At 38.6% G+C, this 70,448-nt stretch overlaps 4 protein-coding genes and 1 non-coding gene across 11 annotated transcripts in view; 2 read left to right on the top strand and 3 right to left on the bottom strand.

The window, feature by feature from the left end:
* Positions 1 to 1,968: 1,968 nt before the first annotated feature.
* On the bottom strand, positions 1,969 to 35,536 carry LOC129358995 (eukaryotic translation initiation factor 4 gamma 1-like). Of its 7 annotated transcripts, none has more exons than XM_055028307.1 (33): positions 35,493 to 35,536; positions 30,098 to 30,154; positions 29,891 to 30,012; positions 29,088 to 29,174; positions 28,391 to 28,423; positions 26,072 to 26,092; positions 25,436 to 25,627; positions 25,247 to 25,340; positions 20,302 to 20,438; positions 16,556 to 16,648; positions 14,783 to 14,873; positions 13,652 to 14,647; positions 13,474 to 13,562; positions 12,496 to 12,679; positions 12,274 to 12,407; positions 12,008 to 12,133; positions 11,497 to 11,907; positions 10,615 to 10,761; positions 10,179 to 10,415; positions 9,984 to 10,088; positions 7,472 to 7,765; positions 7,289 to 7,400; positions 7,089 to 7,194; positions 6,737 to 6,981; positions 6,506 to 6,633; positions 6,197 to 6,369; positions 5,632 to 5,757; positions 5,459 to 5,540; positions 5,182 to 5,280; positions 4,616 to 4,747; positions 4,275 to 4,356; positions 4,055 to 4,195; positions 1,969 to 3,409 (listed from the first exon to the last, which is right to left on the bottom strand). In XM_055028307.1, exons 3-33 carry the CDS (start codon positions 29,963 to 29,965, stop codon positions 3,228 to 3,230), a joined length of 5,154 nt encoding a protein of 1,717 aa, XP_054884282.1. In that variant the 5' UTR covers positions 29,966 to 30,012; positions 30,098 to 30,154; positions 35,493 to 35,536; the 3' UTR covers positions 1,969 to 3,227. The 7 variants fall into 7 exon arrangements, with proteins under 7 accessions (XP_054884282.1, XP_054884281.1, XP_054884283.1 ...); XM_055028306.1 differs by having other exon boundaries at positions 25,238 to 25,340; XM_055028308.1 differs by lacking the exons at positions 26,072 to 26,092; positions 28,391 to 28,423 and having other exon boundaries at positions 25,238 to 25,340.
* LOC129359480 (small nucleolar RNA SNORD66) lies at positions 10,836 to 10,910 on the bottom strand. Its single transcript, XR_008605915.1, has one exon. It is a non-coding gene; the product is annotated as a small nucleolar RNA SNORD66 (small nucleolar RNA).
* A 1,828-nt stretch (positions 35,537 to 37,364) lies between the features above and the next one.
* psmd2 (proteasome 26S subunit ubiquitin receptor, non-ATPase 2) lies at positions 37,365 to 49,450 on the bottom strand. Its single transcript, XM_055027761.1, has 21 exons — positions 49,254 to 49,450; positions 48,263 to 48,319; positions 48,008 to 48,172; positions 47,372 to 47,493; positions 46,668 to 46,892; positions 46,406 to 46,564; positions 46,100 to 46,244; positions 45,855 to 45,915; positions 44,962 to 45,108; positions 44,736 to 44,842; positions 44,323 to 44,450; positions 43,488 to 43,575; positions 43,240 to 43,402; positions 43,020 to 43,121; positions 42,750 to 42,901; positions 41,033 to 41,116; positions 40,627 to 40,795; positions 40,318 to 40,412; positions 40,086 to 40,212; positions 39,843 to 39,961; positions 37,365 to 38,072 (listed from the first exon to the last, which is right to left on the bottom strand). Exons 1-21 carry the CDS (start codon positions 49,368 to 49,370, stop codon positions 37,890 to 37,892), a joined length of 2,715 nt encoding a protein of 904 aa, XP_054883736.1. The 5' UTR covers positions 49,371 to 49,450; the 3' UTR covers positions 37,365 to 37,889.
* A 414-nt stretch (positions 49,451 to 49,864) lies between these two features.
* prss16 (serine protease 16) lies at positions 49,865 to 63,330 on the top strand. Its single transcript, XM_055027763.1, has 9 exons — positions 49,865 to 50,128; positions 50,914 to 51,095; positions 52,206 to 52,438; positions 53,926 to 54,061; positions 56,225 to 56,339; positions 59,709 to 59,910; positions 61,032 to 61,122; positions 61,921 to 62,123; positions 63,004 to 63,330. Exons 1-9 carry the CDS (start codon positions 49,916 to 49,918, stop codon positions 63,108 to 63,110), a joined length of 1,482 nt encoding a protein of 493 aa, XP_054883738.1. The 5' UTR covers positions 49,865 to 49,915; the 3' UTR covers positions 63,111 to 63,330.
* A 2,061-nt stretch (positions 63,331 to 65,391) lies between these two features.
* Positions 65,392 to 70,448, top strand: part of serpine2 (serpin peptidase inhibitor, clade E (nexin, plasminogen activator inhibitor type 1), member 2) — an 8,932-nt gene continuing 3,875 nt past the window's right edge. The window contains exons 1-4 of the mRNA XM_055027765.1: positions 65,392 to 65,565; positions 67,741 to 68,019; positions 68,125 to 68,352; positions 69,822 to 70,019. Coding sequence (XP_054883740.1) covers positions 67,758 to 68,019; positions 68,125 to 68,352; positions 69,822 to 70,019 — 688 coding nt within the window. The 5' untranslated portion in view covers positions 65,392 to 65,565; positions 67,741 to 67,757. The remainder of the gene's footprint in view (positions 65,566 to 67,740; positions 68,020 to 68,124; positions 68,353 to 69,821; positions 70,020 to 70,448) is intronic.

A 70,448-nucleotide genomic window follows, 5' to 3' on the forward strand; every position in this document is an offset into this window, starting at 1 on the left:
TGTTTTATGGAAAAACTGCAACTAAAAAGCAGTTTTGCTTATGCACGTCATGGGTTGTTTTTAGTCAATGGATTATGGAGCCCAATGAACCATGGGCTCCATAATTTTGACCACACTGACCAAACAGAAACATGTGTGTTTAAACAAAATGTTTAAACACTTATTAGGCTCACACTGTACCTTCAGGAGTTATGGACGCACAGCAAACAAGGATTACAGCTCACCGTGCTGAAGAAATGACGTTTGTTTAGTAGCAATTGTCTGACTGGTCTCTGCTCTAGTCCACACTGTGCTGTTGCATCCAGTCAGTTCTGTAACAGCAAACATGCAAACCAAATAAAACTGCAGATTTAGATAAAAACAAGGAAGAAAAAGTTCTCCAATTAAGGGAATGCAAATTGAGGATTGTATGCAAAGAATGGGAACTGAAAACTCACCATTTATTTTAAGAATCAGAGTGTGAGCACAGAAGCTTAAAATGAGTGGTCCAATAAGTGATCAAGTGCTACAAGTTTGGAATAAATGCTTCATAGTGGTGATGTAATTTGGAAAAACTATTTAATGTCTTTTCCTGCCACAAACCAGCATGATTCAGATCCTGTATCTGAATGACTAAACCACATACAGCTCAGCAAGACTGGTAGAGTGGTCAGTCTTTCCTCTGCCTAAATCCTCCAGAATTCTGTGTGGTTCTGGATAGTAGTTCAGTGAATATTCATTTTCTTTAACCCAAAGCTTATATTTTAGGCCTTAGGAGTTTGGGGTATGTTGAAGTTTTTTTTGTTTTTGTTTTATTATTCTATAACTAAATGGGATTTTCCCAATGAATAGAGAGAAACATCACAAATGTGAAAAATCCACCACTGCAGAAGTGGAAAGCATTTTTACAAATTATACTTACATTAACACTATAAAAACACCAACAGTTTCCAATGTTTAAGATTAATAACACAGGGTCATGCAGCAATTTATACATATAAAAAACAGAGCTAGTCTAAACTTGTTTGCTGTTGTTGGTTAACAACTTCTGTTGTGATGGTAATTTTGGCTTCACATCTTCAGAAAATCTAATTAAAATCTGTTAAACTGAAAACTACTGAAGCCAAATGATTGAAACAAAGTAGGGTTTGATTTCCACAAAATGTCCCTCCTATAAATTGCTTATTTCAATTAATAAGAAATTGCTTATTTCTTTTAGAAATAAGAAATTTGCAGGAGGGACATGTTACAATAAAACTAGAATTTACTGTGCCTAAAAGAATTTCACTAAAAGTGAAATTCCCTCACCAGAATGATGTTAGGCCAGGGTTGACATGGGTGTAAAATAGGTTTAAGACGGAAAGAAATGGCTGCATTTAGGAAGGAAATGGTGGAACATTTGATTAATCCATTTGAAATAAAATACACAATATGCCTAATTGTATATTGAACAAACCTAGGTTTTACATTTATGAGTTGACATTTTGTTATAAAGAACAGTGGCACATAATTGTGTGTGCAGCCTACTTTCATTTTAGACTGATGAATGGAAAACTGCACAGCTGGAAGCCCAAAAAGTGAAACTCTAGAAATAAACTTTCTTTGACAGACTTCCCCTTTAACAATCTTTTCCTCAGCCAATTTATAAATCCAAATGCTAAAGGAATTTTTTTTGGAGTGCCTCAGGAGTTCCAGCAACAATTGGCTTAATGGGGACCCAGTCAGCAAACAGACGCTTTGGCCATGTTTTTTCAGACTGGGGGTCCAAGTTAGCAGTTATACAAGCTCTCCCACTGATGGCAACTGAGTAGCAAGAACAAATCCAGCATCTTCTTTGCAATCCAGCAATAATTAAGACACTTTTTGGTTTTAGACCCAATGTGGTACTCAAACGCAAACCTCATGTTTCTGTGCAAGAAGATCGAAGGACGTAAGCTTCAAGGTTTGAGCAGCAAAAGGAAGAATCATCAGCTTTCAACTGCAACAAGATCCATTTTCATTTTTCTTTAATTAAATATCCTTTTAATAAAGTAAAGCAAAAAAGTATTTACACATTTTCAATTAAACTGTAATCAATGGGTTGGATAATTACAAGCACCTTCTGCCGGCTGAGGAGAGAAAAATATAAATACATGGAAAAACTGAAGCTTCATTTCAGAGGAGAGGGGTTACATTAGCATCTTTTCTTTGAAAAAACAGGAAAAACTAGCCATCTTGTATTTACAGAGCTCTTCTGAAATTCCATTCATGGAAGCAACAAAAGGCCTTAGAATTTGCAGGTAAACTTTTTTTTTTCTTAAAAGTCCTATCTCAAAGTGATTTTGTGTTCTCTGTAAGCTTTATTCAAGTTTTATCTGATATTTCTCTTTTTAAAATCCGATGACAAGCTCTGGAGGGGATTGCAGCTGCAAACCAGCTCTTTCTCAGTCCATAGTTTTGTTTCTGAAGCGAAGGAAAGGAGCCAGGCGGCTGCATCAGCAGGTTGGGATGCAGGTTCAGCGGGTTGTTGCAAGAAGCATTGTCATCCTCCCGCCACCAGAGGCGCAATAGAGTCCATCAAATCTTTCCTCAATGATACTGTCCCGTGAAAAGCCTAATGTTCAGAACCGTCGCTTGTGTCTGAAATGTGCCAGACGTTCCTCGCCGCTTCTCTTTGTAGTTTTGTTATTTTATTATAAAAAAAAAGAAACACTCGATTCACTCAGCCAACACTGGAAATAACAAAAAGCTACTCAACTACGTAAGCCCACCATGCAGATCGGACGCACTCAGTGGCTGCGGCCGGCCTACATGATAAAAGATGAATTCATCAAAAATATAAATGGGATCAACATTTTGCTTTTCTCTTTAAACGCTTATTAGGCAAATACGATTTGAATAGTGTTGCTGTGTTGAGGAAAAAGCCATTCGCAAACAAGCTCAAACATCACTGCAGCATCTTCAACAGCTTGTAACAAGCATCTCTTATATATCCTCTCTATTTAATCCTGTAGTTTTCTTATCAGAAAAAAAGACATTCTGTGGCTGGGGTAATTACAAGAAACCCCAAAAAGAAAAAAGAAAAAAGAAAAAAAAGAAGAAAATAAAATGACCGAATGTTCGATCCATAATACAATCTCTCCCATTTGAAGAATTTTTTTCTCTTTTTTTCAGTTTATGCAGAAGGTTTTGCCCCATCAGGCGCTTCTGAATCGTCCACGAAACATTCCCCACCCTTCCAAGGAGCCTTCAGGTTCCCTGGAGCATTCTTAGCTGTTATCGGATTCGTCCTCCGCTTCCCGGAGCCACGTGAAGAAGGCAGTGACGGACTTGAGGGCCACTCCCTTGCCCTGCTGCTCAGCGGTGTCTTTGCTCGACTCCCACTTGTAGAAGGCTTCTTCTTTGATCACGTCCTCGTCGTAAAGGGTGTCGAAGAACATCCGAAGCAAATCTGATGGGAGGGTAGACATAAGAAGTGGTCAGAAGCAAAAGTGTTGGAAATTTAACTTTACATTTAGAACTGGGAACAAATTTTGGATGCAAAAACATTCAAGGTCTTGAACTTTTTAGTATTTAGTCAGAGGACAACCACAAATTTTATGTGAAGTCAAGTCATATATTAATGACGTAGAAGTAAAGAAATATAAATCAAGAATCACAAAACTGGTTAATTCTTGATAAGTTGCAGAAATTCGCAGCTCAGCTGACAAGGAAGATTAGGCATTTACTCCACAAATCTGGTAAAAAGGAAAATGCTTATCCTGACTGAAAGGTGGTGTTAGTGTCATGCCTCGAAGGCAGAGTTGACGCGAAAACCTGAAACCACTGAAGAATCTATGACACTTGACCTGTTTTGCAAATGATAGGCATCCAAGTTTTGACTCAGGGTGATACAAAATACAAAGTTTCGTCACCCATTTTAGATTTTTATTTGTGAAAAAAATAAGGATATTTTCCATTCCACTCTACAATTTTGCACAATTTTATAAATCTACTGAGATTTGTGGCTGTAATGAGACGCAATGTTGAAAAATTAAAGGCGTGGGAATACTTTTGTAAGAAGAAGCGGCAATGCAAGATAATTTGATAAGCTTACTGGCAGGCTGCTCCATCTGCACCATCAGAGCCTGCAGGCCGTAGAGAGCCTGCAGCTCCCTCTGCTCGTCCTTCAGGTACCTCTGCAGCAGCTTGGCCCTCTGCTTGATGACTTCACCGTCCACTTTGTATGGGTTCTCACCTGAAGGGGAAACAAGCTCAAGGGTTGGCTTTGTGGAAATTTAAACTCATTGGCTTGTTTAGAATAGGTCGATACTCACAGATAATGGCTGACTGACAGACGCATGTCATCAGTGTCCGGACAAACATGCTAGACGACATTTGTTGCTCATCTAGATTGACCTAAAATGAGAAATAAATATTCATCCACAGATGAACCAAAGTGGTATAAATGTCTGCATATTTTGATAAAATAACTGCTGACTTAAAATAAAGAAACATGTTCAAAAAACTAAAGTGGAAAATGAATATTTTGGTGGCCCTTCAGGATCAGGGCTCTTTTCTCTACAGCATATTAAAACATAGCAGCATTTACACAAATATCTTCAAAAACAAGCCAGAGAAGACTAGAACTGAAATCAAGATGATGCTGGACACAAACCTCAATCCAGTCAAAGATCCTCTCATTGTCCGCCTTGTCGTGAAGCAGTCTGTCCAGCTGCTTGGTCAGCTCTGCTGAGCTCATCTCCTTCCTGCTCTTCTCTGATTCTTCGCCCAGAGTGAACTCAACGTTCTGCAGAAAAAGGAACGTTATGGTCAGCATGTCAGGGTTACAGAGGAGTTCGCTTCACGACTCCAGTAGATCGCAGTGGAAACGCTGCGAGCTGAAATCACAAACAGTCACATAAAATGGTGGAGTTTATTAATCAATGTTTACTATGATTAATTATAGTAAAGGAGCATGAAGTTAAGAGCAAAGACATACACAGATGTAACCAATTATCTATTTATATAACCTGATAAGCTCCTCAGATCTACATTATTCAGTAACTTTATTATTGAAACAGTGAACAACAAAGCTGTTCCAGCAGGGGGGGAAAAAAATTTAAAATCACAAAAGACCAAACAGTTTGTGGCAACATGCGAACAAGGTGCAGCCATTTAGGTTTTTATCAGCTGATACCAATTTTGTCTGAAGTCTGATGATGATGCACTGATCAGACTAACCTTCTCTGTCACAAACTTGTTGACGTCCACATCTTCAGGCAGGAAGTCTGTCCACCGTAGGCCAGCTTCTCTCCACATGGTGCCTGCCTTTTTATGGCTCTGGTGAAATCAAGATGCACGTTTTTTTGAAGTGTAATTAAAAATGTTACCAACACTATTGTTCATAGATATCACATTGACACCAGTTTACGGTGCTCAATCACCCATTTTAGTTTACTTTGACCAGTGTGTGTTTTTAAAGCTCGTACTTCAGAAGGCGTGTATATATAGCTCTTACCATTTCTTTGCAAAGTAAAGTGAGGATGTAGACCAGCAGGACTCCAGCTTTGGCCATTGGGATCAAAGGCTTAGAGATCTCCCTGCAGAGGTCAGAGAACATTAAAAACTTTGTAAAATACAACAAAAAAGTCCCAATAGTTATACAAATAAATAAATAAGAGCGGTTCTTACCTGAACAGTTCGCCCATGGGAATGCCTCCCTCATGCAGCATGGGAGTGATCAGTTCTGCCAGGTAGAGAAAGATGTGGGGGATGTCTATTGCCATGTCTTCAGCAACCTCCAGAATCTCCTGAAACCTGGAGGCATAAAACACATCACATTGAAATATGAGTTTATTTGAGAGGAAAAGGATAAAGCTAAACATTGTAGAACAAGAACGAACTAAGTAAAAGCAAATTTTAACAATCCTGCGTAAATAACTTTAGATTCTGAGAAAATAGTCCAGCTAATGATTTAGTCTGATTACTTGCAGGAACCAGCCTGTGGAAGACCGAAGACAATCCAGTCTTGGGTCTTTCAGTTTTGTGAACATCTGTTTTTCAACTTTTTGAAGCATTCAGCATGACTTGCTGTCATGTTGGGAATTACTGTAATAGTTCAAATGTCAGTGCATCTCTAATCAACAGAGTAAAGCACCATGTTGTGGATGTGAGGTGATCCTTTACATCTGTTTTGACTGCAAATTTTAAAAATCAACCTGCAATAACTTTTACTGGTGAGCTTCTTCATACGGACCCTTTATAGTACTGTTGTGTTGGGAGGATGCCGGTCTTAATTAGCTGGTGCAGCAGCTGGCCCATGTGCTCCCTGGCGATGGTGCTGCGCTCCAGGGTGGACTCCAGTCCGTGCCGTACGAACACAAACAGCAGCTCAGCGCTGTTCATCTCCCGCACACACTGCAGGGCTTCCTGTTGGGACACCCATGCAAAGAGCTGATAAGGACATTTATTTCTCTTTCAGCATTTCTAAAATTTGACAGAAGTATGAATAGATAAAAATGAAGGAATTCAGTTCATAAAACAAAGGTGTGCTGTGTTGAAGTACCTTCATGTCGTTGATGTGGAGGTACTCCTCTATGATGGCTGCTGACTTCTTTTCTATCTCGGCCTCGGTCAGAGCGGGCTTAGCAGGGGTCTGCTGAGGTGGCGGAGTGGCAGCTGCCTGCCGCTTCACTGTTTATGCATAGAACAGATACATAAATAACCAAAATACTGAATATCAACTTCACTGACAGAATATCACAGCTTTGTCTCTCATTCTCCACCACATTGTCACCTTGCTCTTTGCTCCTGGCTCTCTCGCTACTGCTTTGGTCTCGCTCTTCGGTCACGCTCGCCACTCGGCGGACCGGATCAGTTGAGCTGCGTTGCTCTCTATCCCGGCTTCGTTCCTCTTTTTCCCGGCTGAAGCTCCGTTTGGTGACCTGTATGCGGTTTCTATCATCTCTTCGCTCATCCCTTCTGTCGAAGCGATCACCACCTCTATCAGAGCGGTCGCTGCGCTCTCGACTCGAGCTGTTCCTGTCCAGATTACGGTTAGCAAAAAATTTTACAAACCACTCAGTCCTACACAGCCCTTGTTATTGAAGTTTGAACTAAAAACTTGGGTAGCAGAAACTGTTGCTCACCTCTGAGGAACTCTTCTGTCCAACTCTTGTGATGCGGATGAAGGCTGCTGCAATGCAGAAAACCTATTCAGAGTGCTGGTGGCTGGACGGTTTCCAGACTCTGAACCTGGAGATAAAGTGAACATGAGACAAGAATTCACTTTAAACTTGAACATACCTCGGATTATTAGATGCAGATGTCCCCTTTATGATAAACATACCAGAATCTGAAGGTTTGGCACTGGTGCCACCACTGCTGCCCTTCCCCCAGCTGCCCCAGGTGCCCTTACCACCAGGGGCCAGTAGCTGATTGTTGAAGTCAAGAACAGGAGTCTGAAAATAATGGAGCTGATTGTTAAACTATAGTTGTGGAGCGGAATAAACTTTACAGAGCTTAGACTTACCTTAGTGATTTTACTAAGGCGAGAGGTGTCGATCGGTCGGTTCTTTGAGATGGGGACTGTGTTCCAGCCCTCATCCTGAGGCGGAGCTCCCCGGCCTGCGGTGTGAGGACCACCTCGGCCTCCGGAACCTCTTTCTCCCATTCTGCCTCCTGGGCCTCCTCCACCAGACTCCTTCTTGGAGATGAGAGCCTGCTGCACCTTCATGTGCTCCCGGTGTTCCTCCATCTCAGCGTCTTTGTGGATCTCGTCGATGGTCTTAGGGCCTTGGTCTCCTCTCCGGGGTATCCATTTGTTCTAAAAGTACAATACAAAGCATTCATAACTTTAGGACCAAGTTTAAACAACAGAAAAGAAGGCTTTGATGCACCCAAATCAGCTTCTATTTAATTGATTAAATTTGACTAAAGAAATATAGTGAGTGTTTTTAGAGAAAGTGACCCAAATCTTGTTCTTATAAAAAAATTGTTCAATCAAGCCCAAAAGTATTTCAAATTAAATGCCCTTTATTTAATCCAGACATTCTGTCCACAATGAACAACACCCCTCTTCAACAAAAGTCAAAAAAATGTGACTACTTTACTTGTTTAATTTTTATTTGGTCAAGGAGAACTTTTGATTTGTCGATTTTGACCAATGTGACAAAGTTTGGACACTCCTACTATGGAGGTTTTTTATGCTTAAATTACTAAGTTTTCTATTGCTCTTTACTAAAAAAACAACCCATATTACATCTTAACAAGACGGTTTAAATCTTTTTCAGTTTTTATTAGCCCTTCCTATTGCATCCAAAGACTCGATCATTACGATAACTGTTGACCCCACATGCCAGACAATTTCAAACAAACAATGTGACCTCTGTCATATTCAAACCACTGATAATAGTGTCTAATGAGTCTACAGGCATTCCATGTCTGGTACACTTTATTCATTGTTTTGACTGCCAATCAGGTGGTCAGAAGACAATGCTTCACTCATGGTGAAGCACTAAAGCCCTCTGGCGAACTAAATCACATATGCACTGAACTTCTTTTATTTTTTTTTGTCAGTGAGTGTATTTCCGAATGACTGAATAATAACTTACAGGAAACAAAAGCTCATCCACCTAACCCACCAAGGAGATGAAAAATCCAGATTTGAACAACAATTATGGTGAGTCCATATAGATGTGTCAATATAGATTAATCCCATATGAAATTAATCAAAAATGCAAACAGAAAAGATCAGTCTGTTGTCTCAGCCTATGGCACAGAGTAGCTCTGTGTTCGGGAGCTGAGAAAAATATGTCTCTCTCATATGAGACTTGCACAGATCAAGGCTACAAGACCAGTGCATATGTCTGCAGGGCTACATTTAACAACACACACAACACCAAACAATAATTGCATGTTTGACTCGCATGCAATATTTCCTTTCAGAGATGCCCTGCTTTTTATTAATCTAACATCAACCTTCCTGTTTAAACAGAGACAACTTCAGTATGCTCCACAGCAAATGGTCCATCTGGTTGCAGATTGGATGAACGATCACATTCAGGATGCACTGATGGTTTTCTGGCCAATCACTGAAAAGCCTGACTTTCCCATTACAGTTCTGGCCGATACTGATGTTTTTGTCTGAAAAGTAGCTCAATATAGCGACAAAGTCGCTCAGCTGGCAACATTGGGTTGAGCAAAAGGGGACAGTGGTGTATTGTCAGACCTTTGCAGTGATTAAGACCGGTTTCACGGCTTACTGCCCAAAATGAAGGAAATGGGGTCTGATTTATCATCCCTCTTCAACAAAAGTGCACCCCTAATCACAATCCATCATGTTCTGAATCCAGCAGAGTGATTGTGTTATGATTTCCAAAACTGAACCAGAATAATAAGTTTAACCAAATGAGCCTATTAGGAATGACCAATACATCGGCACTAACATCGTTATACGTTGACCGGAACAAGAGCGTTTACAATCTCACTTAAAAAAAACAACTCATCCAGAGATGAGCACATCACAAAATGATTAAACATGCAGACAAAAAAATTCAATGAAGAAAATAAGATCATCCATGATATGTTCACATTACATTTTGAAGTGAACCAACAACAAATAATAACACCCCCAAAAACTTGAACATTTTTAGCTACAAATACAAGTCAAGCTCCCATAAATTAGAGGAATCAAATATCAGGCTATTAATCTCTTCATTGAAGGTCGAAAGTGGCCCTAAAGCCCTGAGATTAATTTTGCAGGGATGTATTTCTTCTGAAAACATCAAACTGTTGAAAGATTTGCTTATCTATACCCTAATAGAAATGACTGGAGCTTGTCACAATGTATTTTGCTAAAGCTCTGTATTTCTAAGTAGTTTCACCTTTAAAAATAATTATTGATGTGGTCTTTAGTCAGAATTTTATTTACTGTAGGTGCCCTGTCTCTTTGTAAAAATACAACTTTTAAATTGCATGAGGCCTAACTGTGATATTCATGCTTCTGCATCGATATTCAGAACGACGTCTGTGTGATGATTTACCCGTCGGAGGTCCAGCACATCTTGTAACATGAAGCGGATCCTAGAGGTGGTCTTCCTCTCCTTTATTATTTTCTCCATCTGATTGAAGTACTGGTCCATCCGAGGCTGAAGAGAGACAGAGAGGTTTAGTTTTCCCCATCAGTATGTATGCTGTGTGAGGAGGTTTGTCAATGTACTTTGTGTGTTTCCTGTTACCTTGGCTTTCTCAAAGTCCAGATCCTTGCCAATGGTGGACAACAGTCTGCACAGGCACTCCAGTGACTCCTCATCGTGGTTTTTGAGTAGCTTTACAATGCAGTCGTGCATGATTACCTCTGTGAGCATTTTGAGCTTGAAAAGTTCACCGATGAACTTTATGTTCCCAAGCGAGCGCCGCCTGGCCTTGTCTTTAGCCTCTTCCAGCTCCTCGATTAGCCGCTGCTTCACCTCGTCCTGTTGGAAAAACATCAACAGGAATAAGAGACAGAATAAGACAAGAAAGGCTAGCTGCAACTATCTGAACCTCTAAAATGTTATTTAGAAACATCATAGCATGCATAAGAACAAATAAAATTCTTCATAATAAAACTCTGACGTCTATTTGTATCCCTTTAAGTACCTAACCCTTTAAACCATGATCTAGTAACTTTACCCCTGAGGCAGCTTCCAGCTCCTTTTGCTTCTTCTCAAAGATCTCATCATCATCTTTGTCCTTCTCAAACTCCTTCTGGCACCGGTTTAGCAGCAGCTTGCGGAAATTCACAGTGGCACCAGGCTTATCTGGGGTTATGACTTTCAGCTGAAAAGAGCAGCAACGATAAAGGTTAGAAAAGCAAGAAAAACCAAACTCTAGTTCTGGGACTGCCATAGAAGCTCCTCAGTTCCTCAATGCCATCACTTGGATCAGTGGCCCAGACACGTGGCACAAAACAGAGGTCATCATTGGAGCCAAAAAATAATGATGTATGTAGGGCTGCAACTAACAAGTGTTTAGGAATTTGAATGTTGAGATAATCAATAAACTGGATAAAATGTTGGCACATTCTGCAGATTTTCCATTAAACCATTAAAAACTTTTTACACAATATTAAAAGTACATTTAGAGATTCAAACTAACAAATAATTCAATTGATCTATTGATTTGTTGGATTAACCTGTTAATGACTGGACACAAAAAAGGTCCTTAACAGACACAATAGAATCAACTATTAAATTATTTTAGTAATCGATTCATCACAATTAATTGTTTCAGTCCGAGATGTGCGACAGAATGTTTTTACTTTAGTGAACTTTGCCCCCAGTCTTGGGCAAAGTTATTGCCGTTATTGCCCTATCACTGAGACTAAATATTGCTTCTTTCACTACTGAAGTGAACCTACACTCTTGATTTATGGAACAACTGATGTCTTAAGTCAAATCTTTGCCCTGTATTTTATAAAGAGGAATGAAAGTAAAGGGGTTGAAAATGGACACAATATGCACAAAAAATTGCATATTGTGCAATTTAACTGCAGGTAAATGTGGCTCTACTTACCCCTGAAAGACAGCGGCACATGTTTGCATAGGCCACTGAAAAGTCTGGCTCGGAGATGGCCTTCTCAAAGGTAAGGTCAATCACTCCTTTTAACCTCTCCTCAGTGTCGACAGTCAGTTCCTGCACCTGCTTCATTAGCTGCTGGAATTTTTGTGGGGTGAGTTTGTTGAGGATACTTCGGACGCGCTTGAACAGGTCTTGCGTTTTCATCTGCTCGGGATCGTTCTCCTGTGGCTCCTCTGGCTCCCGGCTCCGGGTGGGTTTCTTTACTGAAGGTTTCCAGGCCTTTTCCGCCTTGTTGAGCTGAATATCATCGTTGAGCGACATGCTGGTGATGATCTTCCTCGGCTCTTTCCTCTGGACCTGCTGAGAACGTCGGGGCCCGCCCACTCCAATGCCCATACCAGGGGGCTGGAGAGGGAGAGAGTTAAACCAACAGAGACAGTTACACTAAGAGTGTAATAAATTCATGAATGCTTTGATAGGTCACACAGAAAAACTGGTAACTCACAGGTCCTCTGCTTCCTCCTCCCATTCCAGGCCTGCCAAGGTTGGCGAAGGAGGGTGTGAAATCAGGACCACAGTTCATTCCAGGAAGACGACTTGGGTCAAGCTGGCGAAGAGGAGTCTTGTTTGCCTGAACAAAAAGAAAACAAGACTGGTTTATGGAGAGCTTTTGGATAAATATTTTTGAGAAATCTCTCAAATGTAACTTTTACAAAGCTACAGGATGAGGAAAATATGCAAAGGCTTAGAGTTAAGGTAAATAGTATCCACCTTGTCTAAGACAACATCGCTGATGGCTGGTAAACCCTCAGGCTTGTTCATACTGGCAGAGATGAACTGGAACCCAAGAAGAAACTCTCTGTCGTATTTCTTCTTCTCTTCTTTGTTAATTGGTTTCCATTGATCTGAAACAGAAGATATAAATCATCAGCTCATTCACTCCAAGCAGTGCTAAACGGAGATCCTCAGTAGCATCAGTGTCCAGAGACCCACCCTCTTTGTACTGGTACTTCATGTCTGTGGCAGCCGGCTCGATGTTCTCTGCATCCAGCTTGTCCTCTTTATCCTCCCAGGTCAGGTCTGCCTCCTCTTGTGCAGGAGGGGCTGCAGCTGGGGGCTTTGGCTCTGGTGGTGGGGCAGGCATCGGCTCAGGCTCAGGCTGGGCAATTACCTGCTCCTTGATCAAACAAATCCAAGTGCAATACTACAATTACTCAAATAATCCAAGAAAGCAGGTTCACACTGAGCCAAAGTGACTGTTTTCATATTACAAGCATTAATTACTCTGTATAAAGGGTTTTTTTCTTTTGTACAAAAAGAAAAAAGAAAAGAATTATCCTTGCAAGCAAAAATTTTCATAATATTTCAAAGTGAAACTGTAAAGTGGAAGAATATTGAGCTAATAATGTCAAAGCACCTTATAATTTCTTTGCAATCAAATGGTAATGTGACTAAAGAGCACCACTTCTTTTATTGACATATGATGCATTCAGGTTTGCTATACTTGTATCACTAATTGCAGAATAAATGTGCCAGAAAATAAAATGGAAATGTCAAACAAAACTAGGAGTGAATGTTGCAAGTTAGTGACTAAATGCCATAGACTTGAGTTTTTTGAAAATACTTGTACCTCCAATTTGAATATTGAAGTGAAATTGACTGGATTGTAGGGGTTGCCACAATACTAATATTTATGCAGCAAGTCTTGATTTTTGCTAAAATCTGATTTATTTTCTTAATTAGGCCAAAACCAATAAAGAAGAAAATTTGGAGATAATTTATGAATAGATAACTTAAAAGTGATCATTCTCTGTAAACTAAATAACACTAAAATCTATACCAGGCTTACTCAGGAAAACAAAGCTGGTAAACGAGCGCAATATGGACAAGATGCTTTTTTTCCAGAACTCAATGATCCACCTCAAAAAATATTTTCCACCCATTTAACAACTGAAGTTGCAGTAAACACACCTCCTTAAAGGCATCTAAAAGGTCTCCAACTGCCTCCTTCTTGTTCAGATCCTTCATCTTTCTCTTCTTCTTTGGCACAGACACAGCAGCTGTAGAAAGGAAAACAATCAGGACATAGACATGTTTAGAAGGGCTTTGAGAAGAAGCAACACAGCTCCAATTTCAGAAAGAGATTGACCTTGCATAGTAGTTTCCACATGAGATGGGGTGACAGTTGGTGGACTGGGAGCCTCCTCCTTCTCCTCTGCTGTGGGAGGAGGAGGAGTAGAGATCATCTCAGATAGGTTGTCAGCTGAGGGAACCGTCTCTGTAGGCAACTGCGTTTCTTCCTTGGTGTCCATCTGGAGCTGCGGAGCATCTTCCTTGACCTCAGAGACAACTTCGGTAACTACATCCTGTACCTCTGAATCAGAAGGTTGGGTCAGGACAACCGGTTTGGTTGGAACTTCCTCGACAGCGGGAGCAGATGCTAACTGGTCGACAGCAGCAGGCGTGGCTGTAATTGTTTGTTTCTCAGCTGCCTCAGCGGCACAGCTCTGCGTGACAGGCTGCTCACTTACATCAGGCTCAGCAATAGGACTGTCGTCGCGCTCAGACATGTCGACTGCAGGTCCGTGGGGGATCTGAGCAGCTGGTAGCGAGAGGCCATTAGGTAAACGGAGGCTGAGCTCCTCAGGCTGAGCAATGGGAGATTCTAAGGTGTCCTCCGAGTGGGTGGGGGGTACAGTAACCGATGACTTCTCATGCTCCATATCTGCCACACCGTTAGAGCTGGGGGCCTCAGCACTCGATGAGTCTAAAGAGGCTTGTATCTCTTCCACTTTAGTCTCTTCCTCACCGGAGTCCTCCTGTTCTACAACATGGTGTGTGTTTTCTGATTTGCTCTGTGCAGAACAGGTGGGGGAAGGGTCAGGAAGGGGTGCAGGGTAGGCAGGGACCTCAGGTGCTGATGGGGGGCTGGGTGTGGGTCCTCTTTGTGGTGAGGGAGCCTCTATCACATCAGCAGCAGGAGTAGAGGCTGAAGGCTTGCTGGGAGGAGGGTGTGTGGATTCGGAGAGTGGAGGGGGTGCAGAAACCTTGACACCAGAGGACGGGGTCTCACTGAGGATGGGATCAACCTTGGGAAGCTCAGGGCTCTGTGGCAAAGAAGGTGGCGTAAGTTTTCCTCCGTCATCTAAAATAAATAATAAAAAGTAGAGAAAAGGTTGTTAAAATGTAGTGGAATTATTTTACACATCATGTATCGACAATTTAATGATGAATTATCTGAAGCAGCCCTCAACCCAAACAAGATTTATGTAGCACCTACCTGGTCTAACCAGCGCCGTTGTAGCAGCAGCAGAGATACTGTCACCGTTGGCCTGAGGCAACACTGTATTATCCGATCCAGATATGGCCGTCTGTTGTGGAACACATAATAAAGAAAAGGCTCACTGCTGAGCATAGCACGCTTTTCCACTTTAACACGAGAAAAAATATTTTTGTTTTTTTTCCTTTGTAAGAAATTTGCAGTGTTTGGTCAAAAGATTTGAAAACAAAACAAAAAACAAAAACAAAAAAACAACAGTCAACATGAAATTTAAGTATATTTGATGAAAAACCCATGATGGCCCAAAGCAAAGTAGAACTTATTTTAAGTACAACCAAAGCAAGTACTAAATATGGTTCATTTTTAAACAAAAGTCTAAAAAAAACAGTGACTTGCATTGTAATTGAATCTCCGTTTGAACCAATACTTCTAAAGAAATTCCACTGCAAACCATTGCCTTCAGATGGTAAAAAGTGTCCATCTGTGTGGACCCTAATCGTAACAATAATGCAGCTGTTTCATGTTTGGTAGAAAACCTTCTGTTGTGTCCAAATTGACATGTAGGATACAAATTAATTTGTGGAAGGTGCTCTGGTCAGATAAAACCACAACTGAAATGTTAGTGGAAAACTTTCAAAACACAACAAACTGAACAAACCATTTTCATTGTGAAAGATGGTGGGGAGATACTTTCTTCCCTCATCAGTTAGGGAAGCAGGACAGTTAATGAAATGATGAATGGAGCTAAATGGAGCTAAATGGAGCCATAGAAGAAAACCTGTTTGAGGCTGCAAAAGACTGGAGCAATCCTAAACCGACAGCCAGGGTAAGATCAATAACCTCAATTAGATTTAGTCTAGACCAAAATCAAATACAAAATTGGTGTCTGTCGAGTGTCTGTTAACTGATGTTCATGTAATGTGACCGATGGCAAAAATGTCAGTCCCTTTCTGTGCAAAGGTAGTAGCTTTATACCTGAAAAGTCATCATTAAAGTATTGACACAGGGCAAAAAATGAATGAGTTTGTTTTGGTGACCTAACTGAGATAACTGAAGGGTCTTCAAAGTATTATTATACTCGTTCATCTTTCAAGTGTTTCAGGTAGCCCTGATCATTCATGTAACTTATGTGAAAAAACATCTGTTCTTGCTGCAACATGTTTAGAATTGAAATAGCATCTTCGGCTTGAATAGTTTTGTTGATAAGCTAACTCCTTTGTTGCACAACTTGAATACAATAGCCTTTTATTATTAATCCCCAGTGGGTCAGGAAAAGTGGCTTTGTCGTCCATCAAAGTCGTTTGTGGATGTCACTTGAATCAAGGGCGTACGGGAAACACAAAACATATGTTCCAGCTAAGGATTTTTGTCGTTAAAAAAAAGAAATTGTGTTAATATTTTTTAACACATTAAAATCTATGTAATTAATCAATCAAAATTAAAGTAATAAAGTTCAGGCCCTAGTTTTCTTGTAATGGTGAATAAAAATAAAAATTAGAACCTTGTATTCGACACATATTGCGCCGTCAGATGAAATCCAATGAGACACTAAAATTTTTGCTTGCAACATAAAAAACCTGAAGGTCACATGAATGCTTTTGCAAGGCTTGGTCACAGTAATCTAACCAAATAAGGCTTCCAACACAGGGTAAAAGTATTAACATAACATACATAGCTATAAACAGAATGACAATATCAGTTTTTGGTCTGAACACAAGTTCAGTTTGTACTTTATCTTTCTAACTGAACTCATTGCGTGCTACTTCAGCTCACCTGTGGGGGCGTTGGGGTAGAGCCACTGCGGCCCCCAGACATAATCTCCTCTGTGATGTCCTGGCCTCCTCGGTTAGGATCTCTTATTCTTATCTGTGGAGCAAAAGTACAAAATTAAGAGCAAAGCATTGCAGGAGGAACATGTGATAGTTTAAGCGTAAGGAGCTCCCACCCTGTAGGGTTAAGACAAGTAAAAAAAAAGTAGATGAGGAAGTTTTGAGTTTGATCAGAGCATTACAAAATGAGGCCTATTACTAGCCCTTTTCTGTGTCGTCTGTTCAGCTCACTCAACAAAATCCACATCTCTATTTCCATTTTGAACAGATGAAAACCAACTCTTAAGATTGCTTCACATTTTCTTGTGTGGCTCTGCTGACTGTGCTTTCAGAGTCAACAGGGAAGCAGTCTGACACTATGAATCTAATCAACCAACCTGAAGCCAAATTGTGAAATTCCACTGCTGGTTTAAACTGGTAGAAAAAGGCATGGCTACGCCAAAGGCGAAGCAGAATCAGGTGTGACAACAGCAGCCTTTCATGTGCACACACAGACATGACATACAGAGGGAACAACTAAAGTGAGTGAAAATCTGCTCACTCACACAGCACAAGCCTTTCTGTTTGGCTGCGATCTGTCGATCATGTGGTATTTGTGAAATCTGACTCATAAAAGCTGAACACTACCGGACAGAAACTGATCTATAAAAGTTACAACCCAGCTTCTACAACACTTTTGCTCTCTAACCTACTTTTCAATGAAAGTGCAGCAATGTTTACCCAACACTACTGACCTTTACCTGGTCCGGTTTTGTTTGCAAGTCCTTCCCAAAAGCAGTACAAACCCCGGTGGGCCTCTCATCCCAAGGCTGGAGTAGCTGCTCCTGCTGGTTTCATGCTGGACTTTCAACTCCACAAAGCAGGGTGGGGGTTGGACACAAAGTAGTTTTGCCTTGGTTTCACTCACATAACACACTGCCAGGCAAAGAGTCCAGCAGAATAGAACCGCATTGAGCCAGGCCTGACTATCTGTAAGCTAGCTAACAGTCTGATCAACCCTCTGTCCTGAGCTGAACAGAACAGGGAGGGAAAAAAGAGAGAAAGAGACTGGCCTTGTAGAGCTATGGAGCTGGAATGTGCACCCCCGCCCACAGAGACTCACACACAGATAAAAGAGGCCTGAGAGAGGAGGAGGGGCATGGTGCGAATGGGAGGGTTTCCAGTTAAAAAAAAAAGAAAGAAAAAAAGCTCACATTATCAAATAGGCAGCAGCTTGCTCAAGAAACTCCCCCCTCCATTTCTTTAACACACGAAGGCTAAAGGCACTCTTCAGATTTCAGTTTCAGCTCACGCCTTCTGAAAGCAGAGGAAACTAGAGCAGGAGGAAGAGGGGGGGTGCCACAGCGACAGCGAACGGCTGTAGGGGGAGGAGACCAGTGGCCACGTGGACCTCAGCTATGTGCTGACATGTCCCTCAGCCCCCTCCTTTCAGGACTCTCTCAGCCAGAGCATGTCCGCAACTTTTGCAATGCATATGGTAAATAGCGACATCTAAATAGCTACTTGTGAGTTTAATATGCCAAAAATGAAAAAGCCACAAAAAGACCTGACTTCACGAGATCAAATTAATTCAGTTTCTTCCGTTTCTGGTATAACAGCTACTTTTTGAAATAAAATGAGTAAAATAAATGTACAAGTTTGTATCTTGTTTATCTGTTTTATTGGCTTGACCAATAGGTTAAAATCACCAATGAAACTTAAAAGATTATGCAATCACGGCTTTCATATTGTGTGCACATTGGGTCATGTATTAATTTTTTATTTTAGTGTTCAGCATAAAATTTAATTCCTATTGGTCAACTTTCAGGTGCACCCGAGGCATCTGTCTTTTGCGTATTCCTATCCATTTATTGACTTCAAACACGTAAATGAATAAAATAGTCATATCATTAAGGCTACAGCTAACAATTATTTTAATAATCGATTATTCTGAAGATTAATAGGATTTTTTTTTTAAAAATTGCACATTCTGTAGATATTCATGATATAACTGCACAAGTGATAAACATTTTTTTGAAAACAATGTTTTGAAAAACATTAAAAGATGGTAACAATTAAAATCTTTTTTTAACATGCAACAAAAATGCAACACAAACATTCCTTTAGTACTCCTTTAGTGTACACTCGATAATTTGTATCAAAGAATGACTGCAGCTAAAAAATTATTCTAACGTGAAAAGCTAAGCCTTGCTTGCTTAAATATCAATCGAAAAGCAAAAAGTGCTGTAAAAGGTTTTTTGTTTTCACGGGATTTGAACCAGGTGAAGAAATCTATGTCACTGGAGTAAAACATATTTAACACAATGCTCAAAAACAGACCCAATTTTGGGTCCTGCAGCACTTCTACCAAGACCAATCTAAGCACATGCTATACAATAACCAGTAAAGGCATATTGCATATCTATTAACGAGCAAAAGCTCATCTAAGTGATAACAAAATTTTCTACCTCAACAACACCCAGGTGAACCATTAAAGATTTAAAAAAAAAAGCATAATTAGGCGCTATTTAGATGCTAACGACTCACACCTGGTAAACACCAGGAACCAGTGCAACAAGAGCCTACCCACACAATCTACCAAACAGTTGAAAACCCAGACTTTGCTGTTTCCAACAATACCAGAATCACCATGCTATGCACAAAACTCACTGAACCAGCAGTCAAAGAAATAAAAAATAAAAAAACAGCTAATTTCACAAAGCTAAAAATATAAATTAAGTCCTTCCTTTTTTGTGTCACAGTCATAATCCGTGTGAGAGTAAATATTTCCACTCAGGTGCTGTAATCCATTGTCCTTGTGTCACACTGATGTGATTTCTCACTATTTTCAACTTTTCTGTCTCCATGGATACCGCCTATGTACTCAAACACTTCCTTTGGTAGAGCACAGCTGGAACTTTAGCTCTTTTGTGATTGATGAATGATGTTGCTATAGGATTTTGTAATCCCCCTGTTTCTATTGGCTGTTAGATGTGTCAATCACCCAAATCAAGAGAACTCTACAAAAAAATCTCCAAAAAAGAGGCTCCCTTAGAAAGAGGACAACAGTTACGGTTTAATTACCACTCTTTGTTCTTTCAGCAAATCGCCTATTTGAGTCTGCCTACTCCAGTCAACATTCATCAATTACTAAATTAACTGATAATTTCAATCATCAATTCATCACTTAAGCCCCAAGTGTCATTAAAAGCAAGTCTAGTAAAATGATACCTTTAAGGTTTAACAACATGTTTGTGAAGTTGCAGCAATATGACTATATGCAATATTTGCATTAATACATATTATTAAAACGCATACTTTTTTTTTAGTTCAAGAACCACTGCAATTTATTCAGAGATAGTGACAGTAATACGAGTGTAAAGCGTATTACTATCACAATTCTGGAAGTTTCTCATGAGTAGGAAAGACACATCATGCTCAATTAATTGCCCCAAAGGAGTTACTGAAGCTTCAAAGCTAGACAGATAAGGCTGTTCATTCCAAGTAAACTGAAGAAAAAACTTGCAATTTAATGACCAAGCCTAAAATATAAGGATTATTATTAACCAAAGGGGAATTCTGTAAAGATATAACTTGATTTTCTAGGAAATGAGTATCAGGAAGAAGTTAATCACGTACCGCAGAGACTAAAAGTCACAATGCTGTCATTTACAGTGAGGTACATTTTGTGTTACAGACCACTAACTCTACCTGTTTGCGTTCCCGTTTGGTGGGGATGTGTTGAGAAGGCTGAGAAGGTGCTTGTTGTTGTTGGGGGGCCGGGTTCATAATGACAGGCGCTGCCTGCACAGAGGGAGGGAACGTGGGCTGTGCAGGGTAGTAAGTCCCTGTAGAGGATAAAACAGAAAGAGAAATGTAAACCAACACACACTGACCTAATGTTACAAGAGTAAAACAAGGGTTTGATCCACACAGTATGTGCAGAAACAGTTCTTCTCCCTGTGTTTATAAGCTGTTTGAGAAGTTCAAACCTTTCCTGTTCTTTATATCTTTAAGGAAGTGAGAGAAGGTTCATGGAAAACACTTAAATTCTGTTTAAAAAAAAACCCAGAACATTTCCATCAATTTAAATTGACATTGAGGACACTTTTGACTTAAAAGCAAAAAGATACTATCCAAAAGTACAGTGTGTGCACCTACAATATTCCCAGAACTTCCAATTTTCCCACTTTTTGTTATGTTAAAGCCTTATTCTTAAATGAATCAATAAAATATTTCCTCATAACCCTAAAACACAACACCCCTTAGTGACAAGAAAAAGGTTATTAAAATGTATGCAAATACATCAAAGATAAATACAATGAAATCACATGAACATACGTATTTACAGCCTTTGTGAATTACTTTATTGAATATGATGCCACAAGCTTAGCATCCATCTTTGGGCAGTCTAGCCCTTTTTTTTTCAGAACCTCCCCAGGTCTTTCAGGTTGGATGAAAACAGTTGATGAATGGGCACTTTCAAGTCTTCCCCAAAATGGTAAATCAGATTCAAATCTATGTTCTTACTGGATAGCACAAGGACATTCATAGAGTTAGCCTGAAGCTACTCCTTTAGTGTCTTGGCTTAATGCTTGAGGTTATCACCCTGCTGACAAATGAACAGCCCAGTACAAGGTTGGGAGCACCTTAGAGCACATTTTAAATCTAAATGCCAGTGAACTGCAAAGATGAAAGGTTTTCTTCTCTTCACAAAGCAGGGAGGTGACCAGATTCTTGGTCACCTTGATGACTAAGATTCAGCTTTAGGAAGTCTTGGTGGTTCCAGACTTCTTCCATCTAGCTGGTTGAGGTCAGCAGTGGACATAACTACCCATCCCCTTAGTAGAAAGGTGTTTGTCTATAATAGTCCACCAATTTATTACATATATTTTTATGGTACATATATTTTTATGGTAAGGCTTTAAACATAAAAGCTGCAACAAACAAGAATAGAAACGCAGGATAGGAACGTTTGAGTGAATTATAAAAATGTATGAATCCATCGATAAAAACATCCAGGACAGGAAGGAAGAAAAGATGGATGGAGTGAAAGGAAAAATTTGAAAATACCAAAAAATGAAAGAAAGAAAAAAAGCAAATAAACAATTAAAATATACTTTAAAGAACAGAAGATTGAAAAAATAAGGAAGAGACAAAAAGTCGGAAAAGGACCAAAGAAATAATTGTTAAGACAGGAAAGGCTGGAAAATACAAAATATTGATTATATATATTTTTTCCATAGATATATACATAGACCAGGAAAGTATATAAATTCAATTCCACACTCCTCCATATTTTGGGTCCATGTGTCTGGACAGAGCACACAGAGGGCAAAGAGACAATGATTCAGCAGTCCCTCACTGCTCGGCACAGCTGACCCTCAGTGCTTAAGGCGAGCTGTAAGTATCACATTCAGAAAATCTATTTAGAAAACTCCTGCCTGTGAAGCACATTTACCTCCAACCCTCCCTAAAGGTTCCCACAAGTTGAAAAATCCTCAACAAACCCCACAACACAAGGCAAATTGCTCAATAACAAACACAGCCATTAGGAGGCATTACCTGGCCTTTTCTCTGGCTTCCGACAATCCAGCCTCAGAGGGAGAAAAGCAAACTTTAAATCAAAGAGGCCATTCTTCAGGCACAGAAACAGCTAGCTGCCACTCAGTCTCCCTTCCCTCCATCGTGCATTTCAGTCTAACTAACATTACTGAGTCTGCATTGTTGACGAGGAACAGCACAGCCTAAATATAGTCAAAACCCACACAGTCTCGAGGACGAGTCTGCGCAGGAGAAAGAAAGAAAGAAAGTGCGAGTGAGACGTGGCCCATTTACCAGAGAGTGCCAAAAGGTAGAATGACACGATTCCTGGACAGCGTCCCTAAACCATAAAAAAGAAGAGACTGAAGCCCTGACTTTTGTTTTACTGAAGCTTGGATCTGTGGTTCTGTGGGGGAGCATGACAGACCTACCCTGAGAGACCTCAGAGTCCTGCTGCTGCTGCGAACCACGGTTCCCCATGTGGAACTCCGACTGAATGCAAAACAGTGTACAGAGAGGAGAAAAAGAGAAGGGTTCTCCTCAAACCCCCTCTCTAAACTTCCTCCAGTTCTCTCTACCGGTTCTCTCTCCGACTGACTTCTTCTACTGTTCAGTCCATCCTCCTACAGACAGAGTTAGTTTCTGATTAGCTCCTCCCACTGACCTTCCTAATTCCTCCCTCCCCACCTTCTTCCCCTCTTGGTCCAAAGACTCCCGTACCTCTGCACCATGAACTTGTCATCTGATCAGCTGTAGCGACAACATGAGAGCCAAATACACGGGGTGGGCCTGAGGGGACCTGCTTATCAAATCGCTCTTGGCAGGTGGCAGAGTTAAAAATAGCTAAAGCCACGTAAGATCACTCCACTCTTTTTTTTCTTCTTCTTCTTCTTTTACAAAGGTTTTTCTCAATTGAAACTTCGGGTATTTAGGTTGGTGTCCTCTTGACTGATGGGATGAGCACCGCAGTAAGATAGAAAAAAACTCAGTCTAAGGCCTTCAGGCTAAAGATTGAGCCTCTGCTAAACTGGCCTCTAGACAATTTGAAACTTTATAAATGGCATATCAGGCTTCCAAAAAAGTTAAAGAAAAAGCAAGTTAAAATTAGTTTTGAAGGTAGTAAAAAGTGTCTTTTACACATCACAAGTAAACTAAAATGTGACTTAACATAACTGCCAGGCAACCAGAATCAGACATCAATAATAGCCCAATCAATGAACTATATTACCTTCGGGTGTTATGAAAATGCTGAATATAACATAAACTTAAAAAGAAACCTAAAACCCTAAACACAACACCCCTTAGTGGCAAGAAAAAGGTTATTAAAATTTATGCAAATACATCAAAGATATGGTTCATATCCATATTGGATGCCTTGAAATTAATCTCTGCCTTCCAATGCTTTCCAATACATTCTCCTTTCAGAATGCCATTACAACACTGCTGTTTCATGATGCCATTTAGGGACATTGTAGTTTGTATGATAAGCTCAGCACTCGCAGTTCCACCAGGTGTTTGATAATAGCTGCTGGCACTAGTCTGGAGGAGCCAAGTAGAGGATTTGTGGGGGAGGGGTTCTCTATTAGAGGAAAGGCTGCAGCTTCAAGGAGGAGCCTTGGGTAACTAGGCGGCACTTTGCAAGACCAAAAATTTGTGCAACTCTGAATGGTTGTCATGGGAGATTAAGGCAAACATGAAAAAATGAAAGCAACATTCCAGGTATGTCTTTTTATGTTATAACTTTGAAAGCTCAAACCAAAGTTCAAAAAAGTAAATTTTACACAATGCCTTGAATACCTCAGACTAAAGTGCTTGGCAAGGAAGAATGTCCCCAAAATCCAGTAGATGTAAACAACTGATGAAACGTTGCAGTTTGCTTTCAGGAGCAGCTAGTTTCTCTTTAGGTAGAATAGAAACTTATGTAACACAATAAAGGCAATTTAATTTTCTAATTAAATCAACCCTCAAATCTGTTCAGCTTTGTGCCTAAAGACACATTCACTTTTTGAAAGCTATTTAAGTACTATTGGAAAGTTTAAGCCTTTTAAATTGTACTTGTGCAACCCACATTTGACTTTGTAATTGTTTATCTTAAGTTGATCATAAATACATACAATATCTCAGTAATGTTGCATTCCATAAATATTCTACAGTCATTTCATTATTAGAGCAGTTCTGTGTATTGTGAGCAGTCAGATGCAGTGACTGCAGCTTCAAAGGTTACGGCACGATTAGATCATGTGACATGAAGAGCAAAGAGCAGGACAGTGAGTGATAGGGGGGAGGCCATTTCTACAACTCTGCCTTCACCACTCTAGTGAGGGACTAGTTTCACAAAGACAACACATACCTCGAATGCCTGGCAGTGAGGGGTCAGCAAGTCTGCTGAAAGGCATTATCACTTTCTGTGCTGCATTGACACCCAGTCACCTCTAGATGGTGGGATAGCACAGCAGCAAGGTCTATATCCACCTACAGTGCCTTGCAAAAGTCCAACTGCCCTACACTACATATGTAATGGCTATAAATTAGGATTTTTTAAGACAATCCAAAACAAAGAAATGCTTATTTGAAGTGGAAGGAAAATGCTACTTGTTCATTCTACATTCTATATAAACAGAATCAAGTTATTTATGGAGTGCATTTTTTATTCAGCCCCCCTTTTGTTGCAATTACAGCTGCCAACTCTTTTGGAGCATGTATTTAGCATCAGTTTGAAGCAGGAGTCAATTTTTTGTTAGGTTTGATGTTGCGCCTTACTCTTTCCATTTCCAGAAGATTGACTGAACATAACCTGCCAAAACTCAATGGCTTGATAAAGTTAATACATCAAATAATGCAATCAAAACCCTTCCAACTTATTTATTATACAGTGTGTTACCAGTGTGTCACCTAGTGTTTTCATCATTTAGCAGTATTTGACATAACTCTTATTTTCCATCTCTAAACATATTGTTTAGTTCATTTTTGTTAATCTATTTTCTGTGTTAATAAGACACAATCTACATCAATTTACACATGCTCCCTAACCTGACATGTTTTAATCAAGGTACCGCAGTGACATGTTTGTATGGCAGTCGAGGCCCAGAGCAGAGCCTCTTACCATAAGTACCATATTCAGCAGGGCTGGTGCCTGGGTAGAAACCTGGGGTTCCAGTTGGGACTGAGTATTGCTGTGGCGTGGCCACATACGTTTGAGAACGGTACTGTAAAAAAAGACAAAAAAAACAGTAAGACCAAAGAAAATCAATTCCACGGTATCACTTTTAAGGCTGTGAAAATTAAAACTGCATCTGATTACCTGTCCTATGAAATAAGCTGGGGCTTGTGGTGAGCTGGGGAACTGCAACTGCTGTTGGGGGATCATCATCATCTGGGAGCCAGGGCCCGCCTGGTAGACATGGGTGGGTGTCACAGCCCGGGGTGTGGTGCTAGCTGGGACGCCCCGAGGCCCGCTGCTGGGAGGCAGACTGCCTCTGTTGGTGTAGTAGGGCTGCAAGAGGAATATAGGTGTGCAGGATGAGAACGGGTAGAACAGTGGAAGAAATATGAGCAGGAAAGGCCTGGGTATCAACAAAAAAAGTGAAAAGAGAATAAAAAAAGATAGAATGGAAAAACACAAAATCTTTTGTTGTCATTTAAAAACAAAAGATAACTGTGTCACAGACAAGAGAAGCTAACCTGTGCAGCTAGGCTAACAGTTTGTATGAATATATGGCCAGGATCCAACTGGAAACATATTGGCCCCGCCTGTCAGCAGGGATGAAGCAGCTAATATGAGTTCATTCAGAGCCTCCTCATTGACATTCTGCTGCAGGGCTGGAAGCTAACAAACTGACACCAAGCCAATCATGCAAACCCCTGCCAACTATTACACACACATCCTCAACATGAAAACGAGAGAAAAAAAAAGAAAAAAAAGGTCAAATCCAGTTACCTGTAGCGACCTGAAGCTTCCCTTCAGCAGCACAAACAGAACACAGAAACACGGCAAACAGAAGGAGTCAGAAGGTGAAAGAAAGAGGATTGAGAAACAGAAAGCATCAATCAGAGCAGAGCAACAGCCCTTTCTGAGGCAAGCAGTGAGCTAACAAAAATCATGCAGAGAACACAAAGAACAGTGGATCCGCAGTGAACCAAGAGCTCAAAAGAATCCATGCACTTTAGATGATGAACACTATTTAAAACCTTTTTAGAACTAATAGCCAGTGGTTACCCTTTGACAGGATTTTTATACAGTGAAACTTCAGCGAAAGCCAGTAAAACAAACATTTGATTTCAAACTGCCTATATCAATAAAATGCTGAAGTAGAGTCTGACCACAGTACATCAGACATGCACTAAAAATGATGGCTTGTTACTGTGAACTTTCTTTCAAAGAAAGAATTCAAATGCTTTTGAAACAGCTTTCTTATGTCAACTGGAGAATGTTTTAGTTCTTTACTTCCTCAAGTTTGCATATTTCCCAGAGTCGTCCAGAGGTGATGCGTCAAAGGCTCAGGTCGTGGCGTTTTTAATGAATCACCTGTAGACTACCTAATGAGCAGTCAATCTCTTTGCTGCAGCAGACAGCAGTCAAAACAATGTCAGTTGGGAAAGCCTGGGAGGAATTTTAATGAGGGAATCAAACAAACACCTTCTTATTGTGATAAAAGAATTGATCACCATCTAACATTACATAAAACATTCTCCGGAAAATTACTGCCACAAGTAATTCTGTTAGATTTAGTGAAAAAAAATATTTATTTGCCGTTATTTAAAACAAAATTGTGAGGATATGTTCTCCAGCTGTGACTCATTTCATCAGTCTAATTTAAACAGGAACCTTTAAATCAGCTTGATTCCTCTCCTCTTCCATCCTACTATCACTTGTGAATAATACATCAAGATACCTGAAACCTTCCGCATAAGACAGACCCATACAGTTAGCAGTCCTCTTGTTATTAGATAAGAAGCATGAGCTCAGACTTAGAGGAGCTAATTATTATCCCGGCAGCTTCCCCATTCAGCCGCAAACTGCTCCAGAAATGCACGGTGAAAGACCCAGCTTTCAGCTTCAAGGCGCAAACAAAACCACATCATCTGCACAAAGCTCATTAGAGACCCAAAGTAAACACACTTGTCTCCATGCCTACACCTGGAGATCCGGTCCATGAACGCCTCATACACAATGGGGAACAAAATGCTCATACTTTGAGCTTTTTTAGACTATACTGAGCATCCCATAGTTGTCTCGGGTGATGTTGTTTTAAGTTGTCTCCAGTTCAACACGTGGACCAAAAGGTTTATTTCACAGTTAAAGACAAAAATGAAACAACTGCAACTGAAGTTGGTGAAATATTTTCATATCTCGCGCTACTTTACGTTCTGTAATATTTTATATTTTTACATCAGTGGACTAAGAGTGAAAGAACACAAATAAGTACATTACTGAACTAAAGAATACCAGTAAATATACTGTCAAGATACAAATTCTGACAGTTCACCCAAATAGTTAAGCTAAATATTCGATTCAAATGTAAATGTTTAAAAAGGTTTTTAAATTCTGCCATTTTGCTCTTTGTAAAGCCACTTTGGCAGCAAAACAACCTGATGTCAGATAACTGGCTGAGGTATTTGCCGAGCCTGCAGCGGCCTATTTAACAAGCTTTCGTTGTCTGATGTTAAATGTAGTGTCCAAAATAAGCACCATCTTAAAAACAGTCACTTTTGGGAATGTTCAAGCGATAAGTCTTTTTTGTAGCCAGAAATGCTTTTAAAAGTGGAAACCTATTTAATAAGGTTTGTTTCAAAGTGTTTGGATTTTCCCAGTTTGAGACAGTCCAATTGATTTAATAAATTATTCTTTGATCTTTTGTTCTGTCAGGTTGACTTGTCCAAACTTTCTCCAAGAATCACTTACCACAGTGTGCTACAGCTAAGATGCCAAACCCTTGTTGTTACAAAATACACCTTAAGAAGAAGAAATCTTTCAGTGAAGCTGATAAAGGAGTTTCATCACACTACTTAACCCTTACGAAGATCTGAAGCAACTTTGTCTCTGTATGTAATCTGCGGTTTGAAGTCCTTAGTGGAAGTAAATCATGAATTTTTGCAAACATAAAAGCACGAACCGTAGTGTTTCAGTTTTAATGCAATACAAGATTCTCTTCTGGTTTTTATGTGTTTTATTCATGAAACTAGGGAAGGGTTAATTCTCAACTCTTTTGTAACCATTTGATTCCCACCCGATGTTAGTCAGATGTGCTGTTAGTACCTGTTGGTGTAAAGGTCGGGGCCCGGGGGCAAACTAGAGGAGGAGGAGAGGCAGACAAGACAGATGTTAAAGACAGAAGCTCAAAGTTCATGCATGACTCTCCGTTTACAGTTTTCTCCTGTACATTCGCACCTGATCTCCAAAACAAGAAAAGTGAAAAGCCAACATTCTATGATAAAGCATGAGCAGGAAGGTCAGATAAACCACCACTAGTGTAACTCTTAACTGTCAACTTCTTTTTAGCAAATAAAAACTAGATATCAGATGTCCACTAGGAGTGATGGATACATATTAATTACCTTAAAGCCCCAATTCAGCACCAAGTGAAAAACACTCCAATTCTACAAAGTCATGCAAGATGAAATGAACTGTGAAAGACCCAAACCATGCGGATCTGATCAAAATGAGCTTAGAAAATGAACACCAGAAGAGGTGAGGAAACGTGAGAAGAAGCCATGAGAACATAGACAACCTGAAACATTAAACACATCAGTTCTATACTGTTTGTTCCTTTTATTTCCCGTAGAAAGAGCTATATATTGATATATTCCCTGCCTTATGAGAATTTTTGACTGAGCAAGCCTGGCTGAAGAAGAAAGAAAAAGCTTGGCTCATTGATGTGAAAGGAAAAGTTATCCTTTCAGGGGTTGAGAAAAGCATCACTGGAGGTAAGGGGCAGGTCAGCGGTCAGTCTTACCTGTCGAGGCTGTGGTGTGGGGTTCATCTGTGGAGGTGCTGAGGTTGCGAACACAACGGAAGAAGGCTGCCCAGGGGGAAATGAGGGCTACAACAGACGGAAATGGATATAAACATGAGAAAAACTGGAAAAAGAAGGCTGCCCTGAAGTTTATGTTCACACTGCAGCCATAATAACCCTCTCTCTTATAGATACGCTTGTTAGAACATTGACAGAAACATCAATATGTTAGAGCTTCACACAATATGAAATCACTACCGTTATATCCATAACTGCTCTTAAAGCCTCTTAAATGATAGATTATTATGAATTTTGTTTCTACCAATGGACAACATTCAGGAAGGAATTTAACAAACCCAATGTAGGGAGTGAATTCTGCGCTTCTGTTACAATCAGAGAAATGCCTGCTAAATCTCTGGGGGGGTTTTTCTCACAGGTACGCCAAAGATCCAGCAGGCCTGTTATCAGGCCTGAATATTATATTAAAATATCAATGCTCCATTATTTAATTTCATCAGAGCTGAGATCAGTTGCAGAGTCCACTATGACCTACCCACATCATTAACCCAGCATGCTTTGCATAGGTGAAAACATGGCAACCTCAATAGGCAAAATATATAACAAACATGCAAATTTTGAAGTAATTGTGATTTTTTTCATAAATCATTAACAGCAGCTTTTAGGTTAATATGAAAATGACAATATATTTAGGCCAATATCATCAACTTCTTGGATTTTTTTCTCCTCTGATGAACCTCAGTGAGATTAAACTTTATGAACTTCAAGAGTCTATTGAGACTTACCTGTGAAAGACCAGGGGACGGGGCAGGATGGGGGGCAGAGGGGGGTCCTGTTATAGGCTGTGGTGCTTTATTCATTTCATGGGGTTCTGCATGGGGAGGCAGATGTGGACCTGTGTAAAAATCTAACAAAATAGAAGACAGAAGGCCTCAGTTGGCGTGAAAAATTGTTAAGATGTGTTAAAAACAACAATAAAAAAAAGGGCTTACATTTATGATTTTCCTTTTCGGTCCAAAGAGTAGTTTCTGTGTGGAAAGATATTGTTCCTGAAAGACAGAAAAACTCATAATAATGACAATGTTCTGGTTTCATGTACATTTTCAACAGCAATTCAGCATTTAATTACTTGTTTCTCAATTGATTAAAGAGCAAAAACACCACTGACCACAAACAAGTAGATTTTTAAAAAATGCCACATATTAAATTTTTGTGTTTCCCAACACAAAAGCGCAAACCTCATGGCTGGAGTGACATGTATTTAATTGTTAAAAAACTGCCTCACTTATTGTGTCTATGAATAGGTAATGAGTTAAACATAAAGAGCCACAATAACTTAATTGGATGAAATACAAACATTTCACTGCTTGTCTTTTCAAAAAAACAAAGAAAAAAACATGTAGAGCACCTGATAAATAATGCTTCAAGTTTTTTTTTTTTTTTACATTTTTTTCATGTTCAGCCACAGACCTCAGTATACATTTCAATTTGATGTCACAGAAAAACACAAAGTTAGAAAACAACAAATATTTCTTACAAATGCATTTGTATTTACCAGTCAGTGCCCCCCACCCAAAAAAAAAAACATAGTTGACTGCTTAAAATTACCCTGAACTGTTTTTTTTTCTTGTTGTGACAAAATGTGAAAAGGTTAAAAAAATATAAATATTTCTTAAAAAAATAAGCACGAGAGACACAACGTTTCTCTTGCAGCAAAGCAGGTAAAGTTCGAGAAATTTTTAGAACATCCATTTGAAATACGTAATGTGGATCACATTCAGCTATTACCAGTAAATTTAAGTTGGTACCAACAGTGACCAATAATTAACAACTTATTGAAGCAAGCATCCAAGCATCTGTTCACCAAACATGGAATAAAGAAGTCCTATTTTTTATCGTATAAGTGCAACATGATGTAAATGAATGAAAAGCATTGCTCATTTAAAAGCTTTCTGACAGTTCTATGAGTCTTTCTTGTGGTGCCACATTCGTTATTTATAACTAAAGCCTCTATTATATATGCTAATAGCACACTTCTATACCAATCTGCTCACCCTTCTCCCTTACTGAAAAAACAAAAGGAAGCAACAGTGTAAAAGCCATGAGTCATGGTGACTTAAGGGTGTTTTTTTCAAGGAAATCACACTGCAGAAGGGACTATAACCTCTGATCTTTTCATAACTATACCCACACTAACAAAAACACTGACATGACTACATTTGCTTTTAACTGAGTAATAGTTTCCATTCATTCAGCCAGATGGCATCACCGACTTAGAAAAACGCTGGTGAAGACATTAACATTTAAAGTTCTGCAGTTACTGATTCAGGCAAGATATGAGGAGAGAATAAAACCGTTGAAATGTCAGGGAAAAGAACAACCAGCACAAGTCATAGCCTAAGTCACACTTCCCAGGCCATGTAGGGACTGGAAGGAAAATAAAATGTTAAATAAATAAACTGAGGGCTGAATGGGATCAATAAAAGACAGAGACTGTCTCATGGGCTTTCCTCTGGTGAGCTGGAAACCACACAAATAAAACCTATTGGATTTGGAGCACAACGCTAAGCAAACTTGTATAACCAATTAAACATTAAACCATCAGACATTTATGTATGCAGAACTAAAAAAAAAGGAAAAGTTTGAAGAGAAAGTGAAGCAAAGTTCCCACTGCACTCCACATCTCACTGTGGTGCTTTCACACGCCGTCCTGTCATCTGAGCCGCCTTAACATGCGAGCACCACAGGGGTCCAGACAGCCCCCATTTCAGAAACATGCTCCTCCAGCTATTGCATAAGCATAATGACCCAGTAATGGAGAGTGGCAGAGCACCTGTTTGCTGCAGACAAACTCAGATTAATGCCTATTCAAATGCAAACATAAATACTACACTGGCCTCACTGCTTGGGCTGATTTCAGCCACAGTCAAAAAAACTTTGCATTAAACCAACTCTGACTGTTCACATTTGACTTTAATTTCTCAGAAAAGTTTTCATTTTCATCCCGTTTTAAGCTGGACAATAAAGATGCCAGTTTTGAACTCAAGATTTCAGTCTTTCTTTGGTCATACCCTCATACCATACCCCAATTGTGCTGCCATCCTTTTGTATGGCAGTCATATTTTCGAAACAGCGTTATGATGGACTAAAAATCACAAAAGTATACCTTCTGCAAAAACTGTCTGAAAGCTATCCAAACGGGAGCACAGAGGTGCTTTTATTGCACCTCAAAATTTTACAGTGGTACAACTCCTGTCAGAAAAAGAGGAGTGGAAGAAAGGAGAATGAAGAGAAGGGAAAAAAAACAACAGAAAATCTTGCAATGACGATATCAGGTGTGATAAATCCTTATTTTCTTGTGCTGCCATGAGATTCCATCCAACTGGCTAAATGTTACATCAGCACAAAAAAATGCTAATTCATAACACTTATTATGTTAGCCGACTATGAACACTCCTTATAGAACATTTTACTGAACAAAAAATATAAGAGGTGGCGGGTTGCATAAGCAGAGAAAAAGAACAAAGCATTTATAAACTATGTGTCATATTCACTCATTCACATTGGTCAGATTTTTTTTTTTTTTTTTAAGAAAACAGCCTGAAGATAATTCATCTCGATTCAGTAATCATTTGAAACCTCATCTGCAGCAAAGGCTGGACAATAAATAAATAATATGTATTGCAATAGACATGTGATCAATATCAATAGACCATACGTCACATGGAAAATTAAATCATTTCACAGAACTACAATAGTAAACCACACAACATTCTGTTCAGGCAGAGGAAAGACTTTAGCCACTCAACTGTTAAAGCAAGGATGGTGGATTCAACTAACTCGCTCATCCAGTGGTTATCTAGTAACAACCTGTTGATTAATTTGTGAAGCAGCAGTTTCAGGGTTTCCCACTGTGCCTAAACTGCACAAAAACAAAACAATTGCATGGTGGAATAACTGGGAAAAAAAGGAAAGACAGTCCCACCCGTCTGGTAGCATTTCAGATTAAAAATAAAATTTAAAAAATTAATTGATAGACTGATATAATATATATATATTATATATTTTCCAGCCCAATCTGAAGTAATGCTGTGTGAGTAAGAGTAGATATGAAGCATTTATTAGGAGAATGAAACTGGGTGGTGGAAATGATAAGCCTGTGTTCTTCACCTAGACCTGACACTGAAAACTTGATGCATTCCACTCAGTACAGACTATACCGGAGCCATAACTCCTTCAACAACTGATGACACAATCACGTCTTCAATAAGTGATTCAATAGAAATCTCAGTTTTGAAATCAGTTAACAGCTCCTGGCTCATAGAATGACAAATACAAAAACAATAACAATATAGTGTTATCTCAACTACTCTGATGAATATAGCCAACAATTAGCAGTGAATAATCAATTTAAGTGAATGACAAACTATTGACACAGTCCACAGTGGAAAGGATTTGCAAGCAGTAAACATTATGCTGCAGCAACGAGGCATCACAACACCTGTCATCATCTTTCTCCTCTCCCTCGCCATCCTCCAAAGCATTTTGCCAGAGCCCACTCATGCATGAACTCAGGGCATGTGGCAGCAAAACTGTGACAGCCTGGTTCTGACACACCATACATTTGTGCTGTGATTAAATCTCTGCTGTGATTAAATCTCAGATTCTGGTTGAAGCATGTCTGACATCCCTGCATCACAATGGCAGTTGTTTGCCAACAAAGAAAGAAATATTTGGGGTAAACATATCTATATATTATGCAAAGTAATCAACGTCCATTTTGGACTAGCATCTCCTGCTTGAGTCACATGTCTGCAGTGTTGAACATCAGGATCATCATTTCTGCAGCAGGAAATAGCTCAAAAACGAACATTAAGGCTTTCTGTTTTCACCAATCTCAGTTCATTATAGTTCAAACAACCATCACCAGCACATATTTAATGTAAAGGGAGGGCATACATAGCTGTGTTATGACACAGGGGCGTGTCTGTCTACGCGCAAGCAATGCGTTACGATGACATCTACTAACGTGCCATGGCGTTAAATTCATTCATAAGAAGCACTTTCCTCAAACATAAGCGCCTGTAAACACGGAGCAGGAATGTCCCGAGCTCTGCTCAGCGCCCGGTTAGCCATCATGCTAACTTTCCTAGGCCCAACCTGGATTCACCACGTGGTTCCTCCCGCTGTTGGCGCGATACGCCGCCCAGCAGCCGGCTTCACGCCAACCACGCCTAGGCCCGTTTTTAGCTATGACAACCACGCGTGTATCATAACATGAATTCTGCCAAGCCAAGAATTAGCCAGACGCGATAATCAATAAAGGATGCCACTGACTGAAGTAAAAGCTCTTGCTCGGTACTCAGTAGCTTCTCACTGGCGAAATATTAACATGAGCGGTGGATGAGCGCTGCACATGAAAGCACCAGAATCACAAAATAATAGTGATTGTTTTCTTATTTCGCACCTAACACACACCTGCCAACGCTGCCAGCCTTTGCAGCAGCGTCCACTGTTGCAATGCTGCAGATGCGGTATCCCAGATGATGCTCAAATGAAATCCAACATTCCAGACTCCTTGTCCTGCTTTGCCCCCGCTCAGAGGGCATTGCAGTTAGCAAAACTTCAAGAATGGTACAAAAAACGATAAACACACTGAAGCTTATTTAAAATACACGTGACGTGATATATTTTATCGTGTTTTATCTTAAAATGAGAGCACAGAACAGTTTGTCTCGTGGACAGATAACAGTCAGACTGTGGTGTTTGGATTCTTCACCGTAGAAACCACACGTCTCAGATTGCTGGCACAAAAACTGCACAGTAATCAAATGGCTCCGACTATCAAATCATCACAGACTTGTTCTGGTCTGAAACTGTTCCAGATTTTTTTGCTTTAAACACAAACTGTGAGACGTATGTCCCATCACTTTCTGCCACAACTAAAATAAATATAGTACAAAGTGGTATAACAGCTAGCGATGTAGTATACGGCAGGATAGCTACGGTATAAATAACGCTAAGCACCGATGCTACTGTCAGTCTATTTCTTCGCATATGTAGTGTATAGCACAGATTATCCGTGAGTAAGGACTAGTAGTGGTAGTACGCTGTAATGCTAGCTTGCTAGTCAGCGTAGCGCCTAGCGAAGAAAGAACACCCACGTCGTCTTAGCACGCAATGCTAACTAGCGCTAGCTAATCCCTGAAAACAGCAGGAGCAGCAGTCAGCACTCCACAAAGTCCCACCACAGAGCAATGTGCCGGGAATAAAACTATGACACTGGCTTTTAACTTATCCCCAGGCAGTCAAAGTCAATATCCTGTGGTAGATATAAGAAAAACTAGATATTTTAATGAAGAATTTGGCCGAGGACCGCGGTGTTACCTTTCTCTCCTTGAGTCCGCAGAGCCGGACGGACGGAAAGCTCCCCGGAAGCCGGTAGCTACTAATTCCGGCCAAAACTAGTCACGTGAAAATGTCCCAGGCAGCAATCATTCATTCGCACTATGGATACTTTCATATCAGCAATAATCTTTCTAATAACACGTGTTAATGTGCGTAAAACCGAGAAAGTGTCATTATATGTTTACAGTTTAAACAGGTTCAATCTCCAAAGTTTTCATGGAAATTTAAAAGTAAACAAAGGACTTCAGGAAAGTGTTCAAAAATTGTATTCCAAAGATTATTTTGGGATTCAGTCTTTGCTTTGGTTGATTCGGTAACTCTTTGCGCCTTCCACCGTTTATTACAGTTTAATGCAGTTGATACAATTTTTCCTTCACTGGGATATTACAGCTTTGCATTGTGAGAGCCTCATTATAATCAAATCTGTTTTGAATAGGATGGCTTTCCACTTTTCTTTAGCCAGTTCTAGTTTTTGAGATAGAAACTATGGTTCCCATATGGATTGGCAATTATTAATCCTATTATAAAAAGCTGCATCCCAAATAAGTAAGCAGGTCAGGGACATAAAAAAAGAATAACATTGAGATAAGACAGTATTCTGACAAAAAGATAAAATAAAAATTCAGATAAAAACATTAGAAGTACTAAACTAGGGTTTCTTTTTCTTCAGTGGCTCCAATCCTCTTCCGTATCCATTGCTTGTCAGGATATCCAGCCAATGGAAAAAACAGAATTTTGTTTCTTGACATAATTCATTACAAAATTACATATTTTTGCAGTCAAATTTCAATATTTTCCCTTTCAAATTGGATAGAAGCTGGACATTTAAGTTCAAAATGCTAACTTTAAACCTGCTCTTGTCATATCTGGAGGTTCCACTGGTTTTGTGGCATTTATAGACCAAGTTTTTGCATTTTGATCAGATTTCAGAACCATGAGTCCACCGCAGCATGAATTTAAAGTTGTCTAGACCCAATAGTTAGTACAATTACATTCTTTGATTTATTAATGCTAGTGCTAAAATAAAAAAAATAAATAAGTTGAGATGGATCAAACAAAAAGCATGGAGTTCAAAAATCAATGCACTATTAAACAATATTAATACTGTTGCTGTTCTTTTTTTTGCCGTGTCTTCCAAATAGTAAATACCTTAGTCATGTTTAGTTTTTTCTTTTATTTCTCCTCTGGGATGAGTGGAATGGAATCTTGTTTTATCCTAAAAAAAATGCACAAAAATATTTGGAAAATATTTTTCCCAAATAGTTTGAATAACATAATGCATCATAACTCAAAACACACCTTATCCATTTACATAAGATACCAGTTTCAATTTTAAGCAGTGAAACTGATTAATGCAGTTTTAAGTAGTGCAACATAGAATTTTGAGAATTCAACTAAATTCAAAAACAGTTTATCCTATAGGAAAACAAAATGCCTTAAGGACTAGTAGTGGTAGTACGCTGTAGTACTACTACAGCGTACTACCAAAAAAAGTACCTCTAAAGACTTGTGGATGGTGATTCTGTCTGTGGGTAGGAAGGATCATCAGTAGCAGCCAGTCTTGAAACTCGTCTGAAAATACCCCTGACGAAAAACTGTTACTCTGTGACAGTCTCGAAATGCAAACAACTCCATATCCAGAAAGCAGAAATAATACTTAACATGACCTGGACACAACACATTGACAAGCACAGCTAATCCATCTCATTTGGTTTTTCTGCCCTTCTTTAAGTCTTTCTGGTCTCATAGTTAGAGAAATGTTTAAATTGTGAATATGATCCTGGACAATTATGACTGATGAAAGAAATGGTTTAAAAAAAGCTTATATAACAAACTACAAATTCACAGTCATTACATTTCCATTGAGCTGTTTTTATTGTTGATTTAACCTTTTACAGCACTGTAACAAAAGAAAAAACAAAAGTGATGTAGAATACATAACTTTAAATGCTCTAGTTACAAATGTTGGCCAAGATGTCTGTTGATGAAAATACCTGATGTTCAATCAGGATCGGTTATTCATGACTGAAAACTTTACAGAAGAGTGACAAACGGGTTCCATCACAATAAAATGATCCCAGATTAGTCAAAGAACTGAGTCAGCATGTGAGGAGGAGGTGGATCAAAATTAGAGCATTGTGAAAACCACTTAGGTTGAAAAGGATGAGGTTCCAATTTATCCTCCCTTTTATAGCGCTCCAACCAAACACACCCCATCCATGTTAAAGAGTGCTGGAGCTGGGCCACAGACAACAAATGGTGATAGGCTTGTTTTGAGTCCTTTCAGCAATGCAATCAACAACCAAACAACAACTGCCAATAGCCTCGAAGAACAACCCTCAGACACAAGGAAAGGCCAGAGAAAACGGGTGCAGTCTAGGTCTCATAGTTGGGGTTCTTGCGGAGGATAACAAATCCCTCCAGGATTGGCGTGACGGGGAGGTATTCCTCTGTGGCCAGCTCCGCCCTCTCTCCGTGAGCCAGCAGCACCGGTGTGGTGTGAGTCTGGAAACCTGTGATGGCCTTGGGTTTGCCTGCCTGGCCTACGACATCTACAGCCTGTGGAGGGGGAAAAAAAAAACAACAAACATGCTATTAATTTTCATTTTCTTCCATCCTCACTGTCCAAAGGTTAGAGTATATCAAGTTTAGAAGCTGGAAAAGGCTTCTGAATGAGAAGTCACAGATTTTGATACCAAAAAAATATCTTATTTTATTTAAACCAGCAGGAGAACAGCTCTGTCCATAGGAGGGATTTGTTTAGTTTCAGATTAAAATAGAAAGTACTACAAAACAGAAAGTGATATCTAGAAGCTCAATAAAAAAAAAGTAGGCAGATATTTACTCTTTTTCCCCCCGACCAGCACACATTATTCCCAAGCACCAACAACAGCACTCTTTAGTTGGATGCTGTTACTGATTTAAGATGTTAGCTATTGTTGAAATCTGAAACAATATAGCTAAAAGCAAAAAAAAAAAAAAAAAAAAAAACTATATAAAAAGAAAAGTTTTCTTTGTTTGAAATGCTATTCAGGAAAGATCAGTATTCTTCAACAGATAACAGCAAAGTTGAAAACTGGAGCTTTTGACTTGTATTGTGAAACATTCTCTAAGCCTTTTGGGAATAAAGATTCTCTGAAGGTAACAAACAAAAAGACTGCTGTATAATATATAACCACACCAATAGCTAATATAAAAGGCCAAAGACATTTTGAATTGCCAACATAAAAATCCTTTAGCCTGTTAATAAAAAACATGTTTTATGTCAACTGTTTTCTAACACATCCAGTATGATCTAAATTATGTTTCTAATGCAAATAATTAATGATTATTTGACCAATAATCATTATTTTTTTTATTAAAGTTATTATGAATAATGAATACAAAAAAAGATCAGAATTTTAATGGGAAATTGGAATTGGCTAAAAGTAGTTGTAAGAATGTCAGAAGACAAGTTCATCCTGATTGGTCCATCATTTTACAAATTCACAATTACATCATATTCCCACATTGATTAAATCTTAACATTTTACACCATAATCATAGTTTCAACTAACCATCAATATAAGTAAATTTAAATCACTACTTATGATTCACAGAAAAAAAGACTAAATAAAAATCTAAAGAACTTATGCATGATCAAGGTATTATAGAAGAGACCTGCAGCTGCCTTTTGACAAAATCTTGTTGCAAAGAAGTCTGCTTTACGTTACTGATACTGGATCAATAACACTGAACATTTGTTTTTGCCATTGCTTGCAAACAATCACATCTGAGCTAACTGCACATCTCCAGAAGGTTTCTTGTTGAAATTTTATGAGGTTTCTTCAAAACCCATACAAAAGGGTCAATAATTTAAAAGGTTAATAATTTTGTTTGCTACATTTCTGCTACTGTGCCAAACTAATACTCCACATCTTTATATTTCACAATATACTATGGTTTCTTGTATTCATACATGCATGTCTTTTCCTAATTTAGTAACACTGCAAACATTACAACAATGATGGAGTTTTATTTGCCAGGAAAGACAAAGTTGTTCATAATTTTCTAGTGGAGAGAAAGCAATACTTTGCTTTACAAGTATTTAAAAATGTAACAAACTGCCTTCAGAATTAACTACGCTGCTTTGCAAGATTAAATGTCAGTGAAACTGATTTATGCTGCCTGAAATTAAAGACCAACTAAATAAGAAGCTGTTTGATCTCCTCTGAAGATCAACTTGAACTAGCATCGTCCCTAAAATAGATTACATCCCTTTCAAAATTTTTACAATTTGAAAACATTTTTTTGGCTGGTTTACAAGAGGCTAATTATTCTTGTCTTTACCTGTCCAACTCTAACAGACACAGGCAGCGGTCGCAGCTCCTCATCGAAAGTAACCAGCATACGGGGCTGCATGGCAGCGACCAGGCCATAGAGGATGTAGTGAGACTTGCCCAGGATTACTGGAATGCACACAATGAACAACATGGGTTCATTAACACAGAAGACTGACAAAATATTGAATTTTCCACTGCCAATACAGTAACAAATGTGTGTGGAGAACCAATAGAGAAAAAATAAACTCACTGTTCTTGACGTCAAGGAAGGAAACGAGCACGGTGAGCAGTCCGGCCACGGCAACCTGACTCATCAGCTGCCTGTCACTATGGTAGGGACAGAGTGTGAGTGTGCCTTTGCCCAGGTGAGTCAGTCCCTGTGGATGCATCAACAACAAAGGTTCAATAGATATTCACACATACACAGCTTCCTCGAAGTCCACTAACGTCTGATGAAGGCTTCACGTTGTTGTGCCACACACCTGTGCCAGTCGGACCATGAAGAGATTGTTGGGATCTTTAGCATGATACTGGGCCAGCTGTCGCAACATGGCTGCCAAGCGGGCATTGTTTGTGCCTAAAGACAGAAATTAAATTCAGACTGTATGACATTTTGAAGGGACTTTATGTAAGAAAATGAAAAAGAACCAACTTGTAGCTGTATTAAGAGGTATTTTCTGTAAGACGTGTTAAGGATTAAAAGAAAGTCTAAGACATGATTTCACAGATAATATTCCATGCTAAAATCAGATTCTAATATTTTTTAAACACTAAATCATGCTGACACATACCACTGCCCACCATGCCCATGGCAAAGATAGAGTTGTGGGAAACCTCTGGGTCAGCATCATGAGAGAACTTGCTGAGGGTGTCCAGGATGTTCAGACGAGGGTTGGACACGGAGATGAGAGCGAGTGCCAGGGGTACGGCTCGCCGCAGGGTGGGCTCTCCATAGCGCAGCTGCAGCAGTGAAACATGAAAACATAGGCATCAGTAAGAACAAAAAGTTGCAACATTATTTGTCTGGTTTAAACTGATAAAAACAGCAGCCCATAGACTTATCCCGAAATGAAATTATGGTGGAAGAAAAGTGAAGTTTTGACCAAAAGATTAAACAGGTGTTGGCAGAAATGAGAGCCACATAATAGAACAGACAATGTAAAAAGAAGAAGTTATGAAAAAATAAATAAAACTGACCAGGTGTCCAAATGTTCTCAGAGCCATTTCCGAACCAATTTCCTCTCCCATCGCAATCAGGGCGATGCCGAGAACAGCAACCCCCTGAAAAGAGAGAAACAAGTCAACATAAACTTTCTTATCGAAACTCCTGAGTTACAGTTCCAACAACCAAAGATGGTGTCCAAAAAATATAAAGTAGTGTCTTAATATTTTTTATTTGATTGCTTGTATGACCAAAGTGTGACTCGTTCACGCATTCATGAGCACTTCTGCAGCTTTATCTTCTTCTCCTCTGTCTCTTTTCCCCATACAACCCCAGTAATAATCACACTAATATCCACTATTCACTGTGAATTAATCAATGTCATTTGGATCTTTCTAATGTAATTGTGATGCAGTAACCAGTCATGTGAATTTTTTAAATCTTAATGTGTGCCAGGCTTAAACGCTCTATGTACAGAACAGAACTTTCAAACTCTATTCGATAAGCTCCTATAAATCTAAATGTATATTTTAGATTTACAGGAGGTGGTATAATACTTGTAGCTGGGTGTATGTACGTTTAGAGGCCAAAGCAGCAGCCAGCGGCTTTATGTGAGACAGTACTTTGAAGCAGATTGATAGGCAAAGCCGCTTGCTTCAACAGTCCCCCTCAAGGATGCTGGAGGCTGTGAAAAGCACCAATAACCGGTCTGATAACACATACACACACAAAGGAGAACCTTGTTCTATGCTTTGAATCATACTATGAATGGGGATGATTCAAGAACTCAATCCTGTCACTTTCTTATGTGGCCGCTCAAGTGTGAAAATGTCTGATAAAGAGCCGCTTAGATTTGTTGCCTGAAGTCAAATATTCCTTCTGAGATAAGAAATATAGTCAGCTTCATCTCTATCACTTCTGATCATGGTGCATTTGTGTACTTATAAAGTGGGAAGTAACTTTTGCATTTGTTAATATTTTATTCTATCAGCAGGAAATAGCACAACTTGGAAGATAAAAATGTTGCTCATATGAGTTCCTAATGAGGAAATCATGACATATTCTTTGATGTTTCTTTATCAAAGGAAGAATGGAGCAATAACACACAAATGGGAGGGAAATTTGACTGGAACACTAAAGACACAACATACAACAAGAAATATTTAGAGATGTGTGGAAGTAACTTTTGAAATCAAGCAGTAGTGATGCCTCTCATCTATAGAGACGTTATCCTATGACTAGAATAATCAAATCATTGATAGATCAACAAGTTAGACAGACTCTGTTGTCATTTAAAAATCTTCGTATTTGTAGGAAATACTATATTACAGAGGACCAATTTAGAAAAAAATAATTTTTGGCAAGTGTCTGTACTTTTATTTATGCCTATACTGTTTGTAAAACAGTCCTAACACTATGTCAAAAAACTCTCATCTATTTCGTGCCTATAAATTAATGTTTCTTGGTGTGGGGAAAATTTGCTATTTCAGCACTTCCCCATTACCTAAAAACTATGCTAAAAAAAGACACCTTTCCTACAGTGATACAATAAGAGGAGACAAAAAAACCCTGACTTATAAAAACACAAGGAGACTGCAGCCAGCAGTAAGGGAGCACAGAGCATACACAACACTTTGGAACAAAACTGTCAGAACTTTAGTTCCCAAAATAATGACGAAATCGTAAAACGATGCTGATTGAAAACATCAGATTTGGTGTTCAACATCACAGATGACATCGATAAATATGCACCTGGTGAGAGCCCATATCAGCAGCTGTCTCCTTCTTGTCTTTGTCTTTTTTATCTTTCTTGTCTTTGTCCTCATCCTTGTCTTTGTCCTTGGCTTCATAGTGCTCACTGCAGATATGGAGAAGCTGCTGCACTTTCAGCACATTCCCAGACCCTGAAGGGACAGAAGCACCGGGTTTTAGGGTTAATCAGTTGCTATATGGTATATGTACCCACATATTAACACACAGTAAAAAAAAAAAAAAAAAAACAAGAAAAAAAAGAAAGCTTACCTGCATACGCGCATATGTCCACTAATGCGTTAGCAAAGCTACGGAACGGTTCGGGAACAACCTGCAGAGCTGCCAGGGTCGTCTCAATTGCTTCCCCTTTACCTGAGGACAATAAAATGACCCCCTTTAGTCAGAAATGTACTTTGAAAAACTGATTCAGTCAGCAAATATTACACAGTTTGCATTCAATCATTTTATTCTGCTCACACTGAGAGCTTACCCAGGTGGTTGAGTCCCAAACCCAGAGGCAGCCAACGAGCGTAAGTGTCCTTCAGCTCCTGTTCGTTCTTCTCCATGATGGTCTGGACGATGGTGGAGGTCACGTCACCATTACACGACCCCACTGCTATCATGCCGCAGGCCAGTGCCGTCACGCCAACCACCTTCACATTTTACACAAGCACTTCAACGGTACTGAACTGATACCCAGTAAAATAAACGGTGGTCTAAATTGACTTTTAGTTGTACCTCCATGCTTGATTTGGAGTCTCCCATGACAGGAAGAAGCAGGGAGAGGACGTCTTCTCTGTTGGAGCCTGCATAAGCAAGACCCAGTCTGCAAGCGGAGAGTAAAAAATAAAAAAAATAAAAAAATTAATCTGTACATCTATGTTATGCAAGGGCTGGGTGATAAACTGATGTTATCCATTAATTATTATTATTTTAAAGATTTTGTTTTTGGAAAATCTGGATTCTTTTTCACCAATGCACTCCTGGAGTTTCCATAGTTTAGAGCGATGTCAGCACATCAAAGGTCAACCATCTTGTTAGCTGTGCAGTTTTTATTTATTTGAACTTTGAATCCATGTCAACTCTATGACAGAAGATTAGGGCCAGTCTAAGATTTTTATTTTTTTATTGTGAGGAAAGTCATAATATTACTAGAATAAAGTTGTAATATTAGGAGAATAAAGTAGCAGCTTCATGAGAATCATTTGAGATAATCAAAAAAAAATAAAATGAGGAATTTTGAGCATCATGCCAAGTTAGACTTTGGTATAGGTTTTACCTAATCTTTTAACACATCGGCACAAAATTATTATCAGTAGCACATCTTTGAAACGATCATGCGAGATCTTTCTGCTCGTATTATGACTTTATTCGCACAATTAAATAAAAATTCCCATAACTTGCCCCTGATTAAGGTCAGGGATGATTGAAATAATAGCCACTTTTAAAAATTATTTTCTGTCATCTGTAAATGATTTTTTAGAAAAGAAAGCAGGCAAAAAATAAATAAATTTGATCTGGTAAGAACAATAATAAAAAAAAAATAAAAATCTCAACAGACAGACAGCCTTACCCAAAGATGGCGCCTATCCTCATGACGTTGCTGTTATGGAGAACGTAGTCCGAAAGCAGGGCCAGGGCTGGGTCACATTCGTTCCTCACACCAGAGTTCACAATGCCACAGGCCAGGAGCGCACCAGACTGCAGAGCACAGAGAGAGACGACAGTTTATCCATGACGCAGTTGCCGACATAAAGCCCGGGTGAGCAGGCAGTGTCAAAAGTAGATGTGAGGATAATCTGACTGTTTAAGCCACATTCAGACATGCTGTTTGAAGTTGGACCTGATGCCACCTGTAGGTTAAAAGGTTCTAATTTTATAGACTAAATTTGTCAAAATCCTCAATCCCTTTTCAGGTCAATTTTCAAATAAATAAAATTAAAACTAAGCCTGTCGCAATAAGCAATTGCATGTGCCCCATTATACCTTAATGTAGTCCTCAGAGGAGTAGAGGTATTTGTCAATCTGAGTCAGACCACCGTCCACGTCCCAAAGCAGGATCATACCCAGAGAAGCAGCAGCACTCAGCATGCCTGAGGACATTCAGTTTTTAAAAATTAACAAGCAGCAGCTCAACGGATCTACGAAAGAAAATTAGGAGTACAACAAATGTGAAAAATGTTGTATGTATGGTTGGTGTGTGTTCCTTTACCATGATCTTTGTTTTTGTACAGCCACTTGTTGCCATCATCCGTGAGCAGCTTGTCCTGTCCAAAGGCTGCGTTAACGAAGCCGTTCACAAAGGAAGAGGCCAGGTTCATACGAGCCGAGTCCACCTGGGAGCCGCTGCTGCCAAACCCTGTCACATGTCACACAGAGGTGAGCAAACACAAAGCGGGTTCAACTGAAAAATAATTCTGTTCACATAAAAGAAATGCAGCTTGTTAAATCACGACTCCAATTACTTTCATGCTTGATAACTCAAATTCTAGAGTTCTCAGGGCTTTTCAAGCTAAGGGTCAGAATAGTGTTGGATGGAAAACATTTCTATTTTCTGCTGATTTTGAAATTGGAAAAATAAGCAAGGAAGAGCAAAAAATGAAGGGAGTAATTAGTGGATTATTTTCCATACTTATCTAAAATGCATAGGAGCCATGCCAATTTCTTTTTTAAAATGTCAAACAAGCTTCAGGACCATTTATAATTAATTTCTTTCATGAAATTTACACACAGCCTAAACCAAAAGGCAAAAACAAACATGAAAAAAATATTAAGCTCTTGTGATTGTTTTATGTAATATTTTGATGGAATGCCCACAATAATGATACAATATATTTTTCAAATGTTCTCATTATTGGGCCACAAACATTTCCTTTTTTGTCATCATTTTCCAGAAATATGGACATTCGGAAAACATCCCTTCGACATTGCAAGAAAACTGGTTCTTTAATTTTTCTACAAAAGAAACACATTTTGTAGCACTAGCTGATGAGTCAGTTTTCAGAAAGTTGTGTAATGTTTGCAGTTCTTGGCAAAGTTAAAGCAGGAAAAACAGTGAACATGTCTCTCTGTTATAGTTGATCAAATACTGGGAATTAGACTCACTGTTGTTTTCCAGGTGGGTTTTGTAGATGTCATCTGGGACTTTGGGTTCCATGATATCCAGCTGGAATAAACATTTTGTCGTAAATAAAAGTCAAACGTAAAAAGACAAGGTGATTAGCACAAAATCTGATCTCAACACCAGTCTTCAAATTCTTAGTATCAAGCTCTCTTGGAACTAATGATAAACCACTTCCCAAAAACATACAAAGAAAAATGCCAGTAACGTTTTATAAAACATTTCCTACCTCTCTGGCCAAGGCCAAGAAGTTGCTGTTGAGCTGAACGTTGGACATGATCTCTGTCAAGTCTTCATAGTCTTCTACGTCTTCATTGAGCTCCAAAAAGACACCGTGACGGCCCAACATGAAAGCCATCTGCTTCTGGATGACTCTGCATGAAAAGGAGAGAAAAACTACATATTTAGTACAAATCACAAAGGCAGGGAGGTTTCACAACAAAAAGCTATTATAACAACTGTTCATTTGATTATTAGTTTTTCATAGCATAGTTATATTTCAGTTGGTCAACAACAAAAAGTCCAGTGTCCTTACATGTCTTTGCAGGATGTGAAGATGTTTTCAACGAGTTCCATGTCGTTGAGCATCAGGGCCAGCCGCAGGGCCTCTGGGTAACGGTTAAACTTTCTGAAGATGTTCAAAGCGCACCTCAGCAGGGCGGAGTTCTCTGGCTCAGGAACATAACTCACACAGCTAAAAGGAATAAAAACAAAAAAAATCATGAATGCAAAAGTGAAGTCATACATTTCTGACATCAACTCTATTTTCTGAGCAAAGGGTGAAAAGCTCAGCTAACCTGGTGAGGTACAGGCAGACTTTCCCGTAGGCGTTTTCATCGATGTAGTCCCCCAGCATGTCCAGCCTCTCGATCTCCATCAGTAGGTCGCACGCCTCATGCTCTGCGTTGTGGGCCATATTGTAGGGCACAATCTCCTTCACCAGTTTGAGCAAAGTGTCCTGCTGGGCTTTGTCATTCTCCTCCACTTCCTGCCATTCTTTTGCCACCTCACCAGCAAGGTGCCTAACAGAAACAGAAAAAAAATGTACTTGTCTTGTACTCTATACTGCATAAGGAAGACTAGAGAAGTGCAAATAATCCAAGTTTTTAAATCTTGTTTCAAGGTGTTTAACTCAAGACTTTCTTGCCATATGTGCAGTGTCAAATATCTGATTAAAAATACATAAATATGTTGATATTAATATATGCATATTGAAACAACACTTAAATTACTAAGAACAAATTGTTTTGAAACACTGCATATAGAAAAAGATAAAATAGATTTCTTCTAATTCTTATTTTCTTCTTCAAAACACCACAACTTTATTATTGACCCAAACAAATGCAATTGTGATCTCCAACATAATCAAGTGTTCTAATGACTACCTATTCATTCACAGATGAATAAAACAAAAAAAAAAGCAAACAGAAACATCACAACATCTGAAAGTTTTTACATATAGAATGACTCATATCTGAGGGAACATTATTTATTTATTTACCTGACATATTCATGACCCCAGGAGGCCAGCTCCTCCTGGGAGCCTACCAGACGGTACTTCAGACATTCCCGCTCCCCGCTCATGGTCATGGCCAATACAGACACCACATCCGCACAGAATCGCTGCAACAAAAGCAGAAATAAATAATTTACTGAGATCTCTTCAAGTATAAAGGTATCAATATCTGCAGCATCATCATAAAGATTTCAGAGCCGATATCATTGCCCTGTTTTTTGTTTTGTTTTACACACACAAATACTACTATTTAATTACATATATAAGAGTTTAAATTGTTGTCACTAGTACTCTCCATCTCCTCTCACTGTTCTCAGTTTATTAGATGTTGAGCTTTACATCCAACATTTAATATCAATAACAACCCTGTTAAACAATCAGCTTCTGTCCTGCACATATGATCTCTCAGAAATAAGATCAGATTTCTGTGAAGATGCAAAGAAAGCAATAGGGCTCATGTTTTACATGCAGCTGTTTTCTCAAACCAAGACTGTACGCAACTTTGCTCAACGTCCCTTGCTAGTGGTGAAAAACAATTGTTAATCACAAAACAACAATGATTGGCATCATTTTGATGTTAGAATGAAATATAACCTATTTCAAAGTAAAAACGAGGCTCGCCTTATTCTCTCCGGGGATCATGCGCTCATAAATTTCCTTTAGTTTGCCATAGTGTGGACGCAGGAATTTCAGGGGCTTTGGTACAGAGGTCATGGAGGTGGTTGAGGAGCGGATTTGTCGCCTCAACTCTTCTAGCGCTTGACGATACAATGAGGTGTTCTTCTCCTGTTGAGAAAAACAAGAAAAACAATATCCTCAGCTGAAGATTGGACATCCTAACACACATGCAAAAGAAAAGAAGATTGGGACACTCACACTCAGCCTTTCCACCATCATCTCCAGATCTTCTTGTAACTGCTTGTCTTCCTCTGACTGAGAAATTGTGACAAAATTAAATAAAAATGTTATTACAAAACATTTAAGAAGATCATTTTACAAAAGAAGCAAAGAAAGAAAAAAAGCATCATAATGGTGTATCCATTGTGCTTAATGCAGGAGAGTGACACAGTTCAGAAAAAAGAAAATGCATCCAGTCAGTTATAGTTTTACTTAATGATAAGATAAACTGCCTAGGAGGTTGAGCCTTGCCATGCATGTCAATATTGTTAAAAAAAATAAAAAAAAAATAATAAAAATCTTAGGAGCTACATCACAAGCTCTGTGGACCAAAGCCAGCAAAATGTAAAAGTTTAAGAAAGTGAACTAACAACAAAGTCTCTTCTCTATACAACACAAAAAGGCAGGATGACTCAGGTTTGCAAAGCTGCTTTTGAATCTACAACAGTAATTTCGGAAATGGCCATGGAGTTACAAGTCCCACGTACGGAAATATATAAACAAAGCAGTAATTAAGGACAATATGTTCATTAAATTTTAAATAATTTGACACAGTTCATTTAATTTAACTTAAGATAAGCTTCGTCACAGATGCAGTTCTATCAATACGAAGCACATTTTGCTGTGGGGTTATTGTTTAGACCCAAGCCGCTGTGTCATACAGTAAAGTTTAGCTAGTAGCACAGCTAACACTCTCGGACGGATAATGCTAGGCTAACAGTAGCTAAAGGGCTTGAACTTCAGTCATTTGTCCTGTTATTGTTGTAAGTACATACTAGTGTTAACATTTTAAGGGGTATGTTTACAATTCAGAAAACCAAGGGGTTTTTGATTGGTAATTAAATACCAATGACTATGGCCTGCTCTGTCGGTGTTGTCAAAGCGACGGTGACTAAGGCAAATATCTGCTCCAGCCCCTGCGCTTCCAGTTAGCACATTTTCAATGAATCACCACGCTCCCCAAACTTACCAGTTCTTGTTCCTCCTTCTTTTCTTTTTCTTTCCCAGGGGACTGCTGTCCCTTTTCCTTATCCTTCTCTCCCCCCTTTTCTGTAGGCTTGCTATCTTTCTTTTTTGCTTCTTCCATGGTGGTAGCTATCGGTTAGCAAGGGAACTGAGCCGACTGGTAATTGACTTCTTCTGATAAGACCGTACAGAGTGTTTACCCTTGAGCGCCCCTTGTGTGTAGTGGAGAGATGTCTTTGCTTGCTTGTGCTACTTAACGTGCCATTAAAAAAAATAGGAATTCACATTGAATGTAATGTTTACATCCTTGTTATTGAGATGTTTTACATTTAATGAGCAATTATTGCATCGATCGTGCAATATTTACTCAAAACTCGACTCAAAGACTGATATTGAAACCACTAATCACCTCTAGACGTTCAACACACAAGACACTTTTATAAGATAAAACAAGTACTTTTGTACAAAAATACACTCAAATTGTTATGTCAGTTATCAGCTGTATTCGCAAGTTATATATTGCTGACGTGATTTGTATGTAAAGTAAGAAGCTGAAAATTCCTACGTCTTTTGACAGTACATAAAGCAGCTGTAGTGTTTGTCATATGACTTCATTTATATGGGTCACATGTTTCATTCTTGTTCCTTTATTGTGCTTGTGCCACAATGGCTTTTGAAACGCACTGTTTTCCTCTTTGTAAAGTATTAGCACTCAGTTTCGCACTGTTCGGCCTTGTTGCTGTGGGAGAAGGTCGGTTCAAGGGCTTCAGGAAGTTTGATGTGGTGCAGGATTCCAGCCATGGAGCTATGTCTGAAGAGCTGTGGTTCATCCAGAAACTGGATCACTTCAATGGTGCAGACAGCAGAGTTTGGAAGCAAGTAAGTTCAACTGCTGTCTATTCAGAAATGATCTTCACAAGGCAAGAGTTCAACTTTCGGTGAGACAACAGCACTGTACAGTCAGAACTGCAGTAGACTAATTTAGTCGTGCACCGATTGCAGGGTTAAAAAGCCTGATGACTTCCGGTTTTGGCTGCTTCTAATGTATATCTAATTTGATATATATATATATGTATATGTCTTAAATATTAAAATCATATTCAACATTGAATAATAGCCAAGAGACAATGCAAACTTGTTTTATCTGGACATGAGGTAGTTCTCTCAAAGGTTTTTTAAAAAAAGTGCTGTCCAAATTACTAACTTAACTTCGCTAAACAAACACCCCCGAAATATCAGTTCTTTTTGTCATTAATTTTTCATGTTTAAAATGCAGACAAAACTTGCACACCAGGTTATAGATCTGTTGCGCAAGTTATATGGAAAACAATATAGATTTGCCTTCTCCTACCAAAGTTCACAATAGAAATGTAACTTTAAAAAAAAAAATCACAAGATTTGAGGTCAGTTGAGGATAAACTAACAAAACTTAAGCTGCCAACTAATGCCCTTAGTTTAAATTTTCTATGTGGTTCAAAAAGATGATGCCCAAATGATATGCACATGAAGAAAACAAAATTAAAGGACTTCACACTTTTTGTTCTCTTTTTGGTCTTCCTAGCTATAACATGACAAAGTGAGAAAATAACATACTTTTGCAAGGCAATGCTTGCAAAAGTATGCGCATATGTTGAGGTTCTCACTCTCCACTCTTCCCCTGGCAGAGGTACTTTGTAAATGAGGACTTCTACAAGCCTGGAGGTCCAGTGTTTCTGATGATTGGTGGAGAGGGCCCTGCAAACCCAGCGTGGATGAAGGAAGGCACCTGGCTCACCTACGCTCAGAAAGTCGGAGCCCTCTGCTTTATGCTCGAACACCGATTCTATGGGAAAAGTCACCCAACAACGTATGTCTGTTACTGATTTATTTGCATGATGTTGAGTTGGTGCGAGTTCTCCAGGTACAGCATGAATCAGTTTAGGCTTCAAAAAGACAAACACAGAAGTGAAATATAATCCACTTTGCTGAAAAAAGCCTATATATAGACTAGCTTGATCAGATTCATTTTCTTACAAAATTAAACACCCGAACTGGAGAAAAGATGGCTGCAGAAACCAATATTTTATCAACTCCACCACTAGGTGGTAGTCCTGCATTTAGATGTCCATGATGCATGCTTCTAGACTGAAGTTCAGGGAACTGTAATGTAAATACACATTCAGATGACTTTCAGATAATTTAGAGTTTAACTTCAAAATAAATTTTAACTATCTTATATTTTTATCTTGACTTAAGCCAAATGCACTGCTCTATATTAGCCTTGCTGTGCAGCTATGTACAAAGTGTATTTTGGTTTTGACTCAGTAGAAGTAATCAAGGCCACTGGGAGCACATGCTGTGCCAAATTCTAAGATTTTCCCTCTAATAAAATTTAGAAAACTACATGTTATTTTAACTCCTGCTATTATTATTCTGACGTTAAAATTTGTTTGCTTTTCTGAAACATTAAGTATAGCAAAAAAAGCAAAAATATACGACATACATTTTCATAGCAGATATCTTTTTTTGAGTGTGCCATGATTTGTACAGTTGTGCCAAACGGAATTTCAAATTTTCCTGTTTGCCACACTAAAGACATTGAAGTCTGTGGCTTGTTTGTGCATCTTTTTTTAATTTGTATTGAAGTAGTTGAAGCAGCTACGAGTGTCTGACAGATCTCCCCTGGAGAATTGTCTGTTTTCAGTGCAGCAGCAGCAGCAGCTCTCCTGAAAAGGGCTTGAAGATCACAGGCATCCTTGCTGCCTTTTATATCTGTCGCCTGCATCCAGAGATATTGTTGGATTCATTTAGTTCTCTGATAATGATACACCATTTTGTGTAGAAGTAAAAAAAAAAAAAAAAAAATTAAACCTGCTTTTGTTGCTCTTTCAAACTGAGTCTGAATTCTTAAGCTCATATACTTCCACTTTGTGTTTGTGAATTTGTTCTTTAATTTTTACACTTTTTCTTCATTTAGGGACCTCAGCACAGACAACTTGCGTTTTCTCAGCAGTCGCCAGGCTCTGGCTGACCTTGCACACTTCCGCACTGTGATGGGGGAGAACCGGGGGCTGACCAACAGGAAGTGGGTGGCGTTCGGTGGGTCGTATCCAGGTTCTCTCGCTGCTTGGTTCAGGCTCAAGTATCCTCACCTGGTGCATGCCTCTGTTGCCACGAGTGCGCCCGTGTTTGCCACTGTCAACTTTCCAGGTAGGAGGAGACGCCACATGATGGGGAAGCTTATAAATACAGGCGCTGAAGGCCAGCCTTATTGCTGAGGTTGGCAAATTTATTGGTGCCTCTATGCCTCACTGAAATTATTCTTCATTTCTCCTGGAATTTGGTTCAGATCGATTAATCTATGGGAGATAGTGAAGTGAACTTATGATTTAGAGTTTATTTTAAAAATAAATATGTACTTAAACACTACAGCACACGCCATGTTTTAAAAACTTATTTACTTATGACAAGTGGAATGACAATAAAGTTTAATTCTATTCTATTTTATTCTATTCTATATTTTATTGTGATGCAGAGAGATCACTTGCCATAAAATTGTAAATAGTGTCATGACAATAAACTTGTTATATTTTGTAATCCAATAAAAGTCCTTAATTAGAGATATCTTTTGGAACAAGAACAATGCCACTTGAGGAGTTTTGGGTGCAACATATCAATGTTTTTTTAATCTTAAATCTTAAATGTAAAATGTCTATATATTATGTATTACATATTTTTATACAATTTGAGCTTTATTACTGCCCTGATTGTGTTATTCTCTTAGCAAATTGCCTTTTTTGAGTCTGTGTACTTCAGTTAATGATTGATCAATTTCTAAATTAATTGACAAATATTTCAGTATTTTCAGTAATCAATTCATAATTAATCCAATTAATTGTTTCAGTACTAATCTTCATTATTTGTTAGAAATTAACACTTAGTGACGCAAATAACTAAACTAAATCAATAATTAAAATCAAAGTCTGATTTGTGTTAGTGTAATAGGCTATGTCATTTTTACAGTTTGGAGTTTTATTTTTAAAATTTGTGTTTTCATTCAGGCAACAAGCAGGTCAGTTTGTTTTTGACTTCTGTGTAAGTTTCAGCTTGAGCTGCACAACAAGCAAGCCTTCTAGACAAACCATGCACCTCTCTTTATCTGTGTGTGCCTTGTGTTTGGCTAAGCCTGTTGTTTTTCCTTTGAGACTGCAGATCAGAACAGACCTACTTCCAGGCACTTCCACCTACACGCTCTTGCTATCTTTAAGACACTATTGCACACATTTGACTCAGTCCCTATGACCTGAAGGAAACGCTGAGATGAAACGCTCCGAGAGCAGTGAACATCATGTTCTGAGGTTTAATTTTAGTCCCAAAACAGCACCAACCGAGTTGCTCAGAAATATGCCCAGCAAGAATAATTTGTCGGGAGTTTATTCATAAATCTGGAGTTTCACCTCTGAGCTTTTTGACTTTCATAAATTGTAGAATTCACCCATCATTTCACTTTTCACCTCACAGAAACCTGTTTAAAGATACACTTTCATGCTTAAAAAGGGTTTGGTTCACAAACTGGTTTCAGAATGACTTGAGGCTTTTGCTTTGCCTCAGAAATAGCTTTCTTTTTTTAACTACAGCCGGCGCTCTGTATTATTGTGGTCAAGCTCTGCCTTCTCTCTGCCTTTACGCTTTTCCAGAGTACTTGGAGGTTGTGTGGCGATCGCTGGCCTCAGAAAATGCAGATTGCCCTGTGCTTGTGAAAAAGGCTTCAGATACCCTCGGAGAACGGCTGAAAGACCCCAAAATGTTTGAAAACATCACCAAAGATTTCAAGTACAGTACATTTGTAATCTTAAACTCTATGTTCATCTGCTTGTAGTTCATGAAACCTAAACGGAAATATTTCTAGTGCAAATTCATCTACTTTCATGGCCTTGTTCCAAAACAGATTCATCTTTTAATCAAGTTTGTTTTTGATATGTGAAGTGTTGCTGATGTCATCACGTACTGAATTGAAAACTGATCAATAAAGTAAGTAGATAGAGATTTTGTAATATTGGGCTAGATAAAAGTAAAAAAAAACTCATAAAAAAATATCAGACATGTTCTTTTGCTCATGATCGTGGCACTTAGCAAATAGAAACAATTTTGTTAATTTTAATTAAACTGAAACAAAAAAAAAGTTTGGTCTGATTTTAACATTAGGCATTGAGAAAAGAAAGTAGTGTGTTTTATTATACGTATGTAAACGTCAGATTAAGGCTGTGTCTGTTTAATTAACATTTCAACTGGATCTTACATTGTGTCTCTTAAGGGTAACCTAAAATAAAAATATGTACAGTTAAGCCCAAAATATTCATCACCTGACATATATAGGCTAAAAATATAAATTGTATACCAATAATATACACTGAATAATTATGAACTAATTTTATCAACACATTTCTTCTGACTCCTACTTCTATGTTTTTTATTTTAACTCAAAGACTCACGATGTATTGAAAAGACTTTGTGATTTATATGTCAGGGTATTTTCTGTTAGCTTAAGAGGTTAGCATACCTGGTAAAAAGTACCTTTATGATGAGTTTAATCTATTTTTCTCTAGGGTTAATGTAGAGTTAGACTGATTTTAGTGACATACTAGGTAATCGATTCTTCATAGACTACAAATTACTCCAGCATTTACTGTCAGTTTTTCTCAGTCCCTCATTAGTTCATTTTCTCTTTGTAAATTTCTACTCTTTCCTATTTTAATTACAGTATCCTGTGCTATTTTAAAACCATTTTAGTTTGTGTTCGTGACTCTGAGTCACGAACACAGTTTGTTAGTTTGTGTTCGTGACTCTGAGGTCAGACCACACCATGAACAAGCTGAGCTCAATGTCTTCTGTAATGATGCGGTATGCCCTGCTAAACTAATATGGTCATGGAAACAAAAGAAAACTGGTCTCCTTTGAGTTTCTTGCAGACATGTTGTCATGTCGACCGTAACGCACAAAGGTCACAACAGTGGTCAGTGGTCAGGAAACCTGTCCAGTTCCCAGTCCACAGTTACTTGCAGAACACAGCATTTGCGTCAAGACATAATTTTGCACTCATAAACACTCAAAAAAGTTTTTTTTTTTTTGTCATACCACTTAGCTAGCTCGTGGTATGAAATTAAAAAGATGGAGCTTAAATGTAACAGCATAAAGTTGTAATTTCACAATACATAGCTGTCTTCAGAGATGTTGAGTCCACAGACGCCTTTGGCAGATAACCCTAAGCAGTAAACAATAACAAAATGTTAACAATGTTAACAATGTTAACAATGTTAGTTTTGTTCTCATTGTTAACAATGTTAACAATGTTAGTTTTGTTCTCATTTGGGTTCAGGGGCCAAATGGCTAAGTGGTATGACATTTGGGTTCAGGGGCCATTTGGCCCCTGGACCCAAAGTGTGGTTCAGGGGCCATTTGGAACCATCACTTTGTCTTAGTGTGGACGCTAATTCAAAAATGCTGGATGTCTTGCCCACAACTACAGGCTATTAATATGAATAGCACTTTCCCAGGGTGAGATATTCTGAAAAAAAAAATGTTAGTTATAACAAGCATTTGTTTTTATTAGTCATGTTTAGTTTTGCTTACATTTTCATTTCTTATTAATTAGGGTCGTAATTAGTCTAATAAGACTAATAAAACAGTCTGGCATCCATTCATTAAACTCGGCTGAATGCAGATTTTTACAGAAAAAAGAAACCTGTGTGCCTTTTTTTGTCATAGTTGGAAACTTTTGCAGACCAACAAAATAGAAAACTTTTGATTAAAACACTGCAGTAGGATTTCCAAACGTGTGTGTGGCTAAACTCAAAATTGATTTTAGCAGTAGAACTAGAAAAATGAGGAGTCCAGGTTTTATTCACTCTTTGATTTCCATTTTTCTGAGATTGACTTTTATTGTTTTTGTCCTCTTCTTTTTCCATCTGCTCCTTGTCTCTCCTTTTCCCACACCAGTTTATGTTCCACACTGCAGATCCAGTCAGAGATGGACTCTGCCTACTTCCTGGAATCGGTGGCTGGCAACTTCATGGATGTGGTCCAGTATAATGAAGACAACAGAGGATTTGAGGTGAGAGGGGTCACATAAAAAACTGCCTGTTTAAATCAAATGTATGTTTGAAACCTAAATCTTTCTGAGTTGGACTTTCTCTGTGTTCTTTTAATGGGGAAAAATTAGCATGTTTAATGCACTGATACCACAACTAGCCAATAAATAGCCTTTAAGTTTGCTACTCTAATGATATGCAGGTCATAGGAGAGGTAGAAATTTGGGCAGCTAGATTGAAATAGTTTTCTTAAAGTTAGAAAGTCTTTGCTTCAAGTTCAGCTTCCTCTACCACAACATATTGATTTACATTTAACCCTAAACTCTCTATCAGTCATTATGAATGTGTGCCAAAGCAAAGTGCTTTTTTTCTGGATCAAACTCATTTTATGACCAGAAAAATGAGTTTGATCCAGTTATCATTTAAATGGCCTGAGTGTTATGTTTACTTTGAGTATTTTTTGAATGAACGTTTTTACCAAAAGCAGTCACCACAGTGGAAAGTAAAAAAGACCCAGCTTGCTTCATAGTTGCAATCTGTCTGCAATCTGTGCTCCTTCCCTTACTTTCTCACTGGACAAATCCCCACATAAAACCTCTCTTTGTGAACTGACTTTCAAGCTGGTTTTTTTGGGGGGTTGGGAACTTGGGTGGCATCGATACCAAAGTTTGGCGCTCCAAATGAAACGTCTTCTCACTTCGATACAGGGCTGGCAGAAGTCTGTCTATGTTTTCTTTCACACTCCTGTACATATTTCTTGAGCTCAGGCGGAAATTAATATCATTGTGAGCTTCATGTCTGAATAAACTGAAAAGGAAATGCTGTGCAAAGCTTTGTGCAGTTTTAAAGCATTAATTTGATGGATAATTTTTAAAATGTATCATATCTTAATATAAATTTTCATTGTATTAATTTGTTGAATTACAGATTTTTTGCCCTCAGCAACTTAAATAATTGTTGTGGAAAAGTTGAATAGGTTAAGACTGTTTATAAGGCTGTGACATTGGAAGGAGGGGCACTCGTTAATGATGTCTACAGAGAAGACCTAGCCATAACAAAGCAGCCTTGGTAAAATGTGAAAGCTTTAGTCTAAATAGTCAGCTCACTATTTCTCTTCACACGATCGGCTCAAACATATCCAACATTTTTATGTCATATAAAAATGAACATTCAGGATGATTTTTCTTCTCTTAGTGCCTTTTTTGTCCTGGTTACTTCTTTCATCCCTTCCCCCCCATTTTCTCCCCATTCCATCGCCTCTCTGTCCCCCTGCTGCTTTGACGGGACGTGAGTCCGGTTACCAATAAGCTGATGTGAAAAAGTAACAAAAGCCTCTTTGGTCTCTCTGGTTTCCTGTCGCCCCAAGCCAAAGAGACGCTTGTAAAAGAACCGAGAGGAGCAGTGGGCTGCAGAGCGCACGTCGCTAGCTAACAAGCACAGCCCAGAGTCAACCCTCCAGCACAAAGGGCCGGGTGCAGAGCAAGCTACCGGGTTTTAAGTACCGCTGAGAAATGTGTGGAACTTAATCATCAGAATCAGCCTGCTGGCTCCCAAACAGCAGTGTTATCAATGGTGTGCTTTGGGAATAACCTCCAACACTTCCTGCTTTTTCTCAGGGAATGATAATAATGGGTGAATCACTGGTCATTTTTAGTTTCCAGTGTTTTCAGTTTGCACACATGCATTACTGTAATCACTGCCAACTGTTTACTTTCCCAGGCACCTGGGAGTAAATGACACACATTGCTTCAGGCGGGTGTATACCTGGCCGGTCCCTGCCACAGTGCTGGACAGAGAGCATTATGTCCACTATGAGGAGCATTATGGCCACTATGACAGCTGATCGCCATAGTTACCCAGAATCTGCCAACAGCTGACTTTTCCTTTTGTTAACTTTGTTTTAGTTCTTCCTTGCAATATAGTTTTTCAACACTCATAGCACAATAGCTGGCTTGTAATGTTTCACAATAGACCTCTGACGCAGAAAATATGTCGTAATCAACAGGAAGTGCTTTTCTGTTTAACTTTTAACCTGCAGTTCCAGGAAGATAGTCAATTTCTGTTTTCATTTTAAAAAATTAATGAATATGTATTGTATACCTGTCTTTTCACAGGGCCCAACCTTTAAATTAATTTCCTAAGTATTATAATAGCCATAGTTGTGTGAAGAATTTTGGTTCAGATTGAAAAATCCGACAACTTTTTATTTTATTTTATTTTTTATCTAACAGGCATTGTAAATGCTTTTAGTTGTCCTTGATTCTCCTCAAGAACCACAATAAGATCAGAATTGGCCAGAACCTGAACGTAAACCATCTCTATTGACCAGGTTTGTGTGCACATGCAGAAAATTTTACTCTGGCTCCACTATGCTTTTGTCATGGAGGTGTTTAAATATTAATGCGTGTTCATGTTACAAAAAGAAGGAAACAAGGTTCCTGTTGTGAAGTGCTCTGCTGACCATCCATGGTTCCTCCTTGAATCTCATTTCACTGATTAGCAGCATCAATACCCTTATTACTACCATTGGTAAAGATATTACAAAAGGCTTAAAAGAAAGTAATCTTATAGGATAATCTCCCTGATTGATTATTTATTTTGTTGTTGTTCTTTATTTTGAGGATCTTTGTCATTTTCAAAACATTATTCAACCAACTCCATGTTAGGAAATAATATCTTGAACAAATATCAACACTACCAAAATTGCTGCACTTAAGTATGAATGAATGAATTTCATCCGTTTGTTCATTTATTCACTTATTTCTTTATTTTTTTGACACTACCACACTTGGATTTAGGGTTTTCAAAATTTAACAAGTATTGAAGAACTTTTATTTAATAAAATGTATCTTTGGAAAGTAACTTGTTGCTGTTATCCACTGCTAAAAATGGGAAAACCAAGAGAACATGCCAGTCAAGTCAGGCAGATGTGTGTTAATCATCATAAATCAGGAAATGTATGAGAATTGCAACAACAGTCATAAAAATCCCATCTACATGTCATCCAGTTGGTTAGGCAAGAAAAAACTTGTCAAGTTCTCCTTCCCCTTTCATCCATTAGAAACGTACAAGCTCACAAAGACATGACGAGGATGTCTGTAGTTAGCTTTACTCCTACAAGGAACTGGAGTCTCCAGAAACTATGTAGACAAAATGTCTGTTCTTGAATTGCTCTACCAGATTCACATGAAAATTGAGTAGTGATGTGAAGATAAAAGCACTGAGTGAGCTAAGGCCGTATGTTTGAAAATACTCCTGTAGTGGTGGCTCATCAGCTACAATCTTTACTGATCTCTGCGTATTCAGACACAAGATTATTTTGCCTCACCATGTCCTTTTATAACATGTACAGCCTCAGCACCAAATAAATGACATACTTTTTCTTACTACAGGGGGCTTTGGGCACCAACATAACCATCAAGGTGCTGTGTGACGTGATGAGTGACACCTCATTGGGAGATCCTTACACCCGCTACGTTGCTGTGGCCCGCCTCATGATGGACACGTTCTCTGTGAAATGCCTGGACGTCAGCTTCAGTAACTATGTCAGAGACATGACGAATATGTCCTGGGATGGACCGGCCGCAGGGGGAGGTGGGTGCATCCGGTTTGCGTAATTTAGATTTGTTGCCTTTAACAAGTATTTATACTTATTAAAATTGTCTACATTGTTTCACATTAAAACAACCAACTTTGATGTGTTTTATTTTAATTTTATGCGAAATAAACACAAAATAGGACGTGAAAAGGGAATTCATGTTTTTTTCCTTTCTGTTTTAATCTGTATTTTACTTTTTATTATTATCCATCTTCCTTCTCCAGCATGATGCTGCCACCGCCATGTGCTACAGTATAGATGGCGTTAGTTTTCCTTCACACATTATACTTCACATGGAGGCAAAAAGACTGAGCTTTGCTCTCAGGATGTGTGAGATGTGATAGTTGGTTGTCAAAATGTAAACAGAGGGTATGGCTACTTAGAACGTGCATTTTTAAACAACAAATGCCAGGATAAACACTATTTTATACAGGATGCGTGTGTTTTGTACACAACTACAATATTATGGTAAAACTTTCCACCAACAGCCAAAAGAAGTTGTAAGAGCCTTACTTGAGACATGACTTGTTAGGATGTGGTTTTAGTCATTTAGTGAACCAAGATTTGGGTGTAGCTGAAAGTCTGTTTTTAGGAAATGTCTAAATAAGACAACAAGGTTTGTTGTTCCAAAGCAGGAAACCTAAAATGGGATTTCTTTACCATGGAAAAACCTCTAAATAAATTCATGGACAACATTTAGGTCAGCATCTTTGTCTTAAAACAGGAATCTGTCTTGAAAATGAAATTTTAGAACACTATAAATCCATGTTTGTGGACAGGCTTAATCTGGAATATTTTTCAGTATGTTATTGGAAGTTATTGGCCTCAACTTTGCTTTGTAAGTTGGACAGATTGTTAGAAAAATAAACCATCTTCCCAGAAGGCCATTGTGATCCAGCCACATAACTTCCTCAGCCACCCTTTCAACTTCATCTGAGCTCCTTCCTCTCTTCATTAAAGCTGGATGACTAAAAGGACATTGTTGTTGTTTTTTTTTTGAATAGCCATTAAAGCTAAGCTTCGGTCCGCCTGCTCTCTTTGTTGTTTCTGCCTCTGTTTCGCAGAACTAAGTTAATATGCAGCAGTGATTAAATTTTTTATGCATATGTGTTGTCAGGGAGACAGTGGGTCTATCAGACCTGCAGTGAATTTGGATTCTACCAGAGCACGGATTCACCGAACCAGCCATTCACCGGCTTTCCTCTGGAGTGAGTGCAGCACACATTGTCTCTATGCCTAATAGGTTCATAATTATGATTCAGTACAGTGCACCTGCTCACCCAATCACCTTTTATTAGTTATACATCATGCACTGTTTAATGTATTCCTTTCTGCCTTTGAAAAGATGCTGCATTGTTTACAGTGCTTGGCAAAAGCATTCATATCACTTGCACACATTGGATCTACACATGTTGAAGCACAATATTTTATATGACAGCAGGAAAAACATGAAGTGGAGCATATGTTTGACATAGAAGGGAAACAATACAGTTTTCTTAATGTTTTTCACCAGACTAAACATGCAGAATGCATCTACCAACATATTTGCATTCAATCTCTTCAGTCAATATATTATGGAAATACCTTTAATGGAGCTAACAATATTAAACAATTTTTTTGATAAGGCAAGCTCAGAAAGATTGAATGGGGAGTGTGCCATGGTTTTATATTCTCTAAATATACTTTTAGACTTTTATTGTGTAGTGTTTTTAGTTTTTGTAGGTATGGACTTGGTCATGTTACGATTTAATATGTGAACTTGAATTTTCAAATGGCCTGGACTTTAACAAAGGTATTCTAATACATAAGATTACACTGTTGTTTCTAAATGGAGAACCTTTCCCCAAGTCTCAAGTCTTGCTTAAAACATTGTAAAGCATATCCTTTTCCTTTCACCTCACAATTATGAACCACTTAGTGTTGGTCTGTCATATAAAACTCTTACAAAAAACACAGTTTCAGATAGTTTCCCAGATGCAGGATCTGTTTCTCTTGTTTGAATCCAGTTATCAGGTGAAACAGTGTGCAAGCTTCTACAACATTAGTGGTGAGGAGGTGGGAGAGGCCGTCGCCCAGACCAATGAGTATTACGGCGGCTACGACATCCAGTCCAGCAGAATAGTGTTCCCCAATGGGTCCATCGACCCATGGCATGCTTTGGGGATCACTGCGGACATCACAGCTGAGCTCCCTGCTGTCTTCATTAAAGGTGAGGAAATGCACCTGAATCGGCTACCATGTTGGTATAATGACTGATCACTCTGATTTATTAAATTTTATGAGCTTAAGGGAAAAAATGAGTCTGAGGTCTGTAGTCGCATTAGCATCAGAAGAAGTGTCAGTGATTCCATTAATATCCAGTGTAGAATAAAACAATGAAACTCTCCGTAACTAAGGGACGGGACATTATTTAAGTCCCTGTGTGCTTTGCATTTTTTATGTGTGTATAAAGCAGCACTTGTATAGTTAATTTGTGATTCAAGTTCCACAATATAAAGGGGAAGGAATCTGGAATATGAGCTATAATTTTCTCTGTAAAAATATACCCTTAAGATGACATAAAACATGGATTTCATTTTTTTTCCTTCATCTCTTTGCTGCTTGTTAAAATGATACTCTCACTTTAGTATTACGTGCTGCATTGTGTTGGTCTGTCCTCTCGACTCTAAATAAAATAACGTATGCAAAATGTGAAATAGTCTAATGGGATTAAGACTTTTCCAAGCCAAAGTATATACTTTTCTTTAAAGAAGACAAATTTTGCTTTTTTTTCTGTTCTTATTTTAAAAAGCCTTTTATGCAGCAGCCTCCCCAAGCTCTTTGAAAGTCCCTTAAAGCTAAGATGCTTTCTGCTTTCCCATTTCTTTTCAGTTCCTTCTTAATGTTTAAAGAAATGTTCTGTGTTTACCCGTCCCAGAACTGATCTATGAATCATTAAAGACTGTAAAAGCCAGTAACTCAGCAGACGAATAAATATTGTCTAAATGTTTTTGGTAACTGTCTCAATTTTGCACCTGAAGTTTTTCTCTGCAGTGCCATTAATTTTTCTCTGCAGTGCCATTAATGGTCATGTTTTTCCCTTCATGCAGGGACTGCTCACTGTGCCAACATGTACCCAGCAAGGAGCCAAGATCTTCCCCAGCTATCTGAGGCTCGGGATCATGTCTTTCTGCTCCTCCAGCAGTGGTTGAAGTAGTGATTGGAGGCTCCTTCTGCTTTACAAAGCAAACGCATCACTTCTGATTTCTGAAATTCAAACTTGATTTTTTACTGTACTGCCAAATTGTCAGCTCCTTAAAGCCTGTAATGCAACTTTGCACAAGTTTGATTTGAGAAGTTCCTGTTTTTAATGTATTAAAATTTTTAAATCATGTTTTTTAATATTAATATTAAATTTGAAGGATTTTTAGCTCTCAGTCCAGTGTATTGTTTGATACTGTAGAAGAAATGCATGCTGTTTAGCAGTCTGATAACCCCCTGGTAAGGGACAAAAAAGTTGTTGCTCTGTTTTGGTAAATTGAATTTATCGCGAAGACATAACTGAAAAGATGTTTCCAAAAAAAAAAAAAAAACAGTCGTGCCAGTATAACTGATCACACTGTTGTACCATCTCAATATAATTGAAACTACTGAACGCCATATCACAAAGTTGATCAAAAATAATCAATGCTAACTCATCCTTTGTTTGCTCACTCATCTTGCAACATGAAGAAGGGAAGCAGAGGCAGCATTTTGCAGTTGGGACCCGACTCAGTCCTTGTGTTTGACGGGGATACGTGTCCAACCAGCATGCTCTAGTAGATGTCAAAAAATTTGAATATTGTGTAAAGGTGCAATATTTCTTGCCAGTCATCTCAGAAAGCAAAACAGTAACTTTATAGATTCATTAAACAGAGTAAAACATGTCAAGCTTTTACTTTTTGCCATTTTAATAATTCTTACAGGTAAAGAAAACCCCAGAATTAGTGTCTGAGAACCAAATGTTGCATTAGACTAACAAATGTCTAATTTATTGGTTCTTCTGGATTGTATTTTGCCTGACAGTTATTTTAAGGCTGTGCTTCTTTCTTTCGCTGGTGAATATTTTGCTACCATTCTTTTTTTTTTTCTTCCACCCAATTTTCTGTTAATATTTTTGTTTGCAGAACTCTGAGAACAACCAGCTTCTTCAGCAATTACCTTGTGTGGTTTACTCTCCGTGTGAAGGGCGTCCTATCAGCAGTCTTTACCCATGAATCTCTAACCGATTGACCTCAAATGAGAGACTGTTTAAAGGCTCATGAAATCTTTGCAGGTGTTTTGAGTTAATTTGCTGATTAGGGTGAGACATCAAGAGTTTCCATTGATGACGTTTGTCACAGTATGTAAATTTTCAGAGACACTGAATTGTGGGTTTTCATTTTCTGCAAAACAAGAAAAAGACTGTGTTTTCTGATTATTAAGAGTGTTTCTTTTCTTTCCTGCTCATTAGAAGTGTTCTCTTGCCATCAGGACCATGAACTGTTGCAAAGACTGGATCGGTATGCACTGTTCCCTATTTTTTGCCTTTGCCTCATTGTTTCAAATAGGACATTGTGAAAGCCTAGTAAGAAATGATTATCATACAGGACATGTTTATTGTTTGTTCTGGCTGTCTCCTGAGATTTATCCAAAACACAGACTTACTGACCCAACTCTGCTCTGCATTGTTTGTTTTTAATTCCACCCAGCCAGACATAAAGTTTAGCTCAACATTTTTTGGGCTACGAATAAGCCCCTTTATTGGTGCCTCATGCTGTAAAATTGGATTCTTAGCTTTCTTACCCGTGGAATCAGAGTTGCTGCAGAAGAGTTATGTTTAAAGCACATTCCTGCTCAGCCAAGAAAAGTTACTTTGCACTCTTGAAATCTGTTTTATGCTCACTGACAACAAAAGTTTAAAAGTGAATACAAGATGACACAAATACTGGATCTGTGTCATTTTACCAATCAGGTGAATAACAGAGTTTTCAGATACTGGTGGTCTGGGTGTGGACTTTACTCAGGCCTGCTTGCAAATAGACTGACGGATGATCAAGGTATTTATAAAATTGAAAGATGAAATAAAGTGCCTTTCAGGTTTTTTAAGAGTGGCTCAGTGTGACCACGTTACATCAGCAAGAGTAAGGAGGTCTTTGTTAGATGTTCAGCTTTGTGTATTGTTTTGTAACCTAACTTTTCTCCACAAGTATATCCCTGATTTAACTGGTTTAATTCGTGGTCTTCATCATACCGTTTCTTCTTCTGAAACGATTATGCGGGTGACTTTTCTTACTTGGGACCCGAACATTTCATTTCCATGAAACGCAGTATGAATGTGCTTTTATTTTGGAGGCCTCGCGGAAGTAGTTGTAATATAACTGCGTTTGACGCCATCAGAGAGAGCGCCGCTCCCACTCGGTGCTCCGCTGCTTGATCAGAGAGGCGGAGCTCGGTCCAATAAATTCCTCTTTCAAAGCAGTTGTGAGCTCAGTTGTGCTCAGGTTAGCGGGAGTAAACACACGTTGTTTCTCACGTTATATTACGCTCGAGAAACCGTCGTTTCTCGATTGGACTTAAGTTCGTAACGGACCAATATAGGGTTGCAGTATCACCTGGGCGATAAGTCGAAGAAGAAAAACGTCATACAAAAGGTAAGCAGAACCGTTTGTAAACTTTGTCTTGGAAATGTAAAGGTTAAGGAAAATGTCATGTGCCTTTAAAACTGTTGCTTAAGCTAAAGTGAGCGTATAAAGTTAACTTCTTTTTTTTCCCTCGACTTTTAATGTGCCAATTTTTCTATGATTTCAGTCTGCGTTTTGCATCGAGCAGCCATGTGTTTTAACACTAACCCACAAACGTCTTTTGTTGTTGTTAAAGTAAACAGTTGCCTATAGACGTGACTTGAATTGTTATTGTTCAAAGAGAAAGTGTGCTCCACCTCTTGAGGAGCTTCTTCGACCCCCCTGCTGTTTTCACGCATTGTTTTAATTAATGGCTTGAAGGATGGTCAGGGGAAGCTGTTGGCCTTTGTAATTTACTGGAGCAAACCCAAGTTTTCTGAGAAATTAGCAGGGTCGGTCCCAGCTTTTATAGGGCCCTGAGCAGCAATTAATTTGGGTTCCCACTTCTTCCAGATAACTTCCCTGTCAGAGCTTCACACATAACTGCTCTCATAAAATGTCTGTGATTGATCATATACATGTTTTAGTATTTTCTAAATTGGTGCTAATCTGGTATTTTTTCTTTGCCCCCAACCACAAATCTCTAAAGATCTGACACGTTGATACAAAGTTTAACTAACTGTAATTTCTCTTTAAGAACTTTGAAGTATTGTTTCATGGTTGGAAAACATGAATGTCTTAAAAAAATAAAAGGGTTCTTTACAAACTCTTAAGAACAATCTCTCCAGCTCTGAATCTAAAAGTATAACTCAGCTAGTCACAACGTATTTTCTTTACTCCTTAATAAAATGACTTGCATCTTCATAATTTTTTTAACACCTCAAAATACAAAATGTTCGCCATCTTACAACATCTTCATTTTTCTACATGATTGATTAAATGACTGTAGTCCGAGATATTTCAGTGGAAATTGATCTGTTTTATGAGGCTTAGATTATTAAAACATTCAATAATGTACTGTAGCTGTGTATGAGTCTTATGAAAAGTCTTTCTACAATTAGTCATTATTTATACTGGGAGCAGAGGTGATGTCACACTGTGAAAGTAGAAGGTGTTAAGTGACTGGATGGAAACAGAATTCCCTTATCCTAAAAAGAGAAAATAATGACAGATGGTGTTTTTTAAAGCGTCTTTAGCCTTTTCTTTATTGGTTATTATAGTTTTCCCTTTAGACTAAGTAGACTCTTAATTTATAAAAGATTGACATAATTTCTAAATCCTGCATATTTCATGAGACACAATTTAACTCTTCAAAAGAGTTAAATGAAACAACTTTAGGTGTAATGTGTTTGCTTTTCATTTCACATGTTGTAGCAGACTAAATAACCAGCTGCCATATCTTAATTTGCTTCACTTTCCCATTCAGATTTACTAAATGGGAAATGATCAGATTTTTAGTATCTAACATGTTGGAGAGAGTGTAAAAAATTGCGTAAGAAGTCTTGGTACCTCAAACTGACCATGATGCAATAGGTTTTTCGTGATGAAGCAGACCAGTCACCATGTGACCTGGTAAATATAACTTGAAAATATCATATCTAGTGAGTCTCTTAGAAAAACTATTGGAAAACAAACTGCTTCAGTTGGAAACTCTGGGCATTTTTATTACTTTTGGGGCTGACCTTGTTCTTCAGTTTCCCATTAAAGGCATTCACTTAAGGGGGCATCATTTAGTTTTTCCTAGAGGAAAGATATCATCTAAAAGGCAAACAAACCAAGCATGTTGTTGCATGTGGGTGTTACACAAGACAAGCAGCAATGTTTGCAGTAAAGCTGAGGGTCCTTCCATTACTCATCACCGGCAGGCATTAAGTCTGGCTCTTGTGACCATATTTACTTTGCTTAAATCAGTGGAGCAGGCTGAAACAAGTTTCCTAAGATGGCCCTAAAGATTTAGTATAGCCTAGTAAAACAAACAAAAAAAACCTTTTAGTGCAGGTCTGTTGTCATCACTCTGATTCAGCTGTGCTAAGTAAAAGGTTTTGCTCAAAGGACGACGAGGAGCGCATGTGATAATTAACTATTGCCAAGAAAACCAGAGATATGTAAAAGGAATGGGTGACCATATAGAGTTTGAGAAATTTCTTCTATGGGGAACAGCATAATCAAAAACCTCATTCATTGCTTTTATTTCTGTCCTTCAAGGTGCTCCAGAGGTCAAAATGAAGTGTGTCTCCTTACTTTGCCTGTATGCACTGGTGACCCTTTGCGCCCATAAGGGCGTGCTGTCAGCAGCCCCCTCGTACGGCGAACGCGGCTCCGATCTGGGCATACAGGTGTTCCAGCAAGTAGTCCGCTCAAAGCCTCTCGAGAACGTGGTGCTTTCACCCCATGGAGTGGCTTCAATCCTCGGCATGCTGCTGCCTGGAGCCCAGGGGAAAACGAGGAAGCAAATAATCAGTGCACTGCGTTACAAGAAAAATGGTAAGGAGGGTTTTAGACAGAGGAATTTGGTGTTGAGGCCTTTATGATCTGAAATCACTATTATTTAACATCAATCCAAAGATTAAATACACTTGTTGTACACAGGTCCTTATAAGATGTTGAAGAAGCTGCACAAAAACCTGACCTCCAAGTCAAACCAGGACCTTGTGCAAATTGCCAATGCCATGTTCAGCCAGAACGGTTTTCCAATGGAGAAGACCTTTATGGCAACCAATAAAGCAAACTTCCAGTGTGAGAGCCGGAACCTGGACTTCAGCAACCCCACTGCAGCAGCTGATTATATTAATCAATGGGTCAGCAATAAGACCAAAGGTAGGAGTCATACGTGGTACAGTCCTCACATTTCTTTTGAAGACGACTGATTAAGATGTGTTGCTTTGTGTTACGGATATAAGTAGAATTGGCAGTTTTAATGCATTACAATGTCTTCTGTTAGAGTAAGGTTTTTCTTTAGGACAGCAATTAATTATTATTTTAGTAATGTATGCATTATTCTGTGGATGAATTGACAAATCTTATAAAAAAGTATTGCTGTTCTAATTTTTTTTTTTATTAAAATTTTTTAAAAAATTTTTATAAATACATTAAAATATGCAAATAAACAAAACAGGTGAGGCTACTTGGAGTTTTGGGTAGAACATTATTGCACAGATTTTTATTTCTGAAATGCAAAACTTTTACAGTTTAGGCTTATTTGCTGCCGTGAATGTGTTCTTTCAGCAAATACACTTTTTTTTTTTTTAAGTTTATAATTGTTCAATTACTAAATTAGTTGCAGATTATTCCAATCAATTCATCAGGATGAATTGATTAATCATTTCAGCCTTAGTTTCCTGTAGGGGTGGCACCCTTTTCTGTTTAAGACTCTTATTTTGAAATGAGAAGGAAAGTAGTTCACCAATTGTTCTGTGGTGTTGACATGGTCTACTAATATTACTGAGCTGCCTACTAATATTGGATTATAAAATAATCCAAGAACCCACTATTGATGTTAAATCATAATGGCAACACATTATTTGTGGTTTAAAGAAGGTGCAATAACAAATCAGATTTAATTGATGTTTAAACACTTTGATAAGTGTTACCATCATAGCTCTTCTGCTAATGTTAGTTATCTTTTTAAAAAGCTGGTGAATATCCTTTAACACAGTTGTTGATGATCTCTGTTTCAAGATCTAAAATCTTTAGACCAATCAAACCTGAACTGGATGATTCTATGTTTCAGACCTCTGCTGCAGTTTAGTAGTCCATATGTGGAGGCTGTTAGCCCTCAAAGCAGTTTGAATCCTGCCTTTTACATTTGTGCTTTTTCTGTCTCGAGCAGAAAAAGCACAGAGATTCTCAAACACATTTTGGAATTTGCATTCTTTAATACACAGTGTGTGATTTAGGAAACCTTTTTTGTGAAAAGCAAAACAGAAAAAAACAAGACAAAACAGGATGTTTAGTAAAATATTGCTGAAGTTTAATTCCTTTGAACCCAATTTTTTGTATTTCCTGTCTAGAAAGGCTGGTTGTTACAACACTAGTTTTTAACAGTACTGATCTAACATTTCAACATTAAGAGTCTTTCAAGTAACACTCATGCCTCTTATTGTTCTGCCTTCATTTATCAACATTCATCATCTCTGGACTATTATTCATAAACTACTCAGCAAACCTTTTGTCCGATGAGTCTGCAGTATCACTTCCTCTTCCAACATGAGTTTAATACAAAACAGTGCTTTTTTTTCTTCTTTTATTAGTCAAACTTTGTTGATTACCATTGTGTATTTGGGCAGGCCACATCACCAACTTGATCAAACCAGACATGCTGGATTCAACTCTGACCCGTCTGGTCGCGCTCAACTCGATCTACTTCAAAGGCTCGTGGAAGTCGGGTTTCCAGCCCAACAACACTAAGATGGGGCCTTTCACTGGCGGTGATGGAAATGTATACAAAGTTCCAATGATGTCCCAGCTGTCCATCTTTAACTTAGGTGAGTGAGCATGCTCAGAAGCAGCTGGAGTTCATTATGAGAGGATGACATGCAAACACACCGTGAATGTGCCAAATTTATTTATTTATATATTTTTGTAAAAAGTCTCTATATTCCCGTTAACAATTAATCAGTTCCTAGCTTTGTTTCAAAAATTTATCATGATTAATCAGATTAATTGAAACATTAAATTATTTTGTTGATCTCAACTTGGAGTGAGAAAAAAGTGCCCTTTTATTTTTGAAGCCTGATCAGACACCTTGCAAGTATAAATGTTCACTTCAGATTTATTTAATTATGTTTTACTACATTAATATTATTCTTTTGGTGGAATGCCAGTCAGGATGTGATTCCAGATTGTGGTGTGTTGTAAAGAACTGCAGGCCAAGACGTGTCGCATGCACAGGATGTTTTTAGTTATGTGTGAAA

This window comes from Poeciliopsis prolifica, unplaced genomic scaffold (assembly GCF_027474105.1).
Source record: "Poeciliopsis prolifica strain line A6 unplaced genomic scaffold, Auburn_PproV2 SCAFFOLD004, whole genome shotgun sequence".
Lineage (NCBI taxonomy): Eukaryota > Metazoa > Chordata > Actinopteri > Cyprinodontiformes > Poeciliidae > Poeciliopsis > Poeciliopsis prolifica.

What these genes read in the sequence shown, in the direction of transcription:
- LOC129358995 (XM_055028306.1), bottom strand. Translation starts at nt 29,965, where the DNA reads ATGAATAAAGCACCACAGCCTATAACAGGACCCCCCTCTGCCCCCCAT. An exon ending in CCCGACCTTTACACCAACAG is followed by an intron (nt 26,093 to 28,390) that starts GTACTAACAGCA and finishes GTGCTGCTGAAG; the next exon opens with GGAAGCTTCAGGTCGCTACA. An exon ending in TGTGGAAACTACTATGCAAG is followed by an intron (nt 13,563 to 13,651) that starts GTCAATCTCTTT and finishes TCCTTTCTACAG; the next exon opens with CTGCTGTGTCTGTGCCAAAG.
- psmd2 (XM_055027761.1), bottom strand. Translation starts at nt 49,370, where the DNA reads ATGGAAGAAGCAAAAAAGAAAGATAGCAAGCCTACAGAAAAGGGGGGA. An exon ending in AGAAGGAGGAACAAGAACTG is followed by an intron (nt 48,320 to 49,253) that starts GTAAGTTTGGGG and finishes ACAATTTCTCAG; the next exon opens with TCAGAGGAAGACAAGCAGTT. An exon ending in TGATCCCCGGAGAGAATAAG is followed by an intron (nt 47,494 to 48,007) that starts GCGAGCCTCGTT and finishes CTTTTGTTGCAG; the next exon opens with CGATTCTGTGCGGATGTGGT.
- prss16 (XM_055027763.1), top strand. Translation starts at nt 49,916, where the DNA reads ATGGCTTTTGAAACGCACTGTTTTCCTCTTTGTAAAGTATTAGCACTC. An exon ending in ACAGCAGAGTTTGGAAGCAA is followed by an intron (nt 50,129 to 50,913) that starts GTAAGTTCAACT and finishes TTCCCCTGGCAG; the next exon opens with AGGTACTTTGTAAATGAGGA. An exon ending in GGGAAAAGTCACCCAACAAC is followed by an intron (nt 51,096 to 52,205) that starts GTATGTCTGTTA and finishes TTCTTCATTTAG; the next exon opens with GGACCTCAGCACAGACAACT.